This window comes from Apteryx mantelli, chromosome 1 (genome assembly GCF_036417845.1).
Source record: "Apteryx mantelli isolate bAptMan1 chromosome 1, bAptMan1.hap1, whole genome shotgun sequence".
Lineage (NCBI taxonomy): Eukaryota > Metazoa > Chordata > Aves > Apterygiformes > Apterygidae > Apteryx > Apteryx mantelli.
The window spans coordinates 37,099,569-37,171,657 of record NC_089978.1 but is presented as its reverse complement, the minus strand read 5'-3'; positions in this window follow the sequence as shown (position 1 = coordinate 37,171,657).

The following is a 72,089-nucleotide window of genomic DNA, read 5'->3' as shown; positions in this document are numbered from 1 at the left end:
AGATACCAGTGTACCAATAACCGGTCCTAATTATGACCAGCCTGTAGGGTTTCAGTACAAAATGTAAAAAGGCAAATAAACAAAAAATCCAAACAGATGAAAGCCAGATTACCCGAAGGTGAAAAATTCTTTCTGCCAACAAGTGAGAAAATGTTTGTCTCTCTACCCTTTTCTCCTCAAGTCCTGAAGCTTAAGGTAAGTGCAATACAAAGAGTGATCCAAACTTCTTTCAAATCTTATTTGATATTACCAAACCCTTTTGTGTCAATGCAGAAGATACATATATCCTATATTTTACCCCTTATAGATCCCTTTAAAGGGATCTGTATGGCAAAGCCTGTCCTCATTATCAGTCTGGAGCAATGTACCCTCAGAAAAATATATCTGGGGGAAGATAAAGCCTTTGTGGACTTGGCAGCAATAAGGCTGAGAGAAATTAGGCAAAAGTAGAAAAAAAATTGTTTTCCCCATGAAAAAAAGAATTTTCTGGGAAAAGGAGAAATGTCTCTTTCTAGAGAGAAAGAGAGCAAGAGTGGGAGATACAGCAGCACACACTGTTCAATAGCAATGGTGGTTGGGTTTCTCCTTATGGAAGATGTAGTTCAGACAGGAAGACCAGCCCACAGGGAGGAAGAGGACATGAAGTACACAAGCTACAACTCCCATGAGGCTCCAGTGGAGCTCAGCCAGCATAAATGAATGTCAAGCTGGCACAAAACATTTAATTTCAATTTTCCCAATGGAAAAAAACAAGTAATTTCAGCAAAATCAATATTTTCAGGTGGAAAATTGGAATAGAGCAGAGGAAAAGAGGACACAGAAGCCAATGGGAAAGAGTTATTTGTTTCCCTGGATTTTGTTTATTTACCCTGGCAGGTGTGTTATTTCTCTAATTTATTCAAAGAGCTATATTTAACTATGCTGTCACAGTAAAGGCAGACTACTGATTAGCAGGGAAACTGAGGTGTAGCCACTCCTTCTAAATGGTGGGAAAGAAGCAGCTTTGCTTGTACACCTGGCAGCCAGTATAGATTAGCCTTGTCCCCAGTCTAATGCTGGGTTAGTCCCACTGCTTATCCCAAAGTCCTCTGCCTGACCACAGGCTCTCTTCAAAGCGAACAACTCAGACAAAACTCAGGTGTGGCTCTGGGGATGCTCTGCTGGAGGGAATACTCCCTTTGGGCAGTATGAACAGCACTGCACCGGCTTTGTCTGCACCAGGTTGTCTATACAGCTGTCCACAAGGGTTGTGGGTTGTGGGATAATGCCCTCAAATACACCCACCCACCTCCTTGAGACCCTTCTGAGTATACAACACACAGCCTCAGTGTCATGCTATAAAAGTACTAGCCTGGTGATTGCAGCACAACCTTAACATTTTGGACACTTTGAACTGAAAAAAAATCCATCTCATCCGCTAAACTGATAATCATGTCCTACAGCCATCAGGCACCATTTAGGGCTGATGTGAGATTCAAGATCCTCTGCTCAAATCCCATAAACAGTGTAGACAATAACTCTGTAAGCGGTGCTGATGTGGTTACGTCTAGTCAAGAGAAACATAATCATGAGCTGTGCGGACAGTGGTCATTCTGTAGCACTTGGCCTGAAGGCCAAGGGTCACTCCCTAGTGTTGATGTCTTTAGGACTGAAGGCTGAGTCTGAAATTTCTTGAGGGATAAAGTGTTGCTTCAGTGTGAATGAATGTTCTACGATATCTTCATTTTCTCAGTGTATGTAAAGTTTTCATTTACTGGCAGCTGTGATAGCTAACATTCTGAACAGCAATACTTTTTTGCCCCAATCCTGTATAATGATGACAGCTAACTAATGAAGTCCACCCATCAATTTTCAACTGCAAAAGCATGATCTTCAAAAAAAAAAAAAAAGGAAAATATTAAACAAATAGGAAAATACAATTCTGTTTTAGAATATAGTGTACCTAATACATATTTCTTTTGAATGAAGTTTTATGGGCATAATATAAGATCCACAGTGTGGTGATTTTGAAAATCAAAGATGACAACTACAGAATCAGTAAGAAAATATGTAAGCACAAGCCTTGAAATTTGGCACTGTTAAAGCTTAAACTACAGCTGTAATTAAATAGGTCTTGATATGATATAGCTGAGTGAATCTATTGCAATTTATACCAGCTAAAGACTTCAGCTTATAAAGTTACCATTGGGGAGGGGAAGGGAAAGAAGGGAAAGGGAAAGGGAAAGGGAAGGACAGGACCTTTAACAATGATAGAAATATGTTAGCATTAGATGGATAAAAAAACTTAAGATGACTGGAAATGTTGTTAATATGGTTTGGAGTGACACCATCATCAAAGGTGTTTTTCTGGCCTCATGATCTTTTGAAAGTAGAATAGTACTCAAAGCCTTAGGCAAGTAGTCTAATTTTGTTTGAAGACAGAAGTCCCTCTGTACAATATAGTTCTGTCTTTTCAAGGTAAATGCATTGATATCAGCAGTTAGAGAATCTTGGAAAATTTTGATGCTTAGTCAAACTTTCTCAGGTCTAAAAAACTGAGCTTAAAACCTTATGAGAATTCATAACATTCATTATATTTGCCTTGGATACCAAAATTACAGTATGGATTTTAAATTTTCCAGAAGGCCGCATGCCACCATTGACTTTGAGAAGATGTTCATAGGAAATTGCCATGATCTGGCAATTTCTGGTTTTAGTCTTACTGATGGGGTAAAATTGTAGAACCATAAACTCAAGGAAGAGAAGCTCTAGCTGGGTTTACAATCCAAATTTGGAGCCAGCCTCAGCTTTATTTGGAAATGATTAATACTCTGGAAAAACACATTAGATAAAGACAAGGAGCACAGTCTGGTATCACAAGTTACGGTAATAGCTGCAGCACAAAAAATTTGATCTAGGTTGGATCATAAGGATATGTAATTTTTTTTCCAGTAATCTTGCTTCATTCCTCAGCTGAAAAACTGCTCAATGGGAACTTTGTACAAGCTATTAGTCAGTACAGCTGCTGGAATATTTTTTATGTTCTGCATGTTTCAGATGGGAAGGTAGAATTTTACCATTAGGGTTCGGTCGTTTTACTGGCTTATCAAGACTTAATCTGTAACTGGTTTTCAGAGGAGTTGTGTTAGCAGAACATGTGCATGCGTAAAGCCTGCTTCAGTTGTGAAATACAGCATCCAAAGGTGCTTTAAGTTATTGTGTTTACTGACAGACTGAGATCAGATCTCTAGTGAAGGAAGTCTTTGCTCTGGCTTCAGAGCCAGGATTATTCAAAGGCAACATTTCCCTTTAAAAGACAACCTATAGTACTACTTTTCTGTGCATTTTCTGAAACTTTCAGGGTGCTTTGCAGTTGCCTAAGCATTGGGCCATTTGAGATGCCCTAAGCTGTCCTGTCTGTCCCCCAGCTGCCCTTCCAGAAGGATATGATTTCATATTTTTTCTTCCGGCCTTGCATGGGTATCTCAGATGATCTGTGGCATTTCAAATGGTAATAGATTCCTATCTTTAGGTAACTGAATTGAGCCTCTTAAAACCTAAAACTAGCAAACATGGGAAAAAGGATATGATCAAAGTTAATGTTTTCTTCCTTCGTTTGGATTTATTCCCTCCTGCACCGGGTCAATGATGTGGGGAAATGCCTAACACTTCCAGGACAGAGATGCTACCAAGAGAGATAAAATTATATGTAGTGTGACATCTGTGTAAATTGTGGCTGCAAGAATTTAAAAGAAAGTGACCTCATGCTGTTTGGGTTTTTGTTGTTGAAGTTTTCTGGGTTTGTTTTTTTCACACAGTGCCTTCTTTTAGAAAATGTAACATGTATTTTATCAGTGTGAAAACATAGTGAAGAAAAACAACCTTAGTTTTCCTTCAAAACTAATAGTAAAACTGCTGCCCTAATTCTGCACTGTTTTGTACTGTTTAGTCATATATATATGTGCAAAGTAGGATAAATAGCAACCAGCTCAGAATGGCAACATTTTACACCGATGTAGCAATGACTCTGCATCAATGTAAATGACAATCAAGGCAAAAAACAGCAGAGAATCTAGCTCTATAAATAATCATAGAGGCTTAAAATTCTATCTGTCCTTGCAGAAAATTACTGCACTGCAGAGCAAGTCTGTTCAATAATACAGAACATTTTTAAACAAGGATGCTTGCCACCCTCAAAAGCAGGTGTGATCTGAAGATTCCACTGTTGTAAAATATACATTGTCCTTAACAGACTATTAGATTTTTTTAAAATTATGTGCTTAAAAAAATTGTACCTATAAGATAAATGAAAAAACCAAGTGCATAGTTTTTTGGGTTTTTTTTTCTGATTGTTAAATATATCTGAGAAGGTAAATCAGGATTAAAATGTGAAACTTAATTTTTACTTATTTTGAAAATATGTATCTAATATACATGTGTACATTGTAAGTATATATGTGCATATCTCCTTTCTGTTTATAAATACTTCATTTTTATTTTGACTTTTATCAACATTTTATTCCATTTTAGTTAAAAAAATTAAAAACAAATAAAGTTTTGCTTACATATGAAATTTTTCATTTTAAAGCTGTCAGAGTGGAATAGTTTGATCATTTGTGAACTGTTTTTCCAAAACAGGCTTGAGTCAAGATATTTGCGAACCAAATGGTTTCAGTTTCAGTAAAGCATCATTTTCCAATGAGAACAGTTAACTAAAAATTTCTTGACCAGTTATATTAATTAGATTATCCTCTTCCTCCCAGAATCTACTCTCCACTGTCATCTAGCTTGGAAAAGAAAAATGAAACATTAAAGCAAGGGGAAGAGAAAGATTTTTTTTTTATCTCCTTTGAGTAAAATTACCTTTCAGACTCTTGTTGAACCCTGGTTGTCAGCAGGATAATATAATTTATTTTTTTAATGTATTTTTTCAATAATGATAAAAAGGAAGAGATTTGTAGGGATGTAATGGTGGATCATGGGCAGGAACGGATACTCCCAGTGAACTGAATTAAAAAAATTAGAGAGATTATATAGCAGGTCCCCTCAAAGGTAATAATTTCCGTCTGGTGTATCTTTCAATACTGGGATACTTTCAGTCCTGGGGACAGTAACTTCTAAAATTGCTCTAACTGGGTTTCTTACCTAGGCCAACAGTAATATGCCACAACATGAATCAGAGCAGGAAAACAAAAAAAACCATCAAATAAATATTGCATAAGTGTTAGGTCTAGCAGACAGAACATTAAAGATCACTACTAAGTGCCAAAAACCTCATCTCCAAACGTCTACTGAGATGCCACATAACCAAAAAAAGGACTGCACCACTGGAAGAAGCCAATGAACTTGCAGTGGAAAATTGTTGAATGGACAAATTATGTTCAAACCAAACTTTTATTATCTTCTTAGGTATATTTAATTCTGTGTATCCATTCAACATGTTTCAATTTATTTCTGTCACCAAAGTAGGTGATTTAAAGTTTGGATTATCTGGGAGACAAGATATCTATTACACAAAACATTTAGAGTTTTCAAATTTTGCTGTTGTTCTGTGTTAGAATAAAATCAAAGTCTCCCTCCCTCCCCCACAAAAGGCCGATACTTACACTAAAATAAATGTCTATGGTAGACCAAATGTATAGGGCAGTGACCTCTGAGCGTCTATTGTTATTCGCTGACTAGAGACTGTGACACAGCTAAAATACACTAGTCTACACTGTAGTCCTCCAAAATTAGATGGGATGAATCTCACAGTTCTTGTCTTCCCTTTGGGAGCTAATCAACTTTTTGTAATTAAATAAATATTAGACCAGAAGAGACTCATAGGTATCTGAGGAATTTGGGATTAGAATAGTTCATGTTCATATTGCTGCTCTGAATTATATCTGATATTCAGTATGACCAGTGAGTTATTAACTGCCCTAAAATGGGAAATCTCTCACATCTAACATATTTTATCATTGACTCAAGAAAACTTCATTGAACTAAATAAATATATCATTTTTTTCTTATCTTTGAGACCACTTTGCAATCTACTAGTTCCAACAAAGTCCTTAGATTTCTGGAATCCATTTCATCTTGCACAAATACAATTGCATAAAGATTCACTTCATTCTACAGACATTTCTTTTCAAATCTAAATTCTGAAATTTCTCTTGTATTCTGTGATTTTTTAGGAAAATATCAAATACTTCTTTGAAGATTTTAGCAAAGCAAAAATCAATATTTATGTGTAACACTAAAAATGAGCAAATGAGCAAAAAAAAAAAGAGCAAAAAAAAAAAAAGACAAATTCTGTAGACTAAAGGATGTTGTCTATTTTAAGTAGATTTTTTTCCCAAGCAGAGATGAAGATATTTCTCAGTGATCATATCTTGAATTACAATGAGGAGAGTTAGAAATGATGACAGGCTGATTTAATGCAGAAGGAAACAAGTGAAGGTTTAGTTGTACTTTTTAAATGCACGCTGAATTAACTAATATCTTATATTTCTTTGAAAAATTTCACAGGTACAGAGCTAGTATCAATCAGCCCTACAAGGCGAGAAATATAATGCTTTTTAATGTTGTGGTATAGATTTGGACAGATAGAACAGACACGTGCACACAAATGAAGCATGTTTCCTATTTATATACAGCACATCATTGGGAATTACAAAATAAAAAAGCAGTACTGTCATATTTTATGTATTTATTTTACAGAAATTGGCTTCAGGCTGCCTTCAGAGTTTAAACCTGAATAAGGCTAGCAGTAAAAGACATTCAGTATTGAGTAGGAAGAACAGCCACTGTGCACTGTCCAGTTTTCCAAAGTAGTAAGATAGTCATTTTGTGTGTCTGCCTTTCTGTCTGCCAGTTTAGTCCTAACTAGTTTTGAAAGAATCTACTATTTGGACCTGTAGCAACAAATACCTATTTTTATTCAGCTGATGTAGCACATTCTGTGTATGCAGCTGACCCTAACAATACACACCACCTAATATTAGGTGTAATATAAGATAGGTGTAGTTCATCACCTTGTGGGAGTGCTTTTCTTTTCAGTTAGTTATAGAGGAAGACTAGATCTTAAATCTGACACCTAGCTTGTAGAAGGCAAAAGTTAGGTAAGTCTTTCATCCTAAATAAAGGGCTCCATCTTCAACTCATTCACAAAGCCATCCTCCATTATTAACTATAGAGCTGTTTCAGCTGAGAACTGAGCACCTTGGTCCCACAATATGTATACTTTTTAAGGCAGTTGACGTTTTGAGAGGAGGGTACAAGCCAAACTCTTCTTGCTGGTGGCAGATAATGGTGGCAGGTATAACAAAGGACAATGACCACAAACTGTGGCTTGGGATGTTCATACCAAACATCAGGAAAGACTTATCACTAGGAAAATAGTGAAATACTGAAACAGGCTGCCCAGAGAGGTAGTGGAACCTCCACTCAAGGAGGGTTTCGAGACTTGCTAGACAAAGCCGCAGTTGACCTGATCTTCTCCTGCTATGTGTGGGAGGCTGGAAGAGAGAAGCTCCAGAGGTCCCTTCCAACCAACATTTCTAGGGCTCTATGATCATTATTGAGTTTGGTCTAATTTTCTACAAAGAGGTGCTAAAAAAGATAACGTGTAAATACATACCTTAGTTCTTCATTTACTTCACAAAGATTGATTTTAGATCTGATGCAAATAAAAACTAAATGGTATAAAAACTAAATGAGGAGATGCCTTGGCTGTGTTTTTGGGATGTTTTTTCTGGACTTTTTGCATGATCAGGGGAGCCAGAGAAGAATGCAAAGCCTAATTCAGCAGTATCTCTTAGCAGTCCCAGAGGGACTGCAGGTATTCCCTTCCCTGGTGTTGGCCCTGAGCACCTTCTCAACAAGGTCAGCTCTGCTGATAGGGATAGGGGTAAGTCTCACTCTCATCTCCGTTGCAACCTTATGCTGGTGTTCGCTCTAGCCCAGCATATAAGGTTGTTCCTATTTCTCACCAGCAAATGTCAGACCAGAAGAACTGGAGGAGCTTGGCTTCCTATGAATCTCGGGTTTGAGGGTGAGCATCCCTATAGATCTGTTGGTGGCTAAGACGGGCCACCACTTTGCTTTTCATCAGCATCTACCAGGACTCCTCACCTCTACTTGGCCATCTATTTTCAAAAAATCTCCAGAAAAATATTTTCTGAGATATTTACCCATCTGTCAAACTTGTTTGAAATTGCTCAGTAGACCTAAAGCTATTAGGAAAAATCTGACAGTCATATATATGCATTACAGAGACAAAGACTAACTTATTTCTTTGGAAAACTAGGCTAGAAGAAAAGGCATAATAAGTATCAGTTCTGTGCAGTATTAAAGGCCTTTTTTTAAATACAGAATTTGTTCTTTTTTGGCCATTCCTCTCACACCAGCTTTGTGCCTTCTCATTCACACCTCCAACCCCAACCCTCCAACCCCATGAATGTCACACCCAGCTGGCTGGCCTTCCTGTACAGTTCTTGTTCTTTCCATAGGCTTGGCCTGTCTTCCATCTCCAACGTATGGCACTTGCTTCTACAAACATTGTCATATTCTCTGCATTTACCTCATTTTTTTCCTTACAATATATTTTATTCTCTTTCTTGTGCACTTCCTTCTTATACTGAATTTTGTTTCTACATCTTTATTAGATCAGACTCCTGCACTGTGCACTCAGTCTTGCTTCTCTCTTCTTTTCCCTTTCTCATTTGCCTTCACTCCTCAGCAGTGCTGATAGGGGGCATTTTCCTCCCCTAACCTCCCCTAACCTCACTGGAGACTTGCTGCACCTCCCACTCCTCCCTTCCCTCTGCTGATGACCAGGAAGTGAGACGAACAAGATTGACAGTCTCTGAAGCATGGAGAGTACCATCTGCGCTTTGTAGATTGAAAATCTTATTAGTTTTGCTTCCAGCCAAGTTGTACACGTGGAACAGAGCAACTGGGGTAAGGAGAAGTGCAGCTAGGGGGAGGGGGAGGACTAGGAGAGAACAATAGCTGCCACTTGGTTAAAATGCAAATAAGAATAAGAGCAAGCTGGAGGGTAGGGAGGGGGTTTATATTAGCCCATTTCATCCTTTCACCCTGCTGCCAGTTTTTCACAACCCATATCCTAATGTAATGTCTAGTCTAGATAGACAAAGAGAATTAGGCTTTAAAGTCTCACCAAAGAGTGGTAGTACCTAGCTGACCAAATGATCCACAAAAAAATCCTGCAGAGTAGTTTGGGTGCTTTGGCCATAAGAGGCAACTGAAATTTTGCTCTTCTGTATGCCCAGTCGTCCATTACCTTCATAGCTGAGATGACTACCTTGGTACCTACCTACTCCACCTGGCTGTCAGGATGCACTACTCTCTGCCTTTCTGCCTGGGAGAATCCACCCACGAGGTATGCCCAAGATGATGTCCAACCAGAATGAAGGCTCCCACACAAGACACATTCTGCACAGAAGTCCAGCAGTAGAACTTTAGTAGAGAAGTAAGGCACATTCATCTCAGCCTCTTGGGGCTAAACCTAGGAGCCATCTCCAATCAGGAGATCACAGAGAACAGCAGTCTTTTCTTTCTGTTTCCCTGCCTTTCTTCTGCATCAGCATATCTCAGGTTTAGCTTTCTGCCTATTCTTTCACATTCGCAAGTGCCTGCCTTTCTGCATGAAATGTACTCACATGTTTCCCTTCAGGTTTTGAAATGCCATTGACCAAATCCCATCAGCACCACAGTCCTATTGCCTTTATATATATAACTATGACTGTACAGATTTCTACTTAGGTGATCTCCCTCTGCATGAGGCACAGCAGCAGCAGCACATCACTCTCCCAGCAACCCTTTCCCCTGCCTGCCTGCCTCAAAGGCGTATCAAAAGCATGTCAGAGACAGGGCAGGAGTGGTCAGGACACAATGCGCGCTGGCTATGTTTACTCTGACAGATTCTTCTGCAGCCTATTGCCAGCTGGTGCAAGCTATATCAGCCCCACGGTCATCATAATTTTTGCAGAGGCTAGAAGCAGAGTAAAGAATCAGGAAAACCATAATCCAAATGCCCTGGCTAAAAAATACTCAGTGTTAGAGATAGAACCAGGCTGTTCTGTGCTAAAATTGAATTTCCCCCCAAAGTCCTATCCTTCTCTGTGTGTTTCTTATGGGCTCATAACTGTCATCACAATTACGCTTCCACTGCTTTGCAATGCATATACTAATACTTCTTTTGCAAGCATGCCTGATAATTCTGGAAGAGCCTTGCAGCCTCAAAGCTGGCTTTATATATCCATTCTCACTTATATTTTCCCTTAATCCCTATATTTCCTTTCTGTATTCTTTGTAGAAGTCAAACAAAATCTGCAGATTTTTTAAAGCTTACCTCCTTCTTCCTTCTTCCTTGTGTTTGAAATTGAATGGGTGAAACAAATATTCTCACAAATAGAGAAATGCATGTCTCCTTTCTTAAAGGCATCAAATATAACTTCAGAGCTCTTTAGCCAGTGTTTACACACCCTTTTTTCCCCCCACAGCTTAATGTGCAGCTACTAGACAACACCACTGCCGGTTAGTAATGAAAAATGGCAAGTGCTATTGAACACCATGCAAATCAGCACAAGGTTTCTAACCTCAGGTGCCTCAAAAATTTTATTAAATTCACAGATTGAACATGGCACTACTGACACGGGCTACCTTATGTAACATGATGAGAGCAAGCTCTGTTCCACTCCAGACTCAAGGGGTTTATAAAGCAAATACTATAAAAGTTCTTAGTGTCATTAAGAAAAATAAAGAACCAAGCTGCCATGGGGGACAATGGCTAAGGCAGGAGAGAGTCTTCTTTCAGACCCGAGGATATTAAGTTCAACTCTGTTGACTGGAATTTTGCACATTTGATCATTTTCTTCAAGGCTGATCTCACTGTTGTGGTAATATCTGCACGAGCACGCACACACACACACACACACACACAAACACATGCACAAAATTAAACCTAGCCTATCTATCATTTGACCTCTGACTGCCACTTTAACTCTTGCACCCCCAGCTGTCCTTGAACCCAGCTTAAATAGGACTGGCTGAAGTTCATGCTAATCTTGTTTCTAACCTAATTGGCAGAGCAGCTTCAAGGCCCATCAGGCAAACATGAGCACCAAAAGACAGCTCTTGAGCAGAATAGTCTTTGCATCTTTTGCCTTCATGCTGCATCTTCTAAGGAACAGGGCTCAGGGAGCTTCTCTGAGAACTCTGTGTTTCCTGGGGAACTTTGGTGTTGTGTGAGAATGCCCTTCTGATGGAGCCCTCCAGGGAATACTAGGGAGAGGTTATGTGGCTCTTCACATGCCCTAAATCAGAAGAGGGCTGAAAAATAAGACAGGTACCTACTTTCTATTAGAGTGCGCCTGTACACCAAAAGTCTTTTGTGCTTCAAAACTGAGGTATCAGTAGAGTTTTAGATACCTGCATGGATTAGGTAATGCTTGCAAATAGGCTTCTTGAAACCTTGTTTCTTAAATACTTAGGCATAAATGTCTTTTTTTTTTTTTTTTTTATTCTGTCCTCACTATACGCTTGACAGTTTCAGAAGCTGTGTTACAATGTTATTGAGAGGTAAGTCACCATGCTGCCCAAATGGACTACAAGACATAGTAGATGGACAAATGACCATAGCAGGTCATTTTCAGCCAGTTCAGCATGCTGGGCGAAATATATGTATTTGACTGCACTTATCCATATAGACACACCTTTAAGTGCCTAGATTGAACCAAATTACAATTTAGGAATGATATAAGAGAGTCTGAATCAAGCCTAAAGTAATAATAATCTGTGCTGTGATTAATGAGAAGCTAGAATTTTAGAACCTGGCAATATTCTATCACCAGTCAAAACTGCAACAACCATTTATTCTTGTGAATGCAAATACATGGAGGCCCAGCTTCACAGCTGGTGCAAATTGGCTTAGCACCATTGACTTCATGTAAATAGGTTTTAACTAGGCCAGCTGAGGAACTGGCTCAGAATTCCTCAGCCCACCCAAAATGTAGGCCTCGTTTCACTGGGAGTGGGAGTAAAAGGAGTCTAAGAGAAGTTAAAAATAAGTTTAAATAAAAAAGTGGGTTTACTGCCTTTTTTTTTTTTTAATCACTTGGACTTTATTAGCAAGCAGTGCTCTAAGAAGCCTGCCTCAGAAATACATACCCCAGTATATAAGCCACCAAAGGGTTTCCCTATTATTCCCTGCCTGTTTCTTTGTATGAGCACCAGCTGCAAAAATGTGCAATGTAAAAAAGATGCTTTTGAACCATGTTGTTCAAAGCTGTACTCTTATTTGATGATTGTGTTTTTAGCAGTAAATCTCTGGAACAAAGTCTGCCTCCCCACCAACTCAGCTCACTTACTACAAAGGGAAAACTGATGCCTAAGGCACGGGCCCCAGCCAGATGTAAAGCAGAGCAGTCTTGCTTCCAGGGAGCTCCGGGGGGTCGGTCCCTCTGCTCCCTGTTGGGCAACGTTTCCCTTCGTTTCTCCACCCACCAAGACAATACAGACATTACACCAAGATGCAGCAGGTGCTCCCTTGTGCTCTATGGAAGGGAGAAAGATCGTGACTTCTTCTTTGAGGGGTTAAGAGAGAGCGCTCTCTGGGATAAAAATCTTGCTTTCTGGAGGGCGGTGCAGCTGTGCACTGCAAGTTGAGTGGATGGTGGGAGACATTTTCTTTCTCTTGTGCCCTTTGTATAAAGATCTGCAAACAGCACATTGTCCTTCTTACATAGTTATGACCAGTGTTAAAAACAACAACAGCTTCCCTTTCTTTCTCTTCTTGTTATCTTTTTTTTTTTTAACTAGTAAATACTACAAAGCTTAACTATGAGGCAGCTAAAGCCTGTAATTCCTTTTCCCACCTACCATCTGTCCTTTTTCCTATCAATCCTCTCCTCTTTTCCTCACCCCAGTGCTACAAGCAGTAGTGTTTTTCAGGTAGCTCAGTAGCTTTGAAGTTTTCCCTCAGAAAGCTGATTATATAAATGTTAGTATATCTGCAGCTTTAAAGAAGGTGGATCATCTTAGAGCATTTTACTAATTTTTCAGAAGATTTTATACTGTTCTTTTTTCAGTGGGGATTTTTCCAAAGATTATAAGGAAAAAAGGTGAATCCAGAAGGCAAGTGAAACTGTCAGTAAAAGAGGTTTTGATGCAAGTGGTATACTGTGAGAGGATGTCATATTCAAATCTGGATTGTGCCCATGCATTTGCTATAAATATCAATTTTGCTAATGTTGTGAATAGTAAGTAATTGGAAGGTTTTTTCCCCTATTGTGCTTGGAAGAATAGCAATGTGAAGAAAAATTCTGAAGAGGTTTTATCCATCTTTCTAGAAGGAAATGATAATAACCATGTGAATATCTTCCCTTGATAAAGGTTTGGGAAGTAGAGGAGTTTTCTTCATCAGTGTGTTGGGCGGGGGTATTTGTTTGTTTTGATTTTTATGGAAACATCCTTTTATTGTACTCTCCCTTGGCAGGCCTGCTGCTTGACGATGCCTGCTTTTGGGAGTGGGGAGTGTGGTTCTGATTATAATATTCTCCACAAACTACACAGAGGATTTTAATGAAAAAATATGTTTTGAAAGAACTGTCATTACTTGGATCTTTTATAGTGTGTTTGAAAACTCCTACTAACACTCATACTTACATCTCCTGGAAGGATTATAATGTATTGGGAAGATACTATCTATCAGAGGACACATTTTAAATACTTTTATCAAAAGCATCCTGGGTTATTAAAATAGTGTTTATGGAGGAAATCATAACATGCAATAAATGGCAACACCATCTGAAACAGACACACCAAAATATCCAAAATTGTAAGGGCAACAAAAGCTGTGATTTTTCTCCCACTTTAATCCTTCCTGAAATCTAATGGCATCTGGAATCACATGTCCTAAACAAGAATGTAATCCCCTAAAAAGCTGAACCAGATCCTCAAAGATACCTAACCTAAAGGTACCTAACTCCCACTGATGCACAAAAAAGGCATGTGCTAATTTTCCACTTGAGCCTAAGGGTCTCTCAGGTTCAAGCCTCAGATCTGTATCACCTTGTATGTTAACTAGCAGTTAACTTTTCTAGCCAAAGCAAGGTGCATCTTGAGATGCAGTCTGCATCATGCACTGCTCACAGCACCAAAACTGTGGGTTCTAGGAGTTCCAGGAAAAAAGAGAGGCTTCTAGGCAAACAAAGATGTAAAATAAATTGGTATAGCTGCCACGTAGCAATGACAAACCAACTAACAAAATCTGGAGCCTCTAACTTTGTTCCAAGCCTGTAATAAACCCTATTTTAAAGAAATTACTCTTACTTTTTTATGTTTTATTTTCTTTCAGATAAGTAAAAATCATTGTAGTGACTATCATCAGTCTTTCTTATACTGTAGTAATCATACCTTTCTACATTTGTTGAGTGGCCTAGTGATGACATCAAACAATGTACTGTAGGTGATTATAAAGTGGCTTTTTTTCCCCTTCAGTAAGAAGATAAAAATAATGTAGATAAAAGGAACATATCTTTTATAAGACAGAACTCAAGTAATTTGAGGTGGAAATCCATAAAAATATCACAAGTGTTGTTGAAATGATGAGTCACTTCAGTAGCACAAAAATAATCTATTTATCTACATTTTTACCAGAGGCTTTGAAGTTCTGTATCTTGGAAATAATATATATATTAAAGAGCTTTGAAAAAAAGTTCAGTTTTACTTTGAGACATGATGTCTTTCTTGCATGTATTTTCCCTCCTTCTCCACACTTCTGTTTGTCTTTATCCTTTATAGCTATTTTTTGCTGCCTCTAAGATATACATATTTATATTTTTTCTGTGTAAAAAACCCCTATTTTTACTGTAATCAGCAGTTTAGAAAAAGTTCCTCTCAATTAACCCTGTTTAAGATAAATGTCAGGTTTTGTGGATGTTAATCAGAAAGCCCTGTGACTAGCCAGAATTTAACCCAAATCAATTAGTGATTTCTCCTGGTAATAAAATTACATGTTTTTTTTTTTTTCCTTTCTCATTTTTAATAGTCGCTTTCACACAAAGCTCGTGTTAGTACATCTAACTTTTCAGCTGTGCTTTTCAGCCATACATCTTCATGTGAATCATTAGTCTCATTTTAGAAATGCGGAAATTCAGGCACAACACATGAAAGCAATCTACAAGTTAGTTACCTGGAAAGCCAGGAAAAGGATGCAAGTCTACAAAGTCCAGGTCAGTAATTCCAGCCCTTAAGCAATAGTGCCTCATATACCGAGCTAAAAGTTGGTTTAGAAAGGATTCTAGTTTTATATACCAAATCCATTATACAATCAGCTGAAAAATAAGTTCAAACACATTAAAAAACAGGATTTGGGAAATCTGATTATGTGTGTGCATACTTCTTTGATTTCTTCACTATCTAGTGCTACTTCAAATCTCTTATTTTTGAAAGCAGACAAAGAGGAAATTGTTTTGCAATACTTGGCCTATATCATGCATTCATAGCACTAGCAGTACAGTACCTTGATTACCAGATAAATAAGGGCTGCTGTCTCCTCTGAGCTCTGTTCACTTTCAGAAATATAATTTTATGTTGAGATTTAGTGACACCACAATTGAATTGCATAAATCTGTTCATAAAGTCATTTAAACTTTGAATTTCTGTTCTAGGCTGTAGGGGAAAGAGACCAACACTGCAGTCCATATACAAAAAAAAAAAAAAAGAAAGAAAGAAAGAAAACATAACTCTCTCCCCCTCAAAATAAGACCAGATGTTCTCATTTAAGCATTGAATGAATAAGAATTTATCATTCTTTTTTTCCACATATAATTTGCTCTGCAATTTTCAATTTAATTATATATGGATTTTCTTTTCTAGTTAGGTCTCTCTCTAGATAGGTGTACTAACTAGAATCATAATCTTTTCATTCTCTCCGTTTACTTCTTAAGAAGATGATACCTCATTCTGAAGCCTAATTTAGACAATGCACAACTGTTATTCTCTTTCCACACACACAAAGAAAGATTAAAATATGTTGAGATATATTATTCTGCTAAATATTTGAGGTTTCTAAGAAAACAGAAATATTAGACAGTAAGCCTTCTGAAGCAAATTACAATGGGAAGACGAAATTATACCCGTGAATTGGGAAAAGAAGAGGATTTGTGTAAGAATGATACTTAATAAGGTGGAACAGACATTGTCCAACCTGTTAAAGAAGCATTTGTGTCTGTACAGGAGAAACCAGAGTGTAAAAAACAGTTCTGAGCTGGTGCTCTGCCCCCCAAATTTTTAACAGCTTCATAACAGCAGAAAACAGAGGTTAACGTTGCACTTTGCTATCAGCGTGTCTATGCCACGTCTGCTCATTTGAGTTCTTAACTCATTTGCATGCCTCTGCCATTCATCCTGGAATTTACTGTGGTAGGACTGCATCTCAGACTTGACTAGCAGCCAGAGCCTACTTCTTCATTCCCTCTTTATAGCTAATACAATATGAAAGTCACTAACAAAAAGACTTTCATGTCAAATTACAGAAAAAAATCTGAATTGCCTAATAGGATTTTAAATTCTTATCATACTGGTGACTTTCTGTAAGTAGTAACATTTGAAAAGAAAGACTTAGCTGATGTTTTCTTCAAATACTCTCTGCGCATTGTAAGTTTTTTTTACAAGCTGTGATACACTGCTACTCTGTCAGTACAGAGATGATACAGGGCTATGGATCACAGCTATAGAGCCCTTCACTTCTGTTCCCATCCCATTGGACTTAACATCTTATCAAAAGTACTAGCTAAGGTTGTGCATATTGAAAAATATTCCTGTTTGATATAGATGTCAGGCCTATTTTTTGCATCTAAAAGAATATGTGTGTATATGCATGTATATATGACTATATTTATACATATCCAACCACACCCACAAATACACGTGTGTGTATTATACATATATATTTATGCAGAGAGAGAGAGAGATCAGAGTTGGGAATTATGCATGCATCTTGGTAATATTACAGTTCTAAGTGTATTCAGGACTGAATAATATTAATATTTTTAGGCTTGCTGCTATGTCAGTAACATGGCAACTGCAGTTCTGTCCTCGCTAGTTTTGTGCTCTGCTCTAGTACCCAGCTCTGCTACATCTTTATAACAGCCTTTTCCTCCCCACTTCCTCCACCCCTCCTAGAGAGGTATGTAGATATGCCTACCCTTCATCCCACCGAGGCCTTTCTACCCAGATAACTGAGTAAGGAGAAGGTAGAGTCAGGCTGTGGTCCCTCTCCCTGTCCTCGCACACTCACACTCCTCCCTTGCTCCACCGAAGGCTCAGACATCTGCAGGTGCTAGGAGGTAGCAGGACTGTGTGAAGAGGAGGTTGTATAATGGTGATCCAGCCCCTCAAGAGCTGACTCATTCCTGATTTATCACCCCCCAAAATTGTCACAGTTTAATTATTTCACAATCATTTCTGATATCATAGTTCTTTCTTTGGTAACAAAGAAACAAACAAAAAAAGATCAAGCTCAAATAGTATTATTTATCACTAGTATATAATAAGCTGTATGTGCCATATGTCAGTGGAAATAAATGAAAAATCAAATTAACCCTTGATTTTATCATTCTCATCTAAATCAGACCCCTAATTTAAGTACACATCCTCTTCTTCTGTGCTGGAAACAATGGAAAAGTTTTACAAGAACAAGACATCACTGTGAACTTTTCCTTTGGAATGACTGGTTAAGAGAAGGTGTCAGGTATCAGCAATAGTGATAGCTACTGTGTATGCTATTTTTAATATAGTACAAACTATTGATATAAACTTGAATTTTGTACGAGTAATTGTGTATCCGTATAATGTCTCAGAGGACACATGTACTCCCCATTGAAGATACCCATCAAAATAATGTTTCTCAGGTGTTAGAGGAAAGTCAAAGTCCTTGAGCTGCAGCCTAATGATTACTAAACAGAGGTCCTAGCTTGTTTGCGATTAGATCCGGCTTCCACAGTCACCTGTACATTATCCATTGGTGATTGCCAAATCATCAAGGACGTCATAGCAACAAATGCATCTTCCAGACCTCTCTTTAACCTGGTATTTAACTAAATGAACTATGGATCTAGTGATACTATATTGCAGTTAGGAAGATCTGAACTGTAGATTAGCCCTTAGCTTCTGGATTAGCAAGACCAGTTGACAGGCATACTTTGGCAGAAATTGTATAGAAGATAGAAATTTAGCAAAAGAAATAATTAAAAACTAGATCTATCCTAATTTTATCTGGGCATGTTCTACTACATCCTTTATAGCAGGAAAAGTGAGTCTACTATTGTTTCATAGTAGACTTTCTTGCCAAAACACTAAGGGACTAACACTTAACATTTCTGAGATAGAAATGATATCCTCTGAAACACAGAAAAATCTGCAGGCTTTCCTTTTGCAAAATCCTTACTCCTTGACAAATCTGAAGTGGGCGTATATGTATGTGCAACTGGAAGGAGAGTTATAACTACAGTTTTGAGTTCAGATTTTTGAACGTCTCAGTGCTCTGTCCCTCAGTCAGCCAAGTCTGGGTTTTGGCCAACCATGAGAATGTACTAATATAGCTCTTCTTGGGTGGGGGGGATACCTAGGCTGTAAATATAAAACTCCCTACCGAGACAGCTGTTCACTTTTTCTTTCTTTTTTTTTTCTTTTCAGCTATATCAGTAAACTGGTAAATTCCCACCCTGTCTTGTCTGTTCTTGTTGTAGTGGGTAGATGGATGAATATCAACATTATATAGCTACTCTTTCCCCTCTTACCTACTCCCCATCCATTTGGTCTGGGAGATACAATAAAAAATTCGAGAAGCATTATTCCTTCCATGTATCTGGACCTAAGTTCTAGTATCCCATGCAAAGGTTATAAAGGTTCTTTTTATCACCTTAGGTGAAGGAGTACCTTGAGTTTTAACAGTTAAGCATTTTGCAGTTGGTAAGTCTCCCCACAACTCATAAAAGCTGAGTGAAGATTTCTTTCTTCCCCAGCATACCATCAGTATATTGACATTTGCAAATCATTGATCTAAGCAACAATTAATTTTAATGAAATTAGAAACTATGGAAAAACAAGAGAGCAAAATAAATGCCACAGTATATGAAAGGCTGAATGCATTTAAAACCCTGGAGACCCTCACACTACAAATGACACACAAACAAAGTAAATCCCAGCTCCTACTGTGAACTAGTAATGGAAACCATGTCTAACAATAAAGCTCCTAAAACAGAAGCTACAGTAGATATAATTCAGTACTATACCTCCCACTCATTTTTCTCCTTTAAATTTAACGTGTTTTGCTAGAAAACTGTTACAGCACCATGATGGGCTCAAAATGAAAGCACTATGTTATAGTGATATGTACCTATAATAAGATCCAATATAAAATGTTGAAGTTATATTGCAGCATGATTAGCTTGGGTAACAGTAAGCATTCTCCTACTGGCAATAAAAGATAAGGCTGTCGTGAACTGTTCTGCTTATTTGCCTTCTAATTTTACAGTAGAATAATGGAAGCCAAGGACAGAAAAACCCTGTTGGGCTGCCTAGTTCATGTCACTACCGGTGAAGGATTGATCATTATAGGATGTTTTCTAGTGTTGATGGTTCTTTTACTACTTCCCTTTGGAGTTTCCTCTATATTATCAGATATATCAGTGTGAGAAAGGTTTTGATGGTTTTCAGCCTACATCTGTCTGTTCTTAATTCCATCCCATTACTCGTAGTCATAACTCTTTTATAAATCTGTAAATAATTCCCTTTTTTCCGTGATGTGAACATACTGAGACAGGTCCAATGCTTGTTTTGTGGCATGCACTGCCAAACCTTATCCAGTGCTACCATCTCTTTCTGAAGAGAAGCTTCTAATTAAAAAAAGGAGAAAAGAGTAGAGTTTCCTAGATGTGAACAGATATACACTGTTTAGTTAAGAAGCTGGGAATTGTTCCATCTATCTTGCTGGAGTATTAGGCTCCTCTCTGTTTCTTAGGGATGCCTTTTTAGGTTCCAACATTGCAGATCCACTTCAGTGGATTACCTGAATGCCTTAACCACCTTAATGGCTAAATGGATCTCTACAATATTCCTCCTATGTTTAGGAATCTTTAGGCGCAGAAGTCAAAGTGCAAAGTAGTTTACAGACTGAGTCTGGCTGTTGGAGCAGAACATAATGAAGAGCTAGCCCTAACCATACCTGCCCGAATGTTAATATTTTCCATCACGCAGAATAACCCCTACCTAGAGCTGATTAATTTATTGAAATAAAATTTTAATGGGGATGAATATAATAGTTCTGATAAACATGGTACTTTTGGTTAAATTTGAGAAGAAAGAAAGAATCTATCAATCTTTCCCAAATATTTAATATCATCATTTAACAGACACATCCTGAGGATTTTATTTTCTGCCACATCCGTTCCATTATAGTACCCTGTGTTCTCACTAGTCTATTTTCATTTCCATAAGTTTTGGTTCTCATGGAAGAGAACAACTGTAGCCAGAGACCCTTTGAACCCTTTAAATTTCCTCTTCTTTCAGATTTCCTGATTGTGAGATACAAAGGAAAATACACAGGTGCAGTGGAAAAAAAGCCATGAAGAGCATTTTAGAGCCAGACACAGTTCCCCCTCTGTGTAGGCCTGCAGGAATGCCTGCTTGCTGCTCCCACCTGGAGAAGTGGCTGCCATACCACCACTTAAGCCAACACTCCAAAATCTTTCATGTTCCTGATTTCAGAGCAGACATGAGGGAACCCTGGGCTAGCAAGATCTTGGACCCCAGAAATCTGAACTTCTCAGCTGCTTAGGCCATTTCTAGGATTTTTCTGTGTGATTCTGTGAGCCAGAGCCATTTCTATGAAATATTTCCCAGTTTATGACTCTTAAAAAAATAGTTTTTTTTTCCCTGTTCTTCAAACAGATTCCTTAGAATCACAGAGGATGAGAGGGTGAGCTTTTGTGTTTTAAACCACTGAAGGGTAGCAACCCAGGAGGACCATGATCTCCTGTTCTTAAGGCATGGAAAAATATGACTACCCAAGGAAGAAAAGGAGATATGCAAAGGATGGAAGCCCATCACCCTTTTCCTTTTCATCTTCTCTTTACATCACTTCTTTGAATTAACTTTCCTTTAAAGTTGCCGTGAAGACATTGCCAAGGAGCCATGTCTAGTATTTTTTTGCTTAGGTGAGGGAAATGGTGGCGGTGCCATCATGTCATCCCTGAATGTCATCACTGTCTGTCAGCTGATTACTCACTTCATCCACTGATTTAGCAAAAGCTCCTACAGAAGTACTTCTCCAGCCAAAGACAAGAAACAAGTGGCAGACCTAGCTCTACAGTTTAATCAAGTTCGCAGTCTCAAGAACAATGTTTAGAGAAGACCAAGCAAGGGCAAGGAGAGAAAGAGCAAGCAAGCGAGTGAGAGCAAGAAAACAAGAAGGGAAGAAGGAAAGAAGGAGAGCTAAATTAGGCTTTGTGAGAGGGTTAAATGCCGATTGTAACTTTTATCTGTATGAGAAGTGCTTCAAGACATTTCTTCTGGGGAAGAGAAAAAGGTGCCATTCTTCAAACATTATTCTGGTTACAGAGGGAAAAGCATAACTGTTCAGTCATTTATATGTGTTTCCTACCTGAGACAGAACCAGATGGTGGCATGTAGTCTCAGGTTAATCACTGTGTGAGAGGCCTGGGCTGGGAGCCAGACCCACTTCAACGTCGACTGTGAGAACAAGAGATGCTGAACCTTACATAAGATTCACAAGCAGAGTCCTTGCATTTTAAGCAGACATCTGTTATGACATTTCATATTTATCTGCTATAAGGGTTCAAACTGAGCCAGAATGTGGCATTACACCATGCCAGTCTTCTCCGGTAGACCTATCAATTTCTGCAGAATGTAAACTTTCATGAGAAAGAAATCTTGCATTCTTACAATTTTGGATGATAGTGTTCCAGGAAGGTAGCAATGCAGGGCTGAGACTCCAAATAAGTAGACTGGAACAGTGCTTCCGGGAACCAACTGTCCCTTCACCATGCCACACAAATAAAAAGCATGAAACATACTGCTGTGATTATATTTCCTAAGGGGTTGGCTGTTAAGGGGCTCCCCACAAATTTATTTTGTGTAACATAGAAAATTGCCTTTTCATCTACCACTCTGACTGCAGAGTCCTACTTGCCCCATGCAACAGGACTATGAGTGATTTCATCTGCTACTGAAGTGAGTAGTCAGGTCGGATGCTATGCATTTGCCCTATGAAGGTGCAGGAGAGAGGGTGAGAGAGTTTAGCATTAAAGTCTGAGGAGGAGTGAATGTTTCCCTTTCCCATCGGTTGGATGTTGACTATGAAGAAAGGTCATATTTTAGTCAGCGCTGTTTGCTACATGAACAATGACAAAAAACAACTAGCCTTTTCTGAGACTGTGAAATTGGGGTTACTGCAGAATTGAGAAAAGTACCAGAAGCTTCACACACACACACACACACACACACATGCATGCACATGCACACACTAATCTATCCAGCCAAACAAAGCAGAGCCATTATAATTTAAGGATAACACCTTTTCCCAAGTAGTTACACTCAGTGCATGATTTTCCTGTGGAACTCCAAAGCTGAATAAATTCAATAAACAGAATACTGTACATCAATGAAACACAGATGCTGCAGATAGGTCTGGAGCACTTAGTTTTCTCCATTAAAATATCTTCTGAGATTATTTTAATTTAAAAGATATATCTTCTTTTTTAAGTATTTAGGAATAAAGTCTGATTTTGCTTTCTTGTAAATCAGGTTCAAACGTTAAGTTTCCTTTTCATTTTGTATGAGTAATCCCACAGAAATTAAAGGATCTGCAAGTACCAAGTTTATTGTAGTAACACAGACCTGCAGGAATGATCTGAGTTTAGCTTTTCCATTTATGCCTTATGTAATAAAATTCTTATATTGTTTCTACCTAGTGTGACTGTAAGGCACAGCCCCTTGCTCAGAAGAGTAGAACTGCACTATCTTAAAAAAGGATGTGGTAGCAAGTCTCTTTTAAGAATTAATATCAGATGTTCATTGCCACATCCCTTCAGAATTGCAACAGTTTTCCCATTTTCTTCTTCACCCTTTTGGGGTGTCTGTTGTGTCAGTTTTGTACAAAAGACCACTTCTCATGGAACTCATGGCCAGCTGGTCATCTGTTGATGTAACAAATTACATTCTGGCCCAAAGTTCTTACATACTTATGCATAAACATAAATGCATATATATGTATATGTCTACTTGTGTGTGTGTATGTGCGTATTAAACAAATATATTAAATTCCCTCTCAAAATTTGTAATTTTCCTGTTCTGACCATCTGAATATTATTAAAAATGCTCTTAAAATGGTACCATAATTCTTGATAACACTTCCTTGACAGATTTTATAGCACATGTTTTATTTATCCACTGTCTTGCACAGGTTAGAACCTTCAAAAAGGTAAGCAGGTACCGAGTGGTAATTAATAAAAAATACCCTGAGCACAGGGCAGAGATTAAAAATAGTTGCATTCACAAGAGAACTATTGTATTAATAGAGCTATTCCAATCAGAATGGAGGCCCTATTGTGTTAAGTGCTGTACAATCAGAGAGTCAAAGACAGACCCTGCTCTGTAATGCTTGAAGGCTAATTAGCAATAACAATAGAACATGACTTATTTTCATTGATACTGGGACACTCAGGGCTCACTCTGACTCCCACCAAGCTTAGCTGTAAGACTCCCACTAACATTAATAGGCACTGAAGCCATCTCCACCGTGAAACAACCAATTCTGTGATCTATCAAGCAAACAAGTAAGCACAATGGGAATAAGGCAGAAAAAGAAAATGCTAGAGCATCACAGAATGTACTTTGTTCATTTATTTTGACAAGGCTAGTTTAAATAATTTATGAAACTTCATAGTAATACTAATGAATTTAGCGTTCAAGTAATGAAGACTTGATCATGTGGGGTCTTCATTATAACATTCTGCCACTAAGCCTTTGATTAAAAGTTTAAAAGAGCTGAAATTTCCATTTCATGTATTTCTTTATTTTGCTAAATTTATTTTGTGTGCAGATTGGTAAACTGATCATTTATTTTTGTTATATATTGTCCCAGCTGTGTAACATGAGACTTAACACCCGAAGGCTACGTTTAATACATCATTTTACATGCCTACAATTAATGCTCTGGCTACCCAACTGGAATTCGAAAGATGGAATGAAATGTCTAAATTCTTTGCAATAAGTCATGGTTCCAGCTGTGTTTCCAAGTGAGCAAGATTCCTGGTCCCCGAACTGTGCATCCCTGCATGCACAGTGGCACAGGAATGGGTAGACAGTTCAACACCATTGGCCTAGCCAATAACGTGGTGCTTAGGATGTTTACCTGAACTATGAGGGTACACAGCCTCTGTCTGCTAAGGCTAGGCAGACTGAAGCCATTTCCTCAAAAAATGCTAAGCCATGTAGAAGTTATTATATGAAAGATGAAAAATGTCATGGCAACATATTGCCTAATTCTACCTATCAGAATATCAATAATAACTTTCTCAATATATCACATTCCTTAAAAAAAAAAAAATTGTTCCAAACATTTAAAAAATAGGCTCCTAAATACAATTACTTTGAAATTAATTAACTGTTTCTGTAACAGATCTTCTCAGAGATCTCTTCTCTATAAAAATGAATTAAAAAAATCTAGCAAACCCACATGATCCTATTTAAATCAGTGGGAATTTTTTCTGGCTTTGGATGAAAACACAAATGCATTTGCACTAAGCAGTCTGTACTTACGTGGGAGCTAATGTGTTAACTGGGAAAGCATCTGCTCACAAGCACATCTGTAATGATGACTGTAAGCTTCTAATAAGTGAAAGAACTGTAAAAGCAAATGATCCATACATGTTCTTGAAGGAACCCTGCTGTCATTAAGATCGGCCTCTGCATGGATACATCAATAGTATAGTTACAAATTCTGTTGCAGATCACTTCATCTCCTAGGTTATGTGATAGAGAGACAGAACTTATCCTGTAGTGCAGGATAAAAAGGTTTCACAGAGGAAGCTATCATCCATCTAGATTTCTAAGGGAAAAAAAAAATCCTTGTAGTTTTGTAATCCACTATTGTAATAGGCCTAATTATGTACGTACAAAGATTATATTAATCAGCTATTTCTGTACCTAACCATGAGATTCTAAATCAGTCTTGCTAAGTAAAACTCACTGTATCTAACTGGTATACTTTGGTCATATAATTGGTCAGTTTTCAATGAGAAAAATTATTTTGACAAATCTATGTGGTTTTAGGAAATAGTACTGGCTGGTACTCAAAAGTTCTATAGCAAAAGTTGGACCTGGACTGTTTCTTTTTAATCTTGGAAACCTTTTGTTTTAGGACTTCTCAGATATTTTTGAACTTTGAAATGTCAGGATTATTTGATTTCACTTGGATTTTTTTTTTTCCTTTATGGATTTTCTTGCTTAGCTATTATATTTATAGTACGTTGCTATATTATGGTGGTTAAAACACTCTTTTTATTTTTTAAAAACATTAGGGAACTGCCTCTCACCAAACTCTTATAGCTCTTTTTTTTTTTTTTCTGTTTGTGTTTTAACAGAACGTTTTGGCATTTATGATATTTATGAAATTTTAAACAGATGCCTTTAAATGTGTCAATATCTTCTTATAATCATAAGCTGCTATAGGCAGGCAAAATTATGAAAAAGTGCCATAAAGTGCAGATAGAGATATATTGTCAAAACAAAGGCTTTGTTTGCCTCATATGGAGCATCTAATTGTAAGTACTCTCTAACATGCTGCAGCATGCTGTATCATAAAGCAAGGCCTAATTCTACATCTGGGAGAAGAATTAGCAGGCAAGTGCTGATGCAAGCATTCTCGCTGCATTCAACAGGACCACGCTTTTTGCTCTGGATGGGATTCAAGTCACTCAACTGCAACCATCTAAAAGTTAAACTTCTAGTCTAAGCAAGTTGTCTAAGCTCCCGCAACTGTCAATGAAGAGGTGAGCACCAGCGTATGGGGATTCATCACACCCTAAAATGCTTGTCTGCAATAAGTCAGCTGAATGCTTTACTGGGATAGTTTATCTATTTCCATTAACTTTTGAGGAAGCCTGGACAAATACCTTTGTCTACACAGTCAGCATTCAAAACTGGAAGACGTTAGGTCACAGGACGTCTATCTACTGTAAATAATATTACGGAAAAAAGGCATGCTCTTTTGAGAGGACACGGGGTGCCAGCTCTATTATTTCTCCTGGATCTCCCTAGAGAGACAGAAAATGCATCATGCACAATCCCTTTCAACATCTACTAATACCATCATTCATCTTGCTAATTTTACATCCTGAATCATTACATCAGCCAAATTAGTCAATGAAATAGAATACTGTGTGCCTAAGAGTTACAAAATCAGATCCTAAATATTAGGAGTAGAGTGAGTAAGAGGGGAATCCATAGCCTGTTTCCTCTGGATCTTGAACATTTTTGACCAGGATCTTGAACAATTTTTCTCCTTTTTGTGAATTAGTGCTTTAACCATGATATCCTTCTAATGTTTCACTTTCATTTTCTGTGATTTTACCCAGACTCCTGTCTTGAAAGTCATAAGTGTTTTCTGGTCACAGGGAATGCATGTAGCAGTCGCATCAGCTTTCTGCTTTCAGTGTCTCGTATGTTATAACAGACTAGATGTCAGTCAGATAGGGGCAGTGGAAAAGGTGTCTCAGCCCCCTTTCTACTGTTACTGGTTATCTTAGTAAATATGTGCGCAAGTGTTGAGAGATTTCCATTTATGAAACTTCTGGTTCATTTTCCGATATGTAGTTCTGAGAGATGTTTAACACTGACAAGCTCTGTGAAGTGCAGTGCTGCATGCAAGTGAACTTGCCTATTTATTTACCAAAATACCTTTTTTCCAATGTCACGCACAAATAGAAAGGGACAAGCCTGACAAAGCTGGTCTTGCAGTTTTAAACAACCAGTGACTAAGCGCTTGTTGCTTGTCTATTCACTGCTGAAAGGAAACATGCCTCCTGAGAGGCAAACACAATCTCAATTCTAGCTCTATTTTTTAGCTTGAAAATAGGCCCATTTACCAGTTAATTTCTAGCTCTGGGGAAGAAGGCATTGTAAATGTTTAGGTTTGGTCTAATGTGGAATATCTGAGTGCAAACAAAGTTTTATAATGCTCTCTAACCTTTTTTACTTCACTGGAAATGTACTTGCATCAAACTCGAACTTCTAAGAGAGTAATATTTGCTTTCCAGTCCATCTATATGCAGATATAGCTGAAAATGACAAACATGCTATTAGTGTGTGGGATAGAAAATAATATATAACTTCATTTATTTGCTAACTTTTTTTTTTAAGAAAATCAATTCCCTTTCTTTTATCCTAACATTTAAAATGTCTTTGTTTCCTTTCTAGAAAGAACTTAATTTCAGGTCACTTCATTTAAGGGTCTGTTGCCTTTTTTCAGCTTTTAAAAAACATTTTTCCTAAAGGTTGACATCTAAATCTCTAAAACTAAAATCATAGCAGGGTTGTTTTTTTTCATATCCACATTACATGTTATCTCAGAAGAGGTTCTGCTGTAATACAATGCAATATGCATTTATTAAGATCCGTTATGATCATTTATTTTGTGAAGAGATGATGAACCCTCTGCTACAATCACATTTTTTATACATCACTAAAAGGAATAGCCAAAAACAATCTTCTTTTAGGATTCAAAATGATTATGTGAAGTTTATTACAGAGCTACTTTTTAAATGATTTTGTGGTAACCTTTGTGTTCCTTCCTTATCACTAGATGACAGCAGCAAGAACTTCACATATAAGAACACAGTGCAAAGAACATGTGCATAAGGAAACACCAAGATATTTTGATCTGACCATAGAGAAACCCTCCCACAACAGATCAAGAGAAAAACAATGGAAAATGGGACAGCTGCAACCTGTGTCATTAGCCCCTACCAAAAGCAGTACAAAATTCAGTGCAAATGAGTGCTGAGATCATCTCCCTCTCCTCTCCTGACCAGAAAGAACAACAGCCCTGCAAGAAGGATTATGCAGCAGTGAATTTTTCTCCACTCATCCAAGAAAGGATGCAGGAGGAGCACTGGAAGGGAGGACAGGACAGAGAAAGAATGTAAGAGAGCAGCAATAGCAGAGCAACAATGAAAAGGATTCATATTTCTGCAATTTTGGCCTTTAACAGCCTACCAGAAAATGACTTTTTTTTTTCTTTTTCTTATCAGCTCTTCTTCAGAGGTTTCCTCTTCTCAGATGTCTCTGAGGCATGTCAGGAGTCACCCCACCGGTGGTGGGAGTCATCTCTCCTAACTGCAACGATCTGAAAGCTCAGTGCTTAGTCTAAGTTAGTCGCCCCAGCTTGCTTGATATGCGCTTCGGATGGCAGTTCATCTCCTTCTGAGATAACTGGCTAAAATAAGTCAAATGAATTACACTGTAGCAATGCCTGTTTCTCTCCACTGATTGTAGAGAGAGTCTAACTGACTAGATTAGATACCCAGCTGTGAGCTGGAAATGTGAGAGGAGAGTGATCCCACCCGTACTGTCAAAGAGGAGAGTGGTGGGGCATTGGGGCACAGAAAAGCACAATTGGCCCTGGAAATCTCTGTGATTTCAGGCAAAGGTGTGCCCCACCTGAATGGGACAAATTCCAGGAAAATGAAGGAACTGTACAGGTATTTCCTTTACATCCTTTTCCTGAGGGTTTCATTGCAGAACAGAATGATCTGGTCTGTATTCACCACCTCGCATCAGTTCACAGGCTGGGCAGGGAGCATACTCAGACAGGGCCAAGTTTCAGGCATTTTGGAGCAGGATCCTTATACACTACGTATTAAGGGTCAGAAAACAGTGCAGAAAGATCTCTCAGTTTAGATGATCCTATTCTCCTGAGTATCTAAGATGTGAAAACAGGATGTGAGATATGAGTAGGGGCACAAAATGCCTTTCCATTTTCCTTGAAGGAAGCTTTGGCAGGGGAGAGTTAATTCTGCCTGATATAACCAAACCAAGCAAATTCCCCTGGCACAAATACACGTGCTGAAAATTTACCATGGACCATATGCCTGAAATAAGTACATTTTGCTTTAGAGACTGCTCCCATTTTTTGTGATATCCCTTCATTTTGCCTTGCAGGCTATAGTAGGAAAGTGATTTTGATGTAATAATATAGAGCTAAACACAAAAAAATACAAGAAAGTTCATTTTTGGATGCATATATTTATGAAGCAAGTACAGGATGTTTAGCATCTTCCCCCTTGGCTTTATTTATAAGACATTCATTCTTTCACCACAGGAGAATGAAAACCAAGAGGTTCACACAACCTGTTTACAAATATGTCCTGTTTTTATCTATGATTGCTTCACAGCGCTGCTGTGTTTCTCTGATGTGCTGGGCTTCAGTCACAGCCCTGATATAAGCAATGTGTTACTTTCCCAACCAAAGAAAATGTAATTTAGGCAAGCTTGTCAACAGTAGGGCCCAGCAGGTAGGCAGGCAAAACAAGGAATCCAAAAGAGGGTCAGATTTCCCAGTATTTCTCCACTAGCACAGAAGATTAAAAGATAACACCTCTCGTTTGGAAGAAGTGAATCAAATCCGATAAGTGCAATGCATCCTCAAAAGTTTATGGTGAGAGGGAGGTATTGGCTCAAATAAAACTAGTGTCAGTAATAAAAGCTGTGTGGAATCAGTGTGCTTCATATCATGGTACATCTGGCGCTTCTCCATGATCTGAAAATCAGCCTTAGGCCTTTTGTATAAAAATGGTTTTAAATTTTTAAATTAAAACCTGTAATCCTGTAAACCCTTGCTTCCTCTCTCACCTGCCTCTTCTCCCTATCTACTTGTTTCATTTGCTGGATGATTTTTGGTTTTCTGCCCCTTGCTGGGACCAAATATCAATCTACCTGCCACGCACATGTTAAAAAAGGCAATGAATCACTGGGCCACTATGTATCAATTCTTTATTGCCTCTAGAAACAGAAATAAGCTAGTTTTTTTTTTTCTCTCAGAAATAATTTGTCTTGTCAAGTTAACAAATAGTGTATAGAGCTCCCTAAATTTTTGCAGAAGCATTAATTTCATGTTTTAGAAATTTACATTTAAAGGCTTCCTAAGAAAACCTTCATGAGATGGTTCAGTTACTGAAGTACTGGGAATTGATTATTTGAAGGCAGAGTTCATCTGAGGTCTGTGTTTTTGTTTTGGCCCCATGTGAGCATCTGAAATCTTCAAATTGCCTTTTTTCTTGCGCCTCGGTGCTCTGTTACCATAATGGATGTAACACAGTAGAATCAGGAAGACAATTAATTTGTTTTGCTTTCTAAGACAATGAATGGCATAAGCAGGAAAAATAAGTCTGCCTGTTATTGTCTCCTTTCTGTTGCTTTTACCTTTGCTTAATTTTAGCTGTTTGGCCAGTAGTGAGGCTCAGCGTGTATCCCAGAGACACGCACACACACACACACACACACTGATACAGTCGTCCACAGAGACTGCCTCAGACCGGGTGCTGCCTTTAGCAGCTCCCACATCTCCCTACCAGAATGTACGTAAAATATAAGTACAGATAGCTCAGTCCTGTTCCTCCTCTCCAGCTAATTCAGGATTGAAGTTCACTAGTGAAAACACACCCTCCTTCATTCTCTAGATTCACCCTAGGTCACATCCACAATCACAGACCCACTCAAATATCAACATGACCTCTTAGTCTATCTAATATCCACACCTGGACACTTGGCCCCATTACCCAGCCCCTGGCTCAAACCTTGAATCTTTCCACACGCAGGTCTACTTCCATTCACCAGCTAGTCCAGCTTGAAGCTTGCTAGAAAATTGCACGTACACTCACATGCACACAGGATTAAATCCACTGGGGAAAAATAACACACTCAGGTCTTTCCAGTTGCTGGCATTTAGACCTCTCATGCATATACCTGCACCCTTGCCTCTCCAGTTGCTGACACAAAGACCTACAAGCCCCATGGCCTGCAGTCCCTTCCCCAGTTGTTGACACCCAGACCTCTCTTGCCCGCTGGTCTCTCCAGTTGGTGGCACCTAGACCTATGGGCCTGGTGACCCGCGGCCCCTCCTCCAGTTGCAGTTATGCATTGGGGATAGAGATTATACAGAAAAAAATAGTTAATAAAAGGATTTAATAAGATAGAACAACCTGCGGTGATCAGGCACAGGGCTCAGTCAGACACACGTACTGACCAGACCCTGCTTACATGCGACTTCCCCCTTTATCCTCCCTCTTCTTCGTTTTCCTCCACTTGTTCCTTCCCCATCCAGCCTAACCCTTCCTTGTCCTCACCTTTGGCTCTTTCCCTGAACATCCCACAAGCCCCCTCAATTATCCTATTATACTCATATTAATCTTTTTTCTTCTTTCTTATCATTTGCAAAGTTCATGTTGACCATCTTCAAGGCTATGCCTGAGTAATTCCTTCAATGGCCCATCAATCACTGGCTCAAGAGTTCTGGTCTTCCTTACTGTCTCCATTATCACCTGCTCATTAACGTTTGTGTGTCTGTGTGTTTAATTTATCATTTTCCTTGTTCTTTTATACCGAATAGTCCTTAACCAGATAACTTAATGGACAAGATCCTCTTTCATTTCACATACCCTTACAGCTCTATTTACTTCCATGTTTTAGAGGAAGCCTTGAACACCTAGGGTGGGCAAGACACTCGTGCTGATTTGAGGACCATACTATTTACTGCAGGCACAGAAATTTCCCCTTAATGTGCCCACACTGTAAGCTTTGGATGCTTATGCAGTCTGTCTGTGCACAGTAGTGGTCAGACTGACAGCTTTCTGCCTGATCAGATCGGGCTGTGCTCTCCTTCAGCTGCTGCACCGGCCTGAGCTGCAGATGCTGCATCCCCACGCAGCCGAAGCACAATCCCGCGGGACACTGGGCAGGCCTCCCCCTGCAGCTCCAGAGCCCACATCCGCATGCCCTGCAGCAGCCAAAAGGAGGGAAACCATCTCTGTGGTCTCACTGCTCCCTCTTTTGGAGTCTAGCGAGAAAGAAATATTGTGGGGGCAGGGGAGAAGAAACGGGGTGGCTGCAGAGGAAGGAGAGAGGGTGTGAGGAGAGCAGGGGTAGGCAGCCAGAGCAGGATCCAGGAACCGGGCACACTGAAAGGACAGAGTGGGGCAGGGAGAGAAAAAATGTGTGTGCATATGTGGGGTGGGGGGAGGGCTATGGCAGAAGTTAGGAGCAAGGGCAGGACAAGGGGCTGAAGTGTGGAATAATAGCTGGGGGAAAAGGGAGACATTTAGTTTTATAGCTATGTGAGTTAGGAATCTGAGCAGAGAGGGACAAGGAAGGAGTTTGAGGGAACATGGTCTGGAGGGTCTGAAACCACTACAATAAATTCCCTACTTCAGTCTGGAATTATATTCCTTATTTTTTGGTCTCAAAAGTGCTGTCTGGGAAACAACTGTATAATTCAATTCACTGGTGACATACATATTTCATTTTATTCTCATGGCTGATCCACACACAAAGTAACAGCCTTGCACAGTTACTAGTCACTGCTAGCCACGTGCAAAACTTTCCTAATAATCTTTTTGTTTAAGTATTGAAATTATATATCAAGAGCCCCCTAATCCATATCAGTAGGTGTGTTTGTGTATGTGTTGTAGTCCTAGCTTTAACCAGCCAAGACTTTTTCTCTCTTTTCCCTAGCTAGAAATATTTCTCTTGAACTTGCTTTTTTTAAAGTAAACATCTGACAGTTCTGGGCTCACTTGCAATAGCTATTTTTTGTTTGTTTGTTTTGTTTTTCTCTCTTACAAATACTTCTCCTGATGCCTTGCTGACCTTTTGAATTCTTTCCATCTCAGCAGCTTCATTTTAGGAAGACAATCCTCCCAGACTTCCCCCGGCTCCCCTTTCTCCTTCTAACCAAGTACGGGGTAAATAGATCCATATTATCAACAGCAATGCACTGCAATTCAGTCACTTTTACCATGAACTGCCTATTAAGTATAATTTTTGCTCAAGACTTTCCAAGGTGCCACAAGTAAATACTTGAAGTAAATGTCATGTTGCCTTCCAACTTTCAAGAAAGGACCAGAGAAGCTTTAAAGGACATCACAAGGACTATCACCTAATTATATTTCACATGCCATACTACATAATGGCTGAATTTTGCAAGTCTGTTGGTATTTATCAAGAAGGAGGGACGCATATAGGTATAACTTATTCATTTTCCTCTCTTTTTTTTTTCTTCCTGCTCTCTTAAACACATAAAGATTGTTCTGCAATAAAACTACATTTGTAAGAGGCATGATGATTATTGCTATTTTTGTAACAATATAATTGCTTCAGAAAAAGCCATCAAGTGCCAAGCAACAGTAGCAGCATGCATGTGTGTCAAAGTAATATAGTGTAGTCTGCTACCTCTGTTGGACTATCATTTTAGCTGTGTTACTGAAGTAGGGGTAGGGACATGTATATTTTATTGTTTCATTATAGCTGAGATGGTAAGATCTTTGCAGATAAGGAAAGACTTTGTTGTATCTCAGTGAAAAGTGTAATGCTGGCTATAAATCTTGACGTTTCATTTCATTAATAAAGGGGAAAAAGACTGTTAAAAGTAAAAACCTGTTAAAAGTAAAACCTATTCTTTTCACGTTGATAAGGATATCAAATTCATAAGCTTTACTAGAAATTCATATCCAAACTTTGACTTTTCCTGTATTACTCATGGTGCATTTCTGTTTTGGAAGGTAAGAGTGACTCATTCTAACTCTTAAAATATATACCCTCTCTGCATAAGCTAGGATTTATTCCACTTAACTGTCTAGAATAAGAGTATTGAGATTCTCTTACTAGTCAATGGAGAAAGATAAATAACTCTAATAAATTTAGATTAATCCCATTTATTTTAGGAAGGGGTAAAAATGCTTCTCTCTTTCCATTAATGATAGGGACGGTCTAAATAATTCACTCTGATCAGACAACTGACTTTTAGATGGCTATAGTTAGATGAGATGAATCCAAACTTTAAACTTCCTGCTTCTGTTCTTTCAACTAAATCTCTTGCCAAGATATAAGCTAAAGACTAAGCTGGATTACAATATTCTTTAAAAAGAAAAAGCTTCTATTACATCACATTGTACAAGTTAATTTTTCAGCCAGATCCTCTCACAGAAAAACTATTGTTTTCCATTAAATTCTCCTCTGTCATTATTTCCTTTGTATATTGAGGAGAAGGATACAGAGAGAATTTGACCCGAAACTCTATTAAATTTCCATCATTTGGCCTTACAACCACGATGAAAACCACAACAGAATTCTCTTTTCCAGACTTTTAGGAAACATTATACAGTTTTAGACATTAGGGTTTTGGTGCAGTAAATACTGTTCATTGTTAATAGAATATTGTAACATGTTAATAGATACCAGTTCTACCATTTTGTTTTAAGTCTAATATCTCAAATACACATACAATATTGTATATAGTATAGAACATGGGAAAGTATAATTAAAATACTGTTAATAAATCAAAATATCAGTAAGTCTATTGTTTTCACAGAAATTTTTTTCTTGTTGCTAGATAATTATGTTCAAATGCAAGGCTTTGGCCTAATATTTATGATGTTTCACATTAATTCTTTCTTGCAAACAAACTCCCCTCAGATACTTAAAATTATTGAATAACAACATTCATCCTTTAGTGGCTCCCTATCAAAATAGAAGGAGGTTGATATTCCATCCTATGGCCAGTTCCACTCAAATATTTCATCAATGACTTGACAGATAACAACACAAAGCTGGGACATTCTGAAATTATGTTGAAAGATTCAAGAATACATAATGATCTTGGAAAATGTGAGAAATGATGGAAAAAAAATGAATGGGGCAAATACAAAATCAAAGCTAATACAGGATGAACAACATACCGTTTCTCTGGCAAAGGATTTGGGAATTACAGTAAATCATAGGCTGAAGAAGAATGACTAATTTCATGGTGTGAAAAAAGTAAACTTTGCACCAAGATGTGTGAACAGGACTATAGCTTGCAAGAGACAGGAAGAAGTCATTTTGTTTTCTTCATCACCTGTATGGTCTCAGCCAAAACACTCTGGTGCAACAATCCAAGAAAACTATGGACCATTTGGATAAGGTCCAGAGGAAATGGATGAGGTTTATCAGAAGTCTAAAAAACTTGTCCTGTAATGGGAAAGAGAGATTTGAAGACTTGGGGTTACTTACTCTGAAAAAGAAAAAAAGAGAAAGGATATGATAAACAGGCTTTAAGTATTTAAAAGACTGCCACAAAGAGTTCTTTGTTAATCTCTCTATGCCTGTGGTGAAAGGGGCAAGAAGTATTGGGTTTAAATTGCAGCAAGAAAAAAATCAGTTTAGATATCAAGGGAAGACTCCATACAGTAAGAACAGAAAAGCTGGAAATATGCTGCCTGCAGCTGCTGTGAAGGTCCTTAGGAATGGGCTGGACATGTTCCTGTCAATAATGTTAAAGGAGGACCTGTTTTTCCAGGATTTTTTTCTTCCATTTGTTCAGAGATTCACATGACCATAATATGTTGAACTTAAAAAAAAAAAAGGCATCATCTAGTCTTTCCTAAGTTTCCAAGCTTCTTGTCAAAAAAACAAGTCAAGTCCTTTCAGTCAGTAGCTTTCTAATCTACAGGTTACTCCTGAAATGAAATGAAATCTGTTGCAACATCCAAAGTAGTGTTACTGCGTAAAAATATATTTCTATAAGGCTTTTTTTCTTTCTGGAATGGATAAAGATGAATCAAAGAGTATCACACACTCAAATGTGATATGCAATCCATGTCATGTTATCAAGACACACAACACCATTGCTCAACTGCATCAGTACTAGAGATAAATCAATCCCAAATTACAAAGCACTCTTTTTCTCATCAGCCCAAATAAGCCAAGACCCTCACCACCCTCTGCTGTTCTCCCATTATGATGATACAATGGACTATGGTGGGTCAAACAGTAATAGGCCGAACAGTTTCCACTCTTTCCCTGGAAAGCAACACTGTTTCTTTTCCCATGGATCCAAGCTCTCACAGCAGACATCTCTTATACCGGCAGTTGACAGGACTCTCTTTGGCTTACAGCCAGAACCTTTCCCTACTCTCACCTCTTTTTGCATCTGTTGTGTGCAAGTTATTCAGTAGGATGTGCCTGCAATTAATCTTTCCTCTATAAATTACAAAATAGTTACTGTACAATTGAAAGTTGCCATACATTATTTCTGGATGTTTTGGGACATTCTGCCTGAAATGTCTAGCCCTATACGTTGTGAATGTTCAATGAGACAGTGTCTCAAGTAAACTTTCCCCTTTGTTATTTCATGGACAGCAAGAACCTGCAGGAGTCACGCACTGGTGGAGAATCTGTGTCTCCAAGTGAAGGAGCTGCAGGAGGAGGTCAGCAGATTGCGCGACATCAGGGATGATGAGAAAGAAACTGAGTGGATCTTCTTTGAGATCCTGCAGGATACAAGAGCCTGAACCCCCACCTGTGCCAAAGGACAGGCAGAGTCTGTGCTTATCAGGTTGGAAAATGGAGTCTTCCATGCTGGCAAAGGCTGAAAGCTCATGACTTCTGGCACCGGGAGGACTGCTCCTGCTCCACCTGCAGAGCAGCAGCTACAGAAGAGGGTTTGTGCCCTGGCAGATGAGGGGCTGGGAGCTGCGTCCGACCAAGCATCTGAGCCAGTGGAGCCTGAGCCACGCAGCGGCAGCACCAGGAGAAAGTGGCAAGTGGTAGCAGCATTGCATGAGGTCCCTTCCAACCTCAATTATTCCGTGATTTTTGTGAACAAATGCAAATACTGCAGTACAAAGTGAGTGGGCTATATGTCACATTTTACCTGTCACTTTCACTGTATCCTTGTTTTGTATTTCTGTTTTGAAAACAATACTGACACTAAGCACTATCCTACTTCCTGTGGACAATATTCAGTGTCTTTTCACACATGTAAGGTTTTGGTTATTAATATTCACTTTGTGCTATTTAGATAGTTGCTTGATTTTATTGTTGCCATCTAATTTGATGGAAAGTTTACACGCTGATTTATTCCAATGTTACATTGGTTCTAGTCCTTGTACTTTTATGTTTTGACTTTCTAATCGCTTGAAGAAATCAGGAGGTCATGACAAATCAATTACAAAATTACAGCACAGTCCTTTTCTTATCAGTGTAATTTTTTAATGTTTCATAATCTTTTATTTTAATTTGATCTGTAGTTCTTAATCACCTATGATAGGATATGTCTCATTACGAGTATTGAAAGGGCGTAATCACCAAAACAGGTGGAGTTACATTGTCAGAAAGGACAAAAATGTGGAACTAGGGACATTAAGCTGAAGAAAATGTAGGCTAAAAATTAAAGAAAAGTTTTTAAATCTATGATTTCCTAGATCATGCTGACCCAAAGAATTTAGTGGAAGTTCTTTCACTTGTATGATTTCAGACTGTGCTGGCATTACACTGAAATGAACAGTACAGCTTTGAAAGGTGTCTAGTCTATGTCATATTGACAAACAATTGTTTGTCAGTCTATAAAATGGCTACTACTGGAAATTTTTATCATCACTGATGAACGATGCTTATAACACATAAATACTAAAAAAATACTTGAGTTCTTCGCACTTTGTTTATCAAAAGATAGAGTCACTATCGATTTCCATCCATATCACGATTTCCATCCAGCAATTTGTAATTCTGCAGTCTATAGAAATATAAATAACTGGCTCACAGGACAATTCTGTTGTTTCGAAGAGCATTATACTATGTCAGGATCAAAAGGATCTGCAATTTTAAAGGGTTTTATTTAATCTGTGAAATATTACTTCCTTTCCTATGTATTAGAAAGAACTATTTGTCTGTATTCAACAAGAGAGCTATAAATACTGCTTCAGTTGTTAAGTAGTTGCAAAGATTTATAAATGCTAGTTAGCTAAATAATATCTAAAGGTTTCCTTCTAAATGGTACTACAAGCTAATGGTTATGATAGTGCAGAAATTATAGAAGCTTTTAGAAGTATTTTATATCAGTGCTATCATATAAATAAAAAAAACAGATAACTTTTGGAACACTTTGACTGTTCTAGAAAATATATATTTTGATGCTAAATATTAAAAAAAAAGAGTTTTTAAATTAATGCTGTTTTGCATCCTGCAGATTCAGCTGACTAACATTAAAAGGGCTTTGTGACTCTCCATGCACAGGCACCTTTTAGATGTGCTCACTTGGTTCAGATGTTACCTGCACCGTTATGTTTTATTTGCCTTGGCAGAACCCTGACACCCAACTAGGGAACAGTGTTGTTTACAGACATTCTTCAACAGGTGCCACTTTCTGAGAGGCAACATCTTTCCATCTATGAGTGGGCATCCTACACCCAAAGACCCGTAATTAAAATTTAAAGTTTTCATTGATGCAATACTGTTCCATTTGTATTCTTTTTCTTTGATTAGAATTTAAAATGGCTGTGATAACACTGTTATTGCTACCCCTTCTAGCTTTTACAGAACTTTTTTTTTTAGCAGGTAGGGGAAAAACTAACAACTTAATAGCAGATTCCCACTTAACAGGGCAAGCTGACTGCTAGTATTGATAACATCAGAGAGGAAGATTAGTCCTAAACCGTAGCATACTGATCCCCCTATAAAAGATTTTAAAACAGTGCCAAGTGAACATCTTCAATATTCAGCCAAGCCTTCTGGTGATTTCTCTTTGTGTCAAATGCACTGTTTAAATTAGTTTCTATTAAAAAACAACAACAACAACAATACTAAAACAGCAAGTAGTAGTAAATACATCAGGACAAGGACTTCTTCGTCAAGAAAGGGAACATCACAGCGTATGGATCAAACTTTTCAGGACATTTCAGGAGTCCTTTCTTACACCCACTCATCTAACTTAGGAGCACTGTTACATGCTAAAACCACTCCTGTATTTTGATTCCATATTGCAGAGCTGTTGATTGTGTTTGATTAACAGAAATCCCAAAACACTGGGGGGGGGGGTGTTGTTTTTTGTTTTTTGTTTTTTTAAAAAAGGCTTTAACAGAGCATTTTTGATCTCTATCAGGTCATATGCCCTGTCAGGGCCCAATCTTGACACATCGATGACAACACATATCAGAACAGTCAAAAGTTTATAACATGTAATAAAAACTGAACTGAAGTCAAGCATGCTATCCTCCTGTGGCATGAGTGGGACTGTAGGCAACCCGTGATTTGTAGGCTCCATTACTTCCCAAATGCTTAGTGTATCTAGCCTTTGGCAGGGTGTCAAGGACAAAGAATAATCAGTCTTCAGATATCACTTCTGAAATGCTATGCCCTATGCTTCCTTCAGGTGACTCATTCTTTCCATGTTGTCAGGATCCACTGATGAAAGCTGACTACTTTCAAAGCCCTCTGACAAGTGAAGCATCCCCAATACATGGAGAAAATTATATTGTGCAATCAGTACTCACAGAACATACCATGAGTGATGGATGAGTTACTGCTTGGCAACATCATGGTGAACTTCTCTTCCAGATTCAAGACACAGTCCTAGAACAGTTAAAGAGATCTTGGACCCAGGAGGAAAATGATCACTTCGGGAAGAGACTTGAGGAGTTTTTAAACTGATTTCAGAGCTCCCATAAATCTAGCTGCTGTCTTATGGATGGCAACAATATCCTATCCTTACAGCAAATCCGTGCATTTAAAATAAGGTAGACATACTGCAGGAGCATGAAAATGATGTGAAAATCGATTGTACTAATGCAGGGCAGTGCTCACAAGGCAATAGCTATTAAGAAGGCATTTCTGCTTTAATACATTTTTTAATCCTTTGCATAAATAATATATGCAGTGTAATAAAACATTACTAACAAACAGGGATTTAAGATGCTTCTCTTTTTTTTTCTTTTTTTTCTTTTTTTTAATATCACTGGCTACCTTACTCTTTGCAGGCAATTCAAGTCAAAAAACTAATTATATTGTTTGGAATGCATGAATCTGAATGCAGATTCAGAGGCAAGTAAACCTTCTTAAGTGAGATGGTTTAAACTTCATACTTCATGTTTTGCATGTATTCACACTGTATATTTGCTCTTGAATATTTCTAATCTGAGAAGGCCTTCTGGTGTTTTCCACAGGGCATGTTTTTATCATCCAGTATGGCATGTTTTCCAACTATTTTTTTTCCAACAAAAAAGGAGTCTATCTGGTGCCTCTCATTCTTGAGCTTCTGTTAAGCTCAGCATAGTGTTAGGAACAGAAGACATGGACAGAAAAAAAGTATTGTCAGATGTGAGCAAGGATGTACGGGCTTATAATAGTCTCTAGGGATCCCAAAACCCTGCTCATGAGCCCACTGTGGACAACTCAATTTTCAAATGAATGTTCTTTAAGAACTGAAAAATGCTCCTTAACATACCCAGCACTGTTTCAGTTATGACAGAGTTTAGGAGCGTGCTATCTAATTGTGAGCAGTCGCCTAGCAAGTCAATAGTACAGGTGTCCTCAAGGCTTGCCTAACACATACCAATGCTATGGACTTTATTCAAAAATGTGTCCAGAGGAGAAAAAATGTTCTGTTTGTGCTAGCCGAATGGTCAAAGAATTCAGCCAAGCAATGTAGGGTTTAAAATTTCCTTAGCCTCCAAGGGTATGAACCCATCCCAGCAAGTACACTGAGCTGTAAGCCTTTCCATTTGAAAATAGGATGCTGTTTTGGCAGGAATGAAAGGCATGAGGCCAGAGAGAAAGCATGCAAAAGGTAGCACTGTTCACTTGCTTAAAGGTGAAAACATTCACCCAGAATAGAGAAGAACAGAACTGCATGTGTTTTCCTGCTCTTTCGACTATGTCCATATTGCAATGAACATGAATCCTGTTTAGGATATACAAACAGTGTGAGATGTTTAGTCCAGGACGTACAAGAAGCAATGCAAATAGACTCATGCACAACACTTGCTCGTCAAACTGGACAGAGGACCTCAGATCAAACCTCATTTGCAGACCTACCATCAGACAGCTTGGACTGCTCTGTTGGCAATCCAATGACTATTCTTAGGCATCACTGTGCCAAGATGCCTGCCAAAACATACCGTTCTGGATCTTGCTTTATATGTTTCTCAAGAACTGTGTTTCTTTGTTGCCCATCTTTAAAATATAACTCTTTCCTCCACCCCTGCTATGCCTGTGCTGTCTATTTAGATTAGAACTCAACCACATACTTCATATATACTTCATATACCACAATGCCCAGATAGTTTGGGGGAGGGGGCGTTGATACTTCTATCATACAAATAAGTGAAAACTTTTTTTTTTCTTTTCTCCATATGCATATAATTCATACATCAGGTCTTTTCCCTTCAGAAAACCACAGATTTTCCATGTGCAGGGGGCACAATAAGCAGTGGGAAGCCCTGGAGAGAGTGAAAGTAACTGTGAATGTATGTGAGCATCCTTTAAACTAAGTAAAGTAACATCCAGGAAACAAACAGTTTTCTCCCAAGCACCTGATCAGTAAATAAACATATGTGAGCTGTTGTTGTTGCTTTAATGTTGCTGCGCAGTATATGTTTGCAAATGCAGGATTAAACCATATGTCAACATTTGCCTTAATGTACTCCTGGAGGCTACCTACACAGAAATCAGTCAAATAACTTCGAAACCACTATAAATACATGCACCTCCCATTACATTTCACACAGTTATATGCACAGTGGTTGCCTGGTGTGTCGGACTTAATTTACATATCTTGCCTTTTGCAAGCTGAACATAATTTAGTACACTGTTTAAAGTTTATTATTCCAGCACCATTTGATGTTCTAATTTACTTTGTGTGCCAGCATTTAATTTACTACTAATCTTTTAAAGAGTTGAGTAAGGATCATGGTATCCTCATTTCTTAAAGACTTCTGTAACGAACTTGGGTGCTAGCTTAGTTTAACAGAAGTTAGAGTTGCAGTTCGTTACAGAACAGTGAGCTCCAGCCATATTGAATTACTGCCAGGAAATATTTGCAGGCTACAGTCATAGACTTTACCTTTCAATCAATGATAGTCTAAGGGAGCACTTCCTGAAGTTTGTTAATGCATTCTGCTAGCCTGACAAGTGGGTGTAGGCTAATTCTGCCCAACTTCAGTATCTTTCTGAGTGCTGCTTTGAGGCCAACAAAACATCCAAGTATTTTTTTTGTGAATAAACAACTCATCAAAACATATGAGAACAGAAGGTTTCAAGCACAGCAAAGCAAGTGGCATCGTCATTTTAGAGTTAATTAGAAGCACAATGGTACTTTATTCAAGCCTCCTAGACCAAGGGCCATCTGCATAACAATATAGCATCTCTTAAAGCATCCTTATAACTCTGTAGAGATGTATATTAATGACTCTCCCTTTACTGTATGAAACAAAAGGGGGAAACTACAATAAGTACAAAGAAAATAGAGGAAATATTTGTAGCTAATTAAATAAGTTTTTATAATGTTATGTTTATCTGGTGTTGTCCTAACCTTTCACCTTTTATCATTTTGGATTCACAATTATTGACTCTGATGAAGAATCCTAGTTACAGAATCGGGGACCAGAGCGCTAATGAACTAGTACAGTTGTAAACAAGAATAAAAATGCTCACTTCTCTATTTTTATTTTGTTACATGTCATGGCTTTTTCTTAGGCATAAAGTGTCTTTGACTTCAGGGAGTAAGTTTCCTATATTTTTCTCTGTACTTTGCAAATAAAAAATTATATATATATATATATATATATATATATATATATATATGCTTGTTTATTTCTTCACCGGTGCTCGCTAGTGGGTGGAGCTCCAACTCTCCAGGTGGTAGGGGAGGTAGGCTAAGCGGAAGAGAGCTGCTGCTTATGTTGGCCAGCAGTAAGTTACTATCCCCCTACTCCCTGATCACTACAGTAAGTGGGCAAAAGAAAAATAACGAGCTACAGTTCTTCCCTTCAGATGCCTGTGGAGTTGTCTAGCTGTGGTGTACCTTCCTCATGGGTTGTCTCCATGAAAGAAAGTCCAGCTCATATTGACGGGAAATTTCAGGCAGAAGCAGGCCATGGTGAAGGCACAACATGCACCATGATAGAGAGAGGCCAGTGGTGCCACATATCATTAAAGGTATTTGAGAGTAAGATGACTGGATAAGTTTGGTGAGGTTTAGTATAAATGTCACAGCTGGACTGGTTCAAAGCCTCTCACTGGATTGAGTATGTCATTATTCTTATTATTATTGCAGGGAGCGATTTGCTCGAGTGGGAAATGGAGCAACTTGCACCTGAGAAGTTTCCTACTATCTAGAGTAAGGCACTCTGACATTATAAGGTAAGCCTTTGGATTACTTGTCCCCATTTTATTTTTATTTAGTTCCAAAAACAATTACTCTTATAACTTCAAAAGACAAATCCAGTAATCAAGTAATAAATCATATAGAAGTATTTTGCCTTTTAAAAAGAACACATTAAATCCTACTAGATAACCAAAATAAGCATCACAGACAGTTAAGTATAGAAAAAATAATGGGCATCTTTCAGCTAGCATTTATTTAAAGAGTGCAATTTAAAGATCCTTAGTATTAGAAAAAAAAGAAAAAATCTAGAAAGGCATAATAACAAAGGTCTAAAACATCAGAAGATACCACAGTCATTCAGGCAGAAAAAAAATCAGAGGCTTTTTTCAATATCTATATACAGAATTCACAGATAAAAATCAAGGAATTTTTCTTCTTAATCCAAAACATTAAAAAACTTCTCTGCAGTATAACAGATTCTAGTACACATGGTACCACAGACCTACATATTCTCCCAAGTGAATAGCCTGGGCTCTGAGCTAATCTGCACTTTGTATTCTGAAACTCATGCCATCATCTCTGTTCATGCTTAGGGAAGTAAAGCTGCAGTGTAAGGATAGCCTATTTTTCCTTAGCGATTAAGTTACATATGAAGACAGAAGAGAAGGCTGGACTCCAGTTCTCTTTAAGTGTCAAACATTGGCACAATATTGTAAATACTTAGTCCTGGGAAAGCAGAGTCTGCAAAAGATGATAGCCTAAATTTTGTGTATAGTCAATGGAGAGGGGTAAACACTCTGAAGGATATGAAGAGAGGAAATCCTGTTTACATAAATTAGCTGTTTACCTCTCCACAGAAAATATGGGTAACTGATACAATATAATTAGTGTTAGCCCACTTAGGTCCCATCCCCTCTAGTCCCTTACGTTCTGTATTATAATTTAATGATAAGTAGAAGATTTTTAGAAAGCAGACTTAACTGCTTTAATTCCCTCTTTCTAGGGAATATATAAATTTTTTCCAATATAAATAAATTAATATTCCAGGTAGCAAGATCTGAACTCCTAATTTTGGCAGTCATAGCCATCACGCTAGTAGGCAAGAAGCAGACACTGCCAGAAATGCATCACGGAAGCTGAAAGGGTTTGTAGTCCTAATCATATGCAACCTTTTTAGATTCAGTGGTAGACTTTGAGAAAGTTAGGTGATTTTCCACCTAAATCTGATGACAACAGACCGTAGATGGGAGAAAGGCAATTCTGAACTTGCTTGGACTTCTAGAGTTAAGCACAAGAGGAGATACCAGGTAGGCAGAGAGTTGTATCATGATAGAAACCTGCAGAGTTGTGCAGGGCTGTAGGGAGGCAGATTGGATCATTTGCTGCATGATCTATGTTTTGTAAAGTTAAACCCTTCCCCCCCCTCCCCGAGGGAGTGTGTGTGTGTGAGGGGGAGATTAAGTGAGTTGATTCATACCCTATGTTCTTAAATTTGTAAATTCTTTTCAGACACATCTGAAAATATTATCAATCATATTTACTGAAACAAAATCTAAAGACACAGTAGAGAACTGGAAATCAAATCTGAGGCAAAATCTCAGCTAGAGTAAACAGTAAACAACAAAGCTAAAAATCTATGCCCTCTCTAGCAAAAGAGCAATTAATACTCTAAAGGCAAATATATGTAGGTTTTACAAAAATTTCCATACATTCTGATTTACAATCAATTTGTACATTATCTTGATAAATGCCAAAGTTTAAGTTTTCAAGTTATTGTTCTGAACTGGAAAAAAAAGCCTTGATCTCATCATTGTGCCATTGACTTTTTGTTCTATATCCCTTGAACATTGTTCCAAACTTATAATTTTATTTGAAACAGACTTTAATTTAAACTCAAATGTGTCAAATCTACCTTGAGGAGTTTAATTTAGACTCAAACGTGTCAAATCTACCTTGAGGAGTTTTGCTGCAGAGAAAATCATCTCCCCTGAGACACTAGAAAGAGAAGATGATAAAGAACTGGAATCAGAATTCTCATCTGCTAATTTAGAGGCAGAATGTGCAGTTGTCACTTATTCCTGTGATCATTTCCTTTCATGGGTACTTCTACTGACTACTCCTAGGAGTAAATCCTCCTTATCAGATTTACTACACAGTCTGGCCGTTAGTACCATAAATGAGGGCAAGGTTAGCACCCTTGCCTTAAGAGTTGCCCCATTAGGTCCTGTACTTTGCTTGCTGACTAAGCTGTGATCCTATGTAAACAAGGAACTTGTGGCCCTGTAAGGGTACATTGATGCTATTTATCAAATGCAAATTCAGGTCAAGGATCATATCCAAACACTACTTATCTGCACTATGTGCAGACCAGCCCATGGTGAGGTTCAGACTTAAGGAAAGTTTACATGGGTGGGGGTATTGAGATCACATCACCCTAGGCTAGAGTCAGGCAAAGACCTACCTGCAGTACAAGACCAAGTATTTGGATGGATTATAACTAGTCCAGCTGCCACAGACCAACCCATCCAGTCTCGAGGTGTTGTCACACATCCATGGGGTCCTTCCGGGAAAGATGCTGCCTGTTATCAGGGAACGTGGGATTTATAGACGTCCAGTACTCTTAAAGTGACAGACACAGTCTTTGGTAGTCTATAGGTGTCAATATGGGTGCCAAAGCAGCTGCACTGAAATCATACAAGCTGACAGCACGGATAGATTGTGATCGCTAGATAGTAAACTTGTTTAAATAGTGAGACAAGATATATTTTAAGATGAACATTAAGTGTTCACATACTTATTGCAATTTTCTTTTATTTGGAGGCATGGTCTTTGAGCAGGTGAATAAAAATGGCAACCATCTGTTGCAAATAGTTCTCTTTCACAAGAAAAAAAAAAAACAGGTTTCAATTACCAAAATACATTTTGGGGTTTTAGGTTTGGGTTTTTGTTTTTTTTTTTTTTTTTTGAATTTTACAGGACCACCATTGAAATATTTATTTTTGAAGAAATTTTTATTTGAGTATAAAAGCTATTCTCATTATGAAAAAGAGAAAATGTCTTTGGCAAACACAGTAAAACTAACAAAGGTTTATATATGCCATCTCCTTTTCAGTCTTACTTTGGCAACTGTAAGGAACGGCTATGAGAAAAGGATCTCTTTTAGAGACACTGAAACAAAAATAATATTTTCTGTATAAGACAAATGTTTCTTTTCACTGGACTTCATGGCAGGAAGTTCTCAATCTTTGTAGTCATCAGTCATAACTGGGTCAGGAGAAGGAACAAAGTGATTTCATGTACTCCCTGGAAACTATCAAAAATAAGACCATACATACATAGATTAATGACAGCAACTAAAGAGTCTTTGATTTCCTGGACCCTAGTGGACCCTGAAGTCTGTGATCCCTTGTTGCTTTGTTGTGATGGTGTGAGTGGAGTTCCAGCTGTACCTGAGGTCCTCTGGATGTTAAGGGGTTTTAGCCTTATGAGAATAGTCCTTAGCCACTTCACTGCTCTGTGGCAGCAGGAAAAACTTGTTTTTTCCCTTTTAAGGACCTCATCGTGATAGTTACTCAGTGCCCAGTAGAAAAGACACCTAGCTGTTTCTCAGCACCACCAGGAATTTCATATTGTACAAGGCTCTCAGGAAAATGTATTTGCTAACAAGTTTACTGTTTGTTCTTATTCCAAGTTTTATATCCCTTCTTAAGTACATTTGCCTCTATTGTCCTGTTCTCTGTTTAGATTTAGTCAGGATGAATATCAATTGCAACCTTCATTTGTTTCTTACTTACTATTTTACTGCAGTGCGCATTTCCTACTTCATTACTATCCTACTGTAAAACACATTCCTGCATGTTTTATTTGTTAATTTCAATGGAATGAAGGGGAAAAAAATCACGGGATAGTATGATGTAGCAAATTTATTCTCATGTTTGAGGATTTCCAAAAGCACCTACCTGTCTAAATTAAAGGTAATTCAGAGTCCAAATTCCATTGCCCTTCACTATGATTCTAAGTACTTCTAAATGCAAAAGGGTCAGATTTACAAAGGGTTTTAGGGGTTTAAATTTTTATGTAGGTGCTTGGCAGGATTTTCTGAAAGTGCCTTGCTATTCTACTCTTGTTGCAATTAATGCCATTGAAATCAATGAAAGTTAAGTGCACTGACATTTCTGGAAAAAAAAAAAGAAAGAAAGAAAAGAAAGAAACAGGTATCAGCATCTTTAAGCACTGAAACATCTCACCATTCTCAGATACATTTGAAAAGCCTACAAAGAAGCCAGGTCGTTTACATGCTTTTGAAAATGTTAACTTAGTTCATTAGTTCAGATCCATTACAGACTATCAGAGAGAGGCTGGTTCTATTACTATACAGTAGTCTCTGTGAACTGTTATCATAGTCTCAGAGCACATTACCAAAAGCATTATTATTTTTTTAATCCTGCTGAAAGTTAAGGAAGATAAGAGATTGCAGAACACTTGGTGAACTGGGGGGTCTCCCATAGCAGCTGTTAATATCACTTAATCCTCAGAGAAGGAGCTTTTTTTGAAAACTGCTACACCTTAAATTTGAATTACCCTATCATCTCTACCCTTCCTGTCTTCTTCTCCTTCCCTGGTATGATCTACTTTCTGCCCATTGCTATTTCCTCAAGACTGCTTTCTTCTTGCATGCTTCAGTAACAGTGATAAAATATTCTCTCATTGCCTTTCAGTCCAGATGCCTTATGTAAACACTGAAATGCATGAAGTGGGATTCCACCATGCCACATACACTTTCTAAAGGCTATGAGGGTTAATTTCTTTATCATTCCTGGCACAATGGAATAGCAAAGATATTGCACTGTGAATTCAAAGCTAAAGACATGTGAAAATTTTAGTCCCAAAGGAAAGGGTAAAGGCCTTTGGAATCTTAACTTTCCCTCTAAACTGTTCGTCTGTCCATTAAGCCTTGTCTGCAACGATGGATATTCACCCACTGGTATACAGGTGAGCAGGAAAAGCTGGAATTGCTGGCCACCTCTCAGTACTGAACTCTTTCATCACCAACAGAGTTTTTCATTTACCATTTTCTGTCAGTCGGCAGTCTTGATTTTGTTCCCAAGAATACAGTGTGCACTTAGAAAATCATATGATAGAATCATAAACCTCCAGGATGAAAAGGCAGTTCATCTTGTGCAATGAAGGATTGCTCTCTTTCCATGCAAGGGAACAATCCCTCATTTCACAAGTGTGCAGGAGTGCTCTACGTAATCTTGTCTAAAGTGATTCAGACATAGTACTTTTTGTTTAGGGCTTGAATTCAAAGAAGATGAGGAGAAGGACTTAGGGATTTTTTTGTTGCACTTCAGATTTAATGTGAGATACTTTTATTTAAAAGGAGATAATGATATACCACAAGGCAAGAGAGATCCATATGCACTGTCTATCATATAGTGAACCACAAGGATCTCTCTAGTGCTTTTTTTTTTTCTTTTTAGATTTTGGTTTCTGCAGTAATCAGGAAGAAATGGGGGTCTAAAGTTACCAGATTCAAATCTGTTTACATTCTATATTGTCCAATGTATACAGACACCATCAACTGAGAAATTATGTCATTAGAAAAATTCACAACTGTCAACAGTTTTTTTTATTATTCATGTTACTAATTGTTTCCTATTAAAGCTGACAAATTGTCAATAAAAATGGATCAAATTCGCCTACTTTCTTAGCTGGTGGGAAGGATAAGTTTAAGAAGAAGCCCTCTGTTACTGTCCTAGCTCCTCCATTACCTATCTTAACAATAGGGTAAAATCAGAATTGGTTACTGCTCTCTCTTTAAATATCTGTGACATATCACTCTGTAACAGCTCTACTATGCATCACTGAAGTCATTGTGTTCCTCCCCTTTCTTGCATTCCTTCTGAAATCTGCTATACTTATTTTGTCCTTTGGTGTCAATGTGTCTGACTCAGAATGGAGCTATGTAAACTAGACAGAACTCCCATAATTATTTGTGACCTGAATTGTAGGTTGACTTAATAATGCAAAATATAGGCCTTGGGGGTCCTGGTTTTTTACTGAGGTGACAGTGAGAGGAAGTTCAGAAACATTTTTTTTCCCCACTGCTCTCATCTCTAAGAAGTTTTGCATTCTTAATGCTCTGCATTATATTTATACCCTCTAAAGTGCTCTATCAACACTGAGCATGAACAGTCTCAGTGAAACCTGTGGGTCTAAGTCATAAGGCTAGCAAAATTTGCAGTTTTTTCCATCTCAGTGTCAAAACATCTAGTAATAGTAATGGCATAGGAACTTGCTATATGTCCCCTCTGGCTGGCAAGCAAATCATTTCTAAAATTTACATGTTGAGAACAATTAACCAAGAGCATAAAAAATTAGGAAGTTCTTACAGAGAAACGTGCTGTAAGGCAAAAGGCCTTGGTGTGGATAAAGATTTTTATTAGTGTAGAAAGCAACACTGAATTGTTACCACGGCAAAGGAAAGCAAATCTCTGAGCAAGAAAATCTTTTTTTTTATCACTCTAAACTGAGAGATATTGTCTACGTCATCTCTACTCTTTTGATCACTGTAATTAAATATTTGACCCAAAATTCTCATCTCATATGCATCAAAATATATCTAGAATAACATTCCCTTTTTTTTACTTGTATCAGCTAACTCCCAGATATTCACCAGAGTAGCTAAAGTCAAAATCTCCGGCACAGTGTTCCAATGTTCTTTCTCCATTATGTTAATCTAGTTTTATCATTGAATCTGCTAGTTGGTTGCTGTTATTTTTACTGAGGTCGTATGTCCTGTTTACTGCTCATGAAATCAAATGGCTCTCTCACTTCTGACTAAACAGGAATATCACCTGCTATCATTTCTTCATGCAGAACTGCTTAGGAAAACATCATTTTAAAATGGCAGAGTTGTGCAGGTGTTAATTTATTTTTTCTGGCATATTCCCTGCTCAGTAGGATTTTTATAACCTGTTTTTCTTAACAAAAATAATGACCTTTTTTTTAAAAAAAAAAGAAACATTGCCCCTTCCATAGGCTTTTTTCTATTAATTATTATTCTTTCTCAACTGGTTGGTGAAATGTTCACTAAGCAGAATTTGAGCTCTTTTGTATATCATCATTATTCATTTGTGGGAATGTATCATTGTGCTTAAAGTATACAGTGTGTGGAGCTTAATTTTCTGAGAATGATTGGATAGAATAGAACCAAACATTTCATCATTAAGATTCACCACCAGAGCTCCGGAAAGACACACAGCAAAGAAAACAGAAACATGAGGAGGGTAGACAAAGAGGGAGTTGTGAAGGGGAAAAGATTCTTTAATTTCTTTGGCTATCATATATCAGATTCCTTTTCAGCGCACCCTATTTAAAGCAAGCAGCCTCAGTGCACCCTGAAAGACAGGGAAAAGACAAAGTCACATAACCATCTCTATTTATGTCTGGACAGGTTTGATCATTTTTCAGCAAACTGCAGTAACGACCTTTCACATATATATGCATATGTTCTGAGGATTGGGATAAAACAAAAAATTCTAAAGACACACCACAGTAACAGCAGCTGAGACTAGCTCCTCAGCTCATACAAGATAGCAAAACTCCATTGTCTCCTGCCCCATACCCATTGAGAGGAGGGACTGTAAATATGAATGAGGGATTAGCTGTAGTACCAAGATAGCTTGAAAGATAGGATAAGAGGAAAAAAGACAAAATCAGAAAAGGAAGATTCATTTGGGGAAAAAGCCAGAAATCTAGGGTAAGAGAAACTCATGTTGTTTCTTGATTTTTAATAGCTTTTTGTACAACAGGGAATAATGTAGCCCCAACACTGTTAGAGAATAATAGAGGAATATAACATTAAAATAGCTAGTACTTTGTGCATATAAAAGGAAAACACATCCTACAGTGAAGAATCCAAACTGATTAGACAGCTGAAAATTATTATTATTATCTATTAAATAATTAAATCATAGTAATGTGTCCTGTATAGACAGTTGTCATAATGGCTGTCTAAAACTGAGTGTACAATTTAGTGTATGCTTCTTTCCAGGATATTCCGTCTGGGCTGGGTGCTTCCAGAGACCTTTGCAGTCAGACTGAATGCTAAGTTCTGCTGTAGTTCATCCAAATGTGGTGCCTTCTCTCCTTGACGTACCTGTTCACCAGTGGCTGACTGGCCGGTGGGCTGCTCCCCAAGGGAAGGTGCACCAGCAGCAGAGGGCAATAAGGAGGCAGGCACGAGCATGGACCTCACCAGCAAGAAGCTGGGATGCAGAGCAGCAAGTTCGATCAGGATCAGGGCCAGGGATGGTGCCTGGGGTCAGACACAGCACGGCGATCCACCCCCAAGCAGTGAGGAGGCCGGCACAAGGCCAAGCCAGGAACTGAGCCGGCAGGTCCGGGTCAGGGCCAGGATCAGGCACAGCCAGAGCTGCTGAACAGCCGCAATGTGGCTCAGGCAGGCACCAGGAGTGCAGCACCAGCCGGAAAGCGGCTTCCAAGGGAGACGGGGGCAGCCCTTGCTTCCAGCTTTCCTCACTGCAGTGCTCATCAGCGAAGGAGCTGACCTTGGACTCAGCCAGCTAAACCCCTTCCCTTAACCAGCCAAACTCCTAGAAGGGCGATGTGCTCTGGACCCTGATAATAGTCATAAGCAGTGCATATGTATAACCACCACTAAGCACTATTGTCCATTAAGAAATTTCATAGCCTTTCATAGAGCTTCTGAATCACAAGTGTAAGTGCTATGGTGTTTACACATCCTACCCTGTCCACACCAGTCCAAAAACCAACTCTGAGGCGAGACCAGGAAAGGACTAACTAGAAACAAAACTGATGTTACAATAGAGCAGTCGGCGCTACTGCACAGCCACATGGGCACATACAATAATACATAAGCCCGGACACAGGCTTGGGGATTCAACTTTCCAGCTTGAGCTAGGAAATACACAGATCACCCCAAAATCATATCCTGAATCCTGATGAAATCTCTCCTATCCTCAGCTTCAGTCATTGCTTGTCCTGCAGATCCCAGCTCTGCCGCATTTCACTTAGGGTGTTCACATTCTAATAAAAAATGAAGAATTTATTTTTAACAAGCTTAGCACAGCTTGTGCTGAATTAGAGGCTCACTTTCTTTCAGTTCATAAGAGACTTACTCTTGGTCATGACCACTGTTGGCATGGGGGACTGCAGTATGTTCAACTTGAATCAACTTTTGCCAGCTGCAAGTATATCTGAGTATTTATCTCCCAACAGGGTCCCTGTTATTGTAATACATGAAGAATAAACCCCTTTATTCCCAGTACATAAAAATAACCTGACTAGCTAAGATCAGTATAGCGTTTCGCAGTGGCTGGTAGACAGTAAAGGCTTATATACATTATAGTCTTCCCATACTGATAAATTTTGTGCCTTGGTAAATATTGACAAGCCCACTAAAAAATGAAAGCTTTGGAAAAGGAGTGAAGTTATTGCTATTATTTGTATTGATGTTTTCATCTTGGAATGACTGTAAAAAATACATGAAAGATCATCTAATAAAGTTTCTTCTGCACATAAGACAAGAATAGGTGTTAATAATGAGATTCATAGGCTTGGTCATTGGGTCAAATGTCCAGGAGAAAAGTGAAAGGACAGAACACTACCAAGATAAAAGACGATACCTGGGGTCAGAAAACACTGTGGGCTTGTTGTTTTTTTTTTTTCTTTTTACACTCTGTCTATTTGAGCTACATTACAAAGACATGCAACCCTCCAGAGACATTTCTGTGTGAGTGGGTTGAGGTCTCTGTTCTTTTTGTTTGTTTGTTTGTTTCTTGCCTCTGAGCAGGCACTTGCTGTGGCTGCTAAGTTGTGTGTGAGCATTTTGAACCAGTACTTTGCCTGGAAAAAATGCATTCAACAAGGTGAAACCTGCTGAGTAAGACAAGGATATTGAAGGAGATATGATCTTGAGATCTGAGGTGATTTACTCATTATTGCACATCCCAAGATCATTCCTTTTTTTTTTTCTTGCTCCCGTGAAAATTCTGTATTCAAACACTCTAAGAAATCTGGCTATTTAGAGGCACACTTTGAACCTCTGACTCAGACTGATGAAAGGATACTCTTACATGTAGTCCTCATTGACTTCAGGGTCAAGAGAGGGGGGGGGGAAAGAAAAGTTACTCCAAATTGGATTGAGAAAAAAAGCAAGGAATGGGTTTTCAAAGCTTTTTTAGAAGAAATATATCACGTATTGGCACACAAAGCAAACTGAAAAAGAGAGAAAGAATTACCTAGCTTCCAGTGAACTTAATTTTATATGCTATTTGAGGCATTTGTCTTTTTTCCTCACTTCCTAAGGAAACAAGATTTATTTTCTCTCACTGATATATGGGGGTTTGTGTTTGTCTCTCCGTCTATCTGCCCACCTTTTAACATACTAACTTTCAGCCAAATCGGACAGAGAGATTTAAGTCTCAGGGATGTTTGTTAAGTTCCTACAGTTTACATGAAAATAGGCAGCTGGAAAAAGGAATGAAATCCTATTAGTGCGCTCACAGAGGCCAAGGTGCTGAGATAAGGGCAGTACTTATCAGATGTGAAAGACTTCAAACAGGAGAAAGTCAGTAAGATGGCCTAGATGCAGGCAAAGCTTCAGGTGGAGAGCATACATTAATAAGTACCAGCAAACTCACATGATGCAAAGAAATGGGGCCCTTGACTTGTCCCACTCACCACTCTGTGCTAGGGCCACCTTCTGCCACTTTGCCACCCTCCTGGGTACCTCGCTATGTCTCGGCCCCAGCTATATTGCAAAAATCCTAGTGCTCCTGGAGGCATAAACCAGGAAACAGAAACCTTTGGCAGTGCTAAATAAATTCAAATTCAGTTAGATTAAATGGCTCTGCAGTGTTTTCTTCTGTTTTCCATCTCTGCTGTAGAGGGAGTCTCATTTTGTTATACCTGGACATCTCAGCTAAGGACATAATGGTGAGGGGCTAAAGCTACTTTATGATATTTTATGACACCTTCCCTTTTTAATAAAACATTTTTGTGGAAGGATAGCATTTCCATTGGCTTTCGTGGTTCTTTTCTATTTAGATTTTTATAACTGAATTACTGCAATGTTGTCAGCTTTTCCAATTTTGATACAGCTCTCATAATTTTTGTTGCAACAGTTATTAAACAAAAGAAATTGCACTACAAAATTAACTCAGTTGTAATTTAGAATAGTAAAGTAAGTGTTTAACTCTTGCAGCCTGGAGAAAATCTTTGAAATGGTACCTGAGTGGAAAATTTTAAGTATTTGTGGATACATAAGCAAAAATTAAAATCATTAAAATTTCATGAATTTATTATATACATACACATTTATACAAATTAAAATATACAGATATCCATTAAAATCACATTATAACAGCTCAGTACCATTATATTCTGGGGGCTGCCTGATGATTTAGTATTGGCAATATTTTTGTCAATATAAACAACATTTCCTTTGCTAAAACCCTGGTCCAAATCTGCAGTTGGTTTACATTGACCTTCCGTTATTGATTTACATCTAATAAGGACCCAGTATTTTAAAATGTTTGCTTCTAACTTAAGGCACTTTTAGTAATATAAATTGATTACTCATAACTATACAACCAATTGACTCGTTTTGTAGTTTATATTAATCCACTATTTGTAGCCTGCCAATGAAGTTCATAAAGATCCTTCTCATAGTCCATTAATATTGACTCTCAGATTTAATGAGTTCATTACAATAACCATTATTGTATTATTAAAATGCAGAAGGAAATGTAAGCCTGCTCCATGCAAATGACAAGAATGGTATAATTAATCAAACAATACTTTTATTATTAGCATTATCATCATCATCCAGCATTTAATAGCCCTAGTTTGTGCTTTAGGATAACTTTGTGCTGGATTCTGTACAAACCCAAGGAGTTTAAAAGCAAGGTATAAGCAAGTGACAGCAAATAAGACAGATAGAAGAATTTAAGGATACACTGAAACATTACGGATTACTTAGGTAGGCATTTGTGTCAACCCACCACAACTTAGCCAATATCTTTGCTTTAAAAAGGCTTATTAAAGAAGTAAGATCACCTCAGCCTTATTGTCTGGTAATAACTGGAAAAGAGGGTAGGTCAAGCTCTAATCCCCATTCCCAGGATTAGTTCAACATTTTACGTTTATCATTTAGTCACGCATCCTTTTGTAATCTTTCTTTTTGTTCCTATTAATTCTGCACGCTCAGTTGCACAATAGGCCTGTGTAACAGTCCCTCCTTCTACCATAACTCGTTGTTTCTATGCAGAGAGAGATTTTCCTGGTTCTCGCGAGATGGGATTTTATAATCCCTTTAGCTGAGCATGTAGAAAATAGTTTTCCTCCAAGGGTATTCTTGTTGTTTCTCCTGCAATGGTTGTCTTGAAAGAAAGCTGTATACTTTTCTCAGTTTCTTGAAAGAAAAGACAGAAATGTTGAGTAGAAGTTTTGGTTCAGTATGTTCAGATATTCAGTAGGTGGTTTTGGGCTCTGGCACCAAAATAGATACTGATACTTGAGAGTCATAGAGCATCAAGACTACAGAGGGGAGGGATTTCTGAGCTCTTTCTGCTCAGCTTTCCACCTTGGGTAGCTAAGGTAACTGAGACTGTATGCTTCTCTCTGTGTGGCTCTTTTGGGTCCTGTTTTCCCTCAGTACTTGGGCATCACATTCAGGGTTCTGGATTCCACTGCAGCTACATCTATACTCCAAAATTAAACATGCCTGAGATCCTGAGATCGTCTCTGATCCTGAAGCCAACTGGCAAGGGACAGCCTGCGGCCATACTCTTTCTTCCAGAACATCGTGACCATGATGCAAATGGGAAATGGTCCCACCTCTGCATTAAGTCTTCAACTGTTCCTAGGAATTGCTTGGGAGAGTGCTAGTTGGCACAGACTATGACCATGTTAGGGACAATTATAATGATTTAGCAGTATAGATGATGAGATATCAACACCCAGGAAAATTCCTTGGCACTTTGCTTTACCATTACAGATGCAGTCTATAAGGATCAGGCACTTAAAGAGTGGCTTTCAAGTCTCTTACCTGTGAGCACTTACATCTGTGATTGGATCAAGCCCTCAAGTTGTTGTCATTCTCAAAGTCAATCATTTCTTGTTCTTCAGGTGTCAGCTCAAAACACGTTCCTGCTGCAGTTCATTTTGAGCAGCTATGTGCTTAACTGATAATCTAATACATAAGCTATTTACATGATTGGAGTATCAAGGGCCTGATCCTCCAGGTGCAACTGCAATAGGGTATCCTGTAAAAGGTACCTTTACTGCCAGTTAAATTAAGTACAGTTTGATGGAATTACCTCTCCCTATGCCAAGAATAGGTTTAGCTAGTAGCCTGTAAAGAAAAACTCTGCCTTCTGAACCAAAAGAAAGCTTGTTTCAGCTTCAGCAGGAGCTGTGCTAAGCCGTTCTTACCCAGGAATCATTATTTGCCTACTTTCCAGGAACAGTGTTCTGGTGAGGCACTGGTAAATTTGTTGTGCGCTCACCTATGATGACTCTTAAAGGTTTAATCTTTCAAATAGGTCTCATCAGATATCGTTAATAATCCTTCAGATGTTACAGAGACTCCAAAACACAGAGTCTGTACTTTTTTTCCTTTTTTTTCTTGCAAAGCTTTCAGGTAAAAATGAGCAGCTCAGATCAGTTTGAGGTTGAAAGCTGATTAACTTTGTGACTTGGAAATAATGATTACAGCAACTATTTTCACAAGACTTAGGGCAGGAATCTGTCCTAGAGCACTCTGCAAGAAATGTGCTTTTGGAAGGATAAAAGCAGAAACTGAGGGGGTCCATGTTGAGTTTAGCATTTTTGCTGATTGCCACATATATGAACCTTCAAGGCAGTTAGCTTATTTTGTTATGAGGCACTCATCTTCCTGTGTTGTTTGGTTAATTCTCTGTTTTGCAGAGAAATTAAGGAGAAAAGCTGAGGGTAAAAAAGGTCTTTAGCTAAAATGAGTGAGTTGTCATATTTCTGCTGATATCAATAGGTCAATGATTTTTCTGAAGATCTGTCTCTTGGAATATCAAGGGGGCTGAACACTTTCTGCAGCATTTGCATGTTTGCTCAGATAGTTTTCTTGGATTATTAAGTTCTCAAAGGCAGACATATACAAAAACAGTAATAGGTGCTTGTATTCTAATGGTGCAGTGCAGATGTCACAGTCCCAGCTGTGCTGGGCAATCTAGAACTATGGAAAAGGAGCTACCCCTAAAGACATTTTCAATCATTTCCTTCTTTTCTCTGTTTCAGGTGAAACCCACTGCAATAAGATCTGTGCAGTTTCCCACTGAAAACTACATGGATGAACTCCTGTACCTCTGCATAGTGCACTAGCTGTAACCAATATAATTTCACCTTCAGCGTCAGGATGTTTCCTCCTATGTGGCTTTTTTAGGCAGATTCTCTTAGAGGTCATATCAATATTGTGGAAATTATAAAATGGCTTCACAGCTCCTGAGCCTGAGCATTTGCCACTTCCCAAATTCATGCACTGAAGGTAAGATCCAAACATACAACAGATTTTCTCCCCACTCCATGATTTCTGAGTGAAAAGCCCATGTGGGAGCCCCATTTTTGTTTTTACCACACAGTGGGATCAGTTGCCCCGGGTGTACTCTTAAATTTAATCAGATGAAGTCATAGGCACTTGGCCAATGATGTAGCCAGAAAGAAGGGCTTGGTGGAATAACACATCCAGTGAATACAAAGGCCAATTCATATCTCAAAGTGTTATCTCACTTCACATAAAACCAATTTGCTGCAAGATCAGATCTTCGTCACTCCCACTCCAATGAAGTAGTGGCACACCCAATTTTTTCTACCTCCCCATGCAGCTGATCTAAATACATTTTAGGAATTGGACCTAAGAATGTCTGTCACTGTGTCTGTTATATACCTCCCATACCATCCTTTGTATTCCTACCAAATATTAGACTCTACTCTTCCCTACTAAAAAAAAAAAAAAAGCTATGAAACCCCCTACATTTCAGAATCTGTCTCAGATAGGCTAGTTAATTTTTTCATAATAGTAATGACAGACAAAACACAAACTCTCTGCAACTGCCAGCCAAGATACAGTAAAAAAGAATATTCTGAAGTCATTCAAGACAGAAGTTATTGGTAAGAACAGAAGCCACTAACATCAGTCAAATATTTTCCAGGAGAAGATAAAGTCCTAAAGACTCATTGATTTATTTATTCTGTAGAGCCTGTTGGTATCAACAGGTTTGAAACTTAAGTACTTCATACACACCTTGAAGTTGAAACAACCTTCTAGTGAAGATAAAACAAACAAATGAAAAAAAAAAAAGAAAGAAAGAAAGAAAAAGAGGGAACGTCCAGCCTTAAATAAGCCAGACAGTCATAAACAGCTACTCTGGTCATTGCTAGTAATAAGACCACCTATTACTGAGACAGTGGAGTTCCTAACCCAGGATGTCAATTCCTCTTCATCCTCTAAATATCAACCAGGATAGGGGGAGTGGGAAGAATCCACATTATTGAACATTTCAGGACTAGCCATGACAACATAACTCAGTTTGGGTGACAACAGTTCCATATGCCTTGTGGTGATGCCTAGTTACCATGAGTTAAACTGCTAAACTAATTTTGAAATGTGTTAGCTGATCTGCCTTTGTGAATTTTATCTGTGTCTTCACAAAATGGTTGTCAAACTTATGAGTAATAGAATATAAGACTGGATATTGCTAAAAGTTACTTAGCAATATATGATGGATCTGACACAAGACCAGCAAAATCTTTCACAGAAGATACCAAATCCTCCGACCCAAATCATCATTCTCCCAGGGATAGCTACAAGTTACTCAAAGAGAAAATTAAATCAACTTGGAGACAGATATGTTGGAATCAAGTAGCAAATGTAAAATACATGGGTAATCTTGACATTATTTGCTGTCCACTATTTGGGTAAAGCATAGGGACTTTTACTCAGTCTCAACACATTGTAAACTGCTATTTAGAATTCTCTGCCACTAAATTAGTGTCAGATACCATATTACTAGGATTCAAGAGGGAAAAATAACACTTTTAAAATATTGCTACTATCGGTCTCCATATTGTACCAAAGTCACAAATGCTGACAAAGTGAATTATTTTGTACACTTCCTTTTTCCTTTTACTTAATTTTGTTGATGTATATCAGAAAAAAAATGAAAGATAGTAGTGATGTTTGCACAGTATAATACTTTCACAGTAAGGTGGGGGAAAAAAGCAAGAATAATTCTATATGATAACAAAATGATTGTAGTTTGTGATTAGATGGTTCCTTTCATCCAAGAAGTTCAAAATACACTACGGTCATTGATCTGCAGCTGATTTTGTATTAAAGTCTATAAGAATACTTCAGATGACTCAGTGCACTTTGAATCATGATATTAACAGAGACATTTGGATTGGGATAGTTTATTTCATAATCAAGTAAAACATTTTTTAAACAAATTGTTTTGGTTTAAGGCATTTAGATGGATATACATAAACAGGTCTATCACTTGCCTAAATACATTTCCCTTGTTTCTATACATGAAAAAAATTGTGTTAAACTATAGTAATAAAGTGTTAAACTACCATATAAACATGTTTAAATGTATTTACAGAGGAGGGTTGCCCTGGCTTGGCTAAATTGTTTTTAAGTTGATTTTGTAATTCTAGTTGCAGTTTTTTCTTGTATGGACTAATCACATTACAAACATTCTAAGTGGCACAATAAATACTTTGCTAAAATTATTATCAGAAGTATATTTCAATATATAATGTTAGACTGACATATATCTTATTTCTCACTTAAATTATTTTGTGCAGACGGTACATTCTTTTCAATTTAAGAGTCTTTCTTACTTCACCCATTCTTTAAGTCATTATTTAATAAGTGAGAAGAGATACATTCACCAGTTAAAAAAAAAATTTAATAATATATTTTCTGATTAAAGATTAGGACTGAGCAGAAATGGGTCAAGCTAGCTTATTTAATAATGTTGCCCAAAAGATCCATTTCCAGCTTTGATAGTCTTTGAGAAAACTCAAACTCTTTTTTTCCTCCTAACAATGAACTGTTGCAGTGACATCTGCCATCCTTTTGGGCTTTACCACATTTTCACCAATTTGAAAGACCTGAAAAATAGAATGGAATTCTTTATTTACAGATAAGAAGATACTCACTGCTTGTAATCAATAGTGTTATATCGAGAGATTCAAGCAGCTCAGTTAGAACCATAACAGGCAGAGTTTATTACTAGTAAATCAATATGATGTCTCTTAGCCATGCATCTCTTTCAAGAATCTGTATAGTATAATGATTATCTTTATATAATAAAGTCCAGTCTCTCTTTGCTATCTTCTGGTTTTGATCTTGTAAAACTGGGTATTGATTTTCCTAAAAATCAATATTATGTTTCCACCATGTGGCAGATACACCACTTAGCAACATCTCCAGGTGCCAGCCCTTGAATGGGATTGGGAATGAATGCATGCTGAGGGAGAAATTGCTCAAAAATTTCAAGATCAACATCTCCAGGCTAAAGAGCTATTTATTTTCTATGCCATGGGTGCAATGCAGCAGCCTTCCCTAAGCAAACCTGATGTGCATTTCCCATTGATTTTTCTGTTTTTCTCAGCAGAATTAACCATCAGCTAGCAAGATCTCTAATTTGTATGCTATATTTCCACAGGTGTGAATAAACCCTGATCATCTCACATGAGAGAAAGTTGAGGAAAGCAGAAAGCCAGATGCTGCCCTAAAGAAAAGTTGAAAGTTCATCTACTTTGATAATGACAGTCATGCCAAATATCAGACATTTATGCTTTCAGCAATCCTCATCACAACTTTATTCATTTAGACTGACTTGATACAAGAAGAGATGCAAAGAATCACTTACTTTTGCACAGGTATTAAAGGGCTATAAGCCTTCATTAGATAGATGAAGACTGATAGCAAATCTGATTGTCTTTAGGCTATGCTGTGCCTCTGAGATCTCGTCAGTATCTAAATCTGTCATAAAGCGTGTTTAACAAAAAGAAAAAGTATTGCTTGTCTGTTTGGACAACTTGCTTCATTAAGATACTGTTACTAACTTGTAATAGCAACAGGAGATTTTATCATTATTATCTTAATTTTTCCTCTTATGAGCCAAGATACCAGCTCTTTCATGACACCACCTTCATGAAGATAATTTTAAACAAACCACGCACCAGCTGTTTATGTCTCCTAGAGAGAGTCCTCCCAACTGTTCATGTCTTTAGGCAAGTCCCAACAGGGAAGCATAGTTGTATTCCCAGTGGTTATTTTCTGAGCATGATTGGTGAAGTTTATTCTCAGAGTCAAAGGAAAAGATCAAGAATACTCCCATTATCTGAATTACATAGGGATTTTTCAACACATGGAAATCTTTTTTTTTTCTTCCTTTCTTTCTTTCCCTCTTTTTTTTTTCAAGGAAAGCCTTACATTTCAGATGAAATGGCAGTAACTATAACACAATAAGAGTAATTTTTATAGAATTTGAGTACCAAGACATTATTGCCACATACGGAATGAAATTAAAATACCAGTGTCTTCCCAGCTTTGCCACTAATAGTTTGCCTGTGGTAACAGATTCTCCAGTGGCCCATAGTCATCTTCAAATAGCCAACATGCATTGCTCCTGCTACTTATTTAGCAGATAAAAAAGGATGTCCCATCACACTGAAACATTTTAATTGTTTCAACTTGAGTTTTCAAGCAGCATTACCTTGTACATCGCTTTACAATTCTACAGGTTTGGGTTGCTATGCAAAGAATGAACTATCTTAATAAATCTCTTTATGGACAGTAAATTTAAACATGATCAAGTTTCTGACGATGCAAAACCTTCACTGATTAAGATCTCACTCTCCATGCTTTTGGACATTATGTCATGCCCCATTACCATCTTCACTGCATAGCTTTATAGTTAACAGTAAGCTTAATTCAGGACTGCAGTAGTTTGCTAAGATTTTGCACCAGGATGCAATTGTTTAGACATAGGCCTGTAGTTACTACACTCTGTGTTTAATATTTCTGTCTTTTGGTAGGATTTTTTCTTTTGCTGCTCTCCAATGAATTTAAGAATTCTGAAACATTTTTACAATGCCTGATTTTCAATATCTTCTTTTACAAAAGTTATTATTTCAAATGTTCTTTGATAATGTAATAAATCATACCTTAAGGTAAATTGCCATATATTCTGATATTTATCATACCTGTTGCTCAATATGAGTGCACCTGATCAGCTTCTGGAGCATGGATTTCATACTGTTTCCAATTTAATAAATCACAAAATATATCTGGACCTCGCAACTTCATCATTGCTATAAACAGCATATGAATTATTCCAGGTACATGCTTGCTATCTGTTTCTTGAACTGGAAAAAAAAAAAAGAAAGAAAGAAATCTAATGCCTGGCATCATCTTTCTTTATAAGAAACCATCACGTAGTAATCACAACACAAGAGATTTAACTGTTTTTCATCACCCAAAGATTTTTCTTCAGAATTTTTAACCAGAGTCCCTCAGCATGGGTCTAGTCATAGTCTCACTTGAGGATCAATGCATAATGTTGCTGGGAAGTTCATGGAGATATTACATCTAGATCATAGCTGATCTTGTTTTTTTTGTTCTTGTCTGTTTTATTAATCAGAGTGAGCAGCATAATTCTTTGCATATAAAATTACCTTATTCTAAATCATTATGAAATCTTTATATTTCACACATCTGTCTATATTTGCAAAAGCGAAAAGTAATTTTTATTTCTATTCCTTTGTTTATTGCAGATCACACATCTCAAGTGGAAGTAATGCACTCTGATAGTTACCAAGTTGATAACACAATAGACAGATACAGGTAAATTTACTGAAAAAGATAGAACATAATTTTTTTTTTTTTTCATTTCAATTGGCTAAATGGAAGTTGCTCATATGGTTATTTTCAATCAGTTTTGAGCTCTGATTTTCTCTCAGTTAAAAATGAATTTGTTTCTGCATCTTTTGTTGTGATTTCTTAGTCATTTATCACAGCAATCTAATGGTTGAATGAGTTAAATGTGAATTTTAAATGCACAATGCCTCAGATAATTATTTTGTATGCTTCTAATAGTCTGGCAGCTGTGATAAAAATCTTTTTAATTTCTAAAATACTTGTATATATTTCCTTTCCACTATATAGTGATCATAAGCATAACAAGCTTCTTTTTTTATTATTCCAGAGGGTGTGAACAAATGTACCTAAATGGTGATACCTTCCTATGATGATAAGCTGTTAACTTCTGCATGCTGCCTAAAGCTGCAGATAATGCTTAAACTTTGGCATCATCACAAGCATATGAAACTCACCAAGCCCTGACAGGAAAATACTCAGGACATGATGGTAGCCACCATATAAGAGTGTGAGCACACTTGATAGACATACACATTTCATTCAGGTAGTTAGGAAATAATTTTTTGAACAAACAAGATCAGTCCTGGTCTAGTATATAGTATATAGCTCTGCACCAAAAATGTGTGAAATTTGTGAGTTAGAGATCATTTCAGGGTCACAAAGTCAAAACATTGCCTAAAGTAAAAAAAAAGGAAAAGGAAAAAAAAAAGAAAAAGAAAAAAACAAAACAGTCTTTCTGAGCCCTTAAAGATTTAAAGTAAAGATTTTAACTTTCTCTTGTTTTATATTTTTTTATTGGTAATAGTGAAGAATCACTGTTATGATATACAGTAGAACTTATTCAGAGCTTTTCTCTCCCCTTCCATTTCACTTTCTGAATTACATTTTCTCTCCATCAAATGAAACCTGTGAAGAACTTTATAGGATTCAACACAGAATATTTTCTCTGTAGAATACCACAGGAAGGCTCTGATAAACTAATAAAATGTGTCATTATTGATTCAATTTGATAGTTATTAAGTAATTTCTACCAAGACCTCTGCAATTCATTTAGAATTCTACTGACTTTACCCTTTTAATTTGCTATGTAGGTCTTCCAATAAGAGAAGACAGAATTTTATAATGATTTTCTTGATATAAAACACAGTCCAGGTTCATCAGAAAATAGAAGGGACTAAGCAGTGATGATGACTGTTCAACAAATAGGATAGCACAAATGTCTGCAAGACCCACCCATTGATATCAACATGTGGCTGGAAGGGTTGAACAAAGGTGTGTAAGAATAGACTGACAGAAGAGACTTCAGCATCATAGCACTGACTGTTGCAACACCTGTGTGTATTTTAGGGATGTTCATTCCTGATGGAGTCATAACAACATGGCAAGATGCCAGCAAATGCAATGCACTGAACGAAAGAATGCGATTCATGACAATTAACATACTGAAGGGGTAATCTTCTAAGCTAATTGATAAAAACACTGAGGACAAAAACTTTTATAAGATTCCAACCTCTGTCAGATTATAATCATTTTAGCCTGGTTCTATAGAAAACTATCTCTTTTCTTGCAGGATTGATATTCCCAAGAACTTCCCTTCCTCTGATGTTTGGCTTCTTAGTCCTTTCCTTAAAGAGAAGCTGAATGGGCAGTACTTTCCTTCAAAATGGCAGGAGAATGAGGTGTTACTGCCTCCATTCTTCTGTGCAACATTGCAGCGATTAAAGCACTCATCCTAGGTATGGGCAAAACAGCTACCCCTTCCTATGTCTGCCTGAGAGGATTTGACCACACAGCTCTCCTGTTCCAGAAGGCTGTCCCAATCCCCACACCAAGTTGTGAAGTATTCTGGGATGGGAGGAAATAAATGACACCTTCCCCTCTTGATTAAGCTGGTCTACTTAAGAGAGATGTCAGTAAATATTCTTTGAGATATATATATATATATAAAAGGATCAATGAATATGGCTCTGAAAGCTCATACGGTGTTAGCAAACCTTTTAGATATTAAGTGCCAGGTATATTTTAGAGAATCTTATTGATGCCAGACCAAATGTCTGTTGAAATTAAATTTGGCAGTTACAATTTAGTGTAAAACACCCCCTTGAAAAAAGTCTGAAGTTTAGACTCATTCCTTCCAGTGAATCCCATGATGCTTGACTGAACAGTTATTTCTGTCTTCATAAATAGAAGTGCATGGCAACATACTACAATTTATTGCAAATACAGATCAGTCGACTAACTGAAATTTGCTACACGTTTTATTCTATTTTTCCATTGCATCATTTTCTCTTTTTCCCCCTTAGTTAAAAAACAGCATATTTTATTTTGCTATATTATACCCCTTCTCCTCATCAGCATTCTATTTCGATATGAAAGTGTTAGTAAGTTATTCATACAAGCACTAGAACTCCAAGGAGGGAAATTAACTGAAAATTCCATTTGATTGTTCTTTCATACATTTATAGTTTTATTTGTTTAGGTTTGGGTTTTTTTGCCACATGAGACCATTATTATTATTTAGTTTGACCATCTAGGACAATGAATGCCTAATTTAGGACAATAAATGTCACCTAACAATTCCTATGTTATGACTTTGTCTCCTCAAGAAAACTGATTTTTTTTTTTTAATAGTAGTGCAATTAACAACTGATCTGGTTTCATCTTTAGCTATTATCACCCCTCAAAGTATGAGTCATTCACTAATAATGAAGTTCATATAGCATACTTTGAAAAAAAAGCCTTATTATCATCTGGATAACTCCAGCCAAGCCCCCATCCCATACCTTTTGACTCATTACAGTTCAGTTCTCATATTCCTTTTGAAGAGAGCCATAGAGTGCCCATGCATTGATATATGACAATATTGTAATGACACTGCTTGAAAGAAGAAGTAGGATGTAAGAGAGTCTCAAGGCTCACAGATGTAAATTATTCAAGAACAAGGTGAAGCAAGAAAAGATGAGAGAAATTCACTTTCTTTAAAATTCTAGAGTGTTTCAGTACACAGGCCCTGGGCAATCCTTTCAAAACTAGACAGAGAGGAGATTGGTTTTGTTAAAGAAGACCCCAGGATAAACAGAAAGTGTGATTCAGTCAGAGAGAGGCTAGAAGGTGCTATTCAAGTCATCAGCTGAAGATATCTGACATTGTAAACCACCAAATCATATCATTCAAACCATTTCAGGGACCAAGTTCCATCTTAAACTAGCTAGAATTTCTTCCCTCACAATACCTATTGTGAAGACAGGAATGGTAATTTCCAGGTTAAATGAGTTTAAGGCCTGCATATGTCCATTGGCTACTATGCCAGTTTAGTATCTAAGCTTAAACAGTTCTTCCCCGCCTAAGGTTACTTGTCTCCTATATGTATTTACAGACATTTCCATCTTGCTAGGTGAAACAATTTAGTGTTTTCCAATTCCTTTCTAACCTCATGACAAACTTTTCATTCCCATATTGCTGCTGAGTTCCCAGAGTAGCCAAATTCTTCCTACATGGTATCTGTACTGACCCTACCTTCCAACTATGTGTTATTAACACATATCAGTACTACACTTCTTCTGTTCAAGCCAAGGTTATTCATAAAAAGGTTAAACAATATCAGTTATGAGACAGACTCTAAGGAATCAACTAACATGCTCCCTCCATCTCAGTAATTCATTTTTCACCATAGTCCTTGTCATCTCCATTTAAAGTTATCTACCCACCTTACAATTCTTCTGCTAACCCTCATAATCTCCAGTTTAAGTAGGTTATTCCCATGTTACCATATCTAATGTTTCGCTAGTTTCAAGGGAGCTGCTGGTCCAGAAAACAATTTACCTTAAAAAAATTTCAGATGACTCCTATATGTTCTGTAATAGACAAATACATGTCACATTTTATCCTAATTTCTATTTACCTCTGCATGTTGTTCTACATTTTCCTCAAAATTCTGTCTCAAGTAATGTCAGTCTAATTGTCATTAGCTGTCAAGATTACTTTTGTTTCAATTTTTAAACAGACACAGTGCATTTTTATACTCCTGTCATGTAGTGCCCCTCTCCCCAACTTGAGAGATTTACTACTAAATTTGCAATTCCATGTGTTCTTTCAGAATGTTGGGATGACCTTCAGTTTGAACGCAAAGGTCTTTGAGTTTTGCTTCCACCTTGGGTGTTACAGTTCTCATTTCCATATCCTCCAATCCATTAAATAGCCTGCCTTTGCCCCATACTCAACATATCATCAGTTTTACTGAAAACCAGGATAAAGCATTTATTGAGGCTTTGAGTCATTAACTTCAGTCTTGAACATATCCTTGTTGCACAGCAGCTCCACCACTCATTTCTTTGCTCTTTGGTCATTTGTATAGCAAAAAGAACCTTTTACAAAGTGTGTTAGCTGAGATTTCCAAAACCATCCAGAAGACTTGGGTGACTCATTTCCAAACATTTTAACAGTGATTGTATACCAGGTTCCCTCTGGTAATTTTGAAAATCTCATTATCTTCTTTGCTGAGTTTGCCTATTAATTACAAGGTGATTATTTTGGGTGCCAAAGTGCTTTTAATTAGAAGATTCTGGCAAACTGACCATGCTTTCTATTTCATTTTATTTTTTGAGTTTTAACATATTTTCTTTGTTAAATTAGTCTCGGAAAATTTATTGGATCCAAACATTTTTATCTCAGCCCTTCTCAGAATTTGACCCCATTTATTTTTATTCCCTTCTATCTATTCTAATCCTTATACTTCAGATCCTGTGTCTGTCCCTTCTCTTATTTTACCTGTTCAGTGTGAAAGATATTAACACTGAGACACAAAAAAGACAAGTTCCTAAGTTCAGCACATGACATCCAAATTTATTATTTAAATTGTTATTTATTATTAAAAAGTATTATAGAATTGAATGAGCAGAGCACGTAAGCAAGAGATATCCAGGGGAAGGCATAAGTGATTTTGTGACAGGTTACATATACTTAATGTAGCTATTCATTTTTTTATTCATGAAAAAATGGGTCGATTCTACATTAATTGTTGAATACCTTGATGGCCTTAGTTATTTCTGCAGTTCAAAGCATCTTCTTCAAATTTATTTACCAATATGGCATGTGGACCTTTGCCCATTTTAGCCAGGATTAAAATGAATCACAGCATGTCAACCTTCATTACAGAGTTGTTTCATATTTCATTTTAAAAAGCAGCTTGAGAGGTACTTACTAATTTTTTTTATTAATTATGAAACAAAGACTGAGAGAATGGATGTTGACAGAGATTAGCCATGACCTCTACAGCAAAAAATAGTAGCATAAAAGAATAACAGCCAGTACATAAAATATTGTTTTCAATTACCCTTTATAACATTCTGTCCCTTCAGTAAAGCTGCAGTAAATTTATCAATATTATTAACTTACCTTTAAAAATGAAGTTTCCTGCTGCCTGAAACCGTGTTAACTAGCATGTTTGGCTGCGAGCTTAAGACTGGTACACATTTCTGTGTAGAAATTTGGAAAGAAGTTATTCTTTTTAGAAAAACAAGAAGGCACAAACACATCCTGCCTAACTTTTGTAACTGAATTGTCATCCCTGCATCAGAAGCACTGTTGCACAAGATTACCTGACTGCTCAGAGGACAAGATAAATACCTGTACTGTGTCTGAAGAGCTGAATTGCTCTTTTGAGGTGGCTATTTCAATCCACTGACTGTAGAGTGTCCTTCAGGCAAGTCTATTCCTTAGTCAAACATTTCCATTAACTACCTAGATTAAGAATTTGTTTAAGATATCTTAGAATATGTTTTAAGCATGCACCTATTTATTTATTAGCCTTGGATCAAATTGTATAGAAGGAGTCAAGATTTCTACTGATCAATATTCAATTGTCTAGAGTAAAAATGATCCTGAAATTCTCTTTTTTTTTTCTTTTTTTTTTGACTCTGGCTGGTATGCCAGTGGACAGCCTTCTCCATGCACAAAACTATACATTACCTTGAAGAATCACTATATCTGTTTTCTGCACACTATGTCTCTACAATCATTTCAGTAACTACCCTGCATAATCAAATCTTTTTTTTTTTCTTAATTAAACTGCCATTTATGTGCTTAAACTATCTTTAGACACTTCTTAGCTAGGACACACGGCCCCAATGTGAACTGAAGTATGGGCTTGTGCAACTTTATCATCACATCACTCAACACAAGAGCAGATACCACACTGGCTAATGCTAATGGTGAGGTCCACAACTTTGTGTGGTTATCTTCAGTTATTATTATAGTTGAAAAATGGAATTTCAAATACAATGCAGTAGAAGTGTGATTCTCAGCTTTTTAAAATGAAAGAAAACATCCTTCGTCCTTCAGTTTCTGTCCTTTGGGAACTTCATTGATGGGGATGATGTAGCACACTGAACACACTGTATAATCCCTCTCTGTGGGGTTTCATAAGGAATATTGAGCTAGAACCCTCAAAAATTGCTTATACCTTTCCTTGTCTTACCTTAATCTTAGAATTTTGTAGAATATATTAATTAGGGCTATTCATGTTCTTAATTGCAAAATTACTAATAACTCCTAAATATATGATTACAAATGCATTGCATACCTCACAGGTGATAGTGACAAAAATCATAAGGAGCAACATTTTCGTGTGCATTTTGCTGGAAGTATTCATTTCTGTGAGCTCATACAGAATTTCACCATCAAAAACCATTAGAGCATCATTAATGATTCCAACGTTTTTGAGAAACAAAGAAATGCATGTCTCTCAGCGCGAGCTTATTAAAATACTGTCTCCATTTCTCCTGTCCTTATTTTAGCCGAATAATCCCTACAAGTCTCAGATCCCAATAAATCCCTACAAGTCTCCTTCTACCCACCATTTGATGGGCTTATCACCCTCCTATATTGTTTTCCCAAGAGTAATCTTTTCATCACACATAGTGTTCCATGGCATAACTCATTACAGGAATTTAGAAATAACATGTACTTTATCCATTTTAATAATTATTATATTTAATTGTAAATACCTTTGTTTTCAGTATTACTAATGTTACAATTTTCTTCTAACACCATTGGATTTTGGAAACATGGGCTTTAAAAGAATAAAATTGGAAAGCAGAAAGAAGGAGAGGGAGAGAGTTGGTATCAACTAAGTGCTACGCCAAAGAATACCACTCACTGTTCAGTGCTCCTAAATTTAAAATTAGAAGTGTTTCACTGCACCTGAATTACTTTGGCTCAGATAAGTAATTCCAATAGATCAGCTTTGGCGATAATCTTCTAACTTTAAATTTAGACTCACTGAAATGTCTGGTACCTTCAGAACATAATTTTCCAGGCTAAAGAAGTTGTCCTATGGAGCTGCTGCTAGCATTAAGGGGAGAGACAGGTTAGAGGTAATGCACAGTATATACAGTTACTCAAACCTTGAGTCATTTTTCAAGATTTTGAAATGTTTATATAAAATGTTTCATTTTAGGGAATGTGTCATATCACATTTATTGATGGGAAGAATGACCAAAAGTTCAAAAAACTTTACACAAGCAAAGAGACAATGGAGACAGGCAAATATAAAATTGCAAGTGAATAGAGGCTAACTAAGGGAACTATTTATCAAGGCATAGGGTGCTCACAGAGCACAATAACTCATATAATGAAATACATTTTAAAAATATCTAAGGGCCAACCTTTCTAGGATGAAAATTAGAAATGTGATTTGAAATGCTGAAAAGGTACCACATCTTATGCTTTGTGGATGCATCATAAGCTTCAGGGTTATAGGTAAAAGGTATAGGTATATGCCAAAAGTTGAGTCCTTTTTATCTTTTTTGGGAAAAAAAAAGTGATTAATTCTAAGACTTTCAAAAGCAGCTAAATGACGTAAAGACCTAAGAGTGGATTTGCTTCACCTGACTTTGACTTAAATCTCATTCTAGGCAGACTTTAGGGTTGCTAAACCCTAAACCTGACCTTAACTATATCAGTCATCTGAAAGCTGCTGCCTAGTTTACATTAAGTTAACTCCCTTCCATAGCCAATGCAGATACACAGGTTCCTCCAGAGCTCTTATGTTGGATACTTCTTATTATATGGTAAGGTGAATCACACTCTTCCTCAGAGAATCATCCACATCTTTCTAAATGGTAACATTTTATACCCTCTCTTCACAAGTACAAATATTTGCTTAAGGTACAATGAAAGATAAAAGAAGGCCCAGTATCTTAAAGTATATATCCAACTGGATATATCTCCCTGTCTGTCCCATCATCACCAGAAAAGTATTGGTTAATTGTGTTATATAGTACTGTCCTTATTTCTGTCCTTGTTTGCAAAGCATTCTTTCGAATGCCAACACTGCTTTGAATCTAGGACAAAGCAAAATTTCATATTTCAAGGCTCCTCCTGTTATTAGAACTATGTTACTCTGTAGAGATGGCAAATGAAATGTCAGCTTATTAGATAGGATGTCTAGTTATATTTATCTTATGTATCACTTCCATTCCATTTGTCTGTCAGTTTTGCATAAACTGAAGTCTTAGTTAATGCAAAAGTAGAATGCATTTCCACATTTTTCCTCAGGGGTCATGGAATGTCAAAAAGTATTAGCACACTTAGTTGACATCTTAAGACACCCCAGAATGCTACAGTACCCAGGGATGAAAAAGGAGAAGAGTACTATATATAAACAAATGCATGGAGATATGAGAAAAA